At 53.1% G+C, this 70,816-nt stretch overlaps 2 protein-coding genes across 7 annotated transcripts in view; one reads left to right on the top strand and one right to left on the bottom strand.

Annotated features, from left to right (window-relative positions):
- The first annotated feature begins 10,508 nt into the window (after nucleotides 1–10,508).
- Nucleotides 10,509–57,022, top strand: LOC119110453 (alkaline ceramidase 3). 3 transcript variants are annotated; one of them, XM_037234284.1, is made up of 8 exons: nucleotides 10,509–10,622; nucleotides 17,944–18,065; nucleotides 18,868–18,978; nucleotides 23,363–23,468; nucleotides 48,039–48,159; nucleotides 52,188–52,351; nucleotides 55,272–55,376; nucleotides 56,443–57,022. In XM_037234284.1, exons 2-8 carry the CDS (start codon nucleotides 17,972–17,974, stop codon nucleotides 56,585–56,587), a joined length of 846 nt encoding a protein of 281 aa, XP_037090179.1. In that variant the 5' UTR covers nucleotides 10,509–10,622; nucleotides 17,944–17,971; the 3' UTR covers nucleotides 56,588–57,022. The 3 variants fall into 3 exon arrangements, with proteins under 3 accessions (XP_037090179.1, XP_037090180.1, XP_037090181.1); XM_037234285.1 differs by lacking the exon at nucleotides 10,509–10,622 and adding an exon at nucleotides 10,657–10,780; XM_037234286.1 differs by lacking the exon at nucleotides 10,509–10,622 and adding an exon at nucleotides 14,685–14,771.
- A 5,975-nt stretch (nucleotides 57,023–62,997) lies between these two features.
- Nucleotides 62,998–70,816, bottom strand: part of LOC119110454 (neprilysin-2) — a 22,148-nt gene continuing 14,329 nt past the window's right edge. For 3 of the 4 annotated variants that reach the window (XM_037234290.1, XM_037234288.1, XM_037234287.1), the window contains 8 exons: nucleotides 69,743–69,880; nucleotides 68,826–68,908; nucleotides 68,043–68,201; nucleotides 66,670–66,813; nucleotides 66,179–66,444; nucleotides 65,619–65,737; nucleotides 65,043–65,174; nucleotides 63,443–64,610 (listed from right to left, as the gene is read on the bottom strand). In XM_037234290.1, coding sequence (XP_037090185.1) covers nucleotides 64,269–64,610; nucleotides 65,043–65,174; nucleotides 65,619–65,737; nucleotides 66,179–66,444; nucleotides 66,670–66,813; nucleotides 68,043–68,201; nucleotides 68,826–68,908; nucleotides 69,743–69,880 — 1,383 coding nt within the window. In that variant the 3' untranslated portion in view covers nucleotides 63,443–64,268. Of the gene's footprint in view, nucleotides 64,611–65,042; nucleotides 65,175–65,618; nucleotides 65,738–66,178; nucleotides 66,445–66,669; nucleotides 66,814–68,042; nucleotides 68,202–68,825; nucleotides 68,909–69,742; nucleotides 69,881–70,816 lie in introns of all 4 variants that reach the window. The other variant, XM_037234289.1, reaches the window with a different exon arrangement.

The following is a 70,816-nucleotide window of genomic DNA, read 5'->3' on the forward strand; positions in this document are numbered from 1 at the left end:
CATGACCTCACAAACTAAGCATGCTACGTAAATGGACGAAGTGTTGAATACTTTTTAAAAAACAAAACAACCGTATTGTACAGATCATGATCTGGCTGTGCGCTTAACATTTGTCGGATCCAGTCGTTTCATACCCACCGGTAACTGGTTCGGAAGACAGGCCGCTCGGTGCGCGTAGGACAGCTGTCCTGCCGCTGCGCACGCCGCCTGGGGGAGGGGTGGGGGTGGGGGGGGTGGGGGGGGGGGGGGGGGGGGCAGATTCCGATTCATGCGGGTAGAACGGTCACAGTTCCGACCGTCGGCGTGAGTTTGATTAAGCAGGCAAGCTTCGTAGGTCCATGCCACTCACGGACTTCGTGCACAGCGATAAAGTTTACACGTCACACATTTGGGCGGGCGTAGAAAGGTGCAGGTCACCCCGCGCACGCGACACATGTAACCAGTCTCATAACGAGAGAATGACGTACAGGTATGGCGAAGGGAGTGATTTCCCAAGCTTTTACTTCAGGTCCGGTTGCATACACTAGGGAGTAGCTATGTTCTCTTACACCCGCAAGATTCTACTATCCACGGCGACATCCGAAGTCAAGAGTTGCCCCGTGCTTCACCAGGCATTCATTGGGTTTCATAAACGCGGCTGATTTGACCATGGAGCAGACATTCACTCCAAAACTGAAGTAAAATAAACTAATGCTCCGGCCAGTCATAAAATCAGCAGTGATCATCATAAAGCAGCCCGTGCATGGCCATGCAGGAGCGGAGGAATAGTTCCATTCAGACCGAAAATCAACCTGCATTGAGAACTTGTTGAGCTATGAGGCGATGTCAACATATCACGGGCGGAAGAGTAAGCGTCTGTGAGAAAATCCATACGGCTGCAGCTCGTATGGTAACTTTGTGGGCATCACAAGAATCTGCCAAGAACTGTGGTGGGTAAAGCAGGCTGGCTGTTATGCGAACCAATCTCGTTCCCAAATGTCGCGGTTTTCACGGGAGCATGTCTTTCTTTCTTGCTACGACACGGACAGACGCGGTATAAGCTCACAAAATATACAACTCAGGGTAATGACAAAGTCAGCTATATCAGGGAGCTTTGTTGTTGAGGTGTATATTGCCTTTACGTGAAGCACAGGACAGCTTAGAGGATGAACACACCAACCAAACAGCACTGCTTACGATCGCGAGGAGCGGAACAAGATTAAGAATAATAAGATGCTTGTATTTCGGCGAATTAAAGAAGTGACTGTAGTCTGTTGATTAATCGTCACACAAATCAGAAATCAAGTGCGGAGTTAGTTCATATATGACCACACTTTTTTGGTCACCTTAGCGATATTTCTAGATTCATTACAGGCAGCCTAGCCTCTCGAACCCAAACCGAAAACATCCCTGTCATGGGAACGACTGCTTCTTTCGCCACTAAAATTATTCGAGCCTCGACATTTTACGATTGACTTCGGAGGAGTGGTGTCTCAGGTTTATGAAACCGCTGTAGGACGTAGGAAGTCACGCCGAAATTGCTTCGGCCAGCGTAAAGTAAGAAGTAACTTCTCTTTCTGAAGCCGGTTAATGGTCATAGTTTCGGAGGCCAGTAACTACTCTGGTGGAGAAGTTAATCTTTCTGCAGTCTGGTGTCGTTGACGGCTGACAACTGGCCGTTAACTGAAATGCAGTATCTCTCGCGCGAAAATGACTGGACCGTGCACGATGGTCAGCAACACTCGGCGAATAAAATTTCTCATGAGGCGGCGGAGATCAATCAGGAAGCCTGCGCACTTTAGGGCCATATCACTGACGTATGCGTCTCAGCTCAGATGGCTGTCAAATCGCACGTTCGAGTTATTTTAGTCAGGCTCTCCCGCGCCATTTCCGCGCCGATCCGTACGCTGATAGGGGAAAGCTCGTCGGTGTTCCGTCTGGTGCCAAGGAGAAGGACTTCGGTGTTGGATCTGTTGAGCTCAAGACCGTGAGGATGGAACTTTAATGCTAGGGAGGGCAGGGTATGCGCTGGATGAGGGAAGGATGGTTGCGTTCGACATGGGATATAACGATGTTAGTTTTTTTAGCGTACGTTTAGCGTACGCGTACGACAGGTATTGTTACAGAAACATCTGGTGCGTGGAGGCTGAGGTTGTTGGGCGAAGATTATGAGCAAAAGAAAATCAAGGGCTGATCCCTGGAAGACTTCCATGGTATTGAGAAGGAGCTTGGAGATCACTTGATCACCAGAAGGAAAAAATATACAAACTGACTGGGAATGAGCAAAACGATAGGAGTGGAGCCAAGCCGGGTCGATGTTTTAAATCTGCAGGTTGGAAAGTAGTTGAGAATAGGAAATGACGTGAACGCATTTACTGAGATTCAAGAGGCATAGGAGTGAAAGATGGCCACAGCTCATATTGGAAAAAAGACAGCTGGTCATGGTGAGCAGGATACATTTCCGTGGAATGGCGGCGACACAAACCACGGTGGGACGAGGATAAAAGATTATTGTCCGACAAGTAGGTGTACACATTGCGCTGCACCACACGCTCGGTACACCACACGTGTTACCGGGAATCAGAAAATTGCAGTAGATGAGGCAGGTGTTGAAAAAGGAGACGGAAAATATCATCTGGTGTCAATGATCGATAGTAGACAGTCAAACATACGGGACCACATATCGAGTAATGGGCGGCTAAAAACATTGGTCTTGTCGACATGGTACGAACCACGAAATAAAAGCATGGCTTATACGTTTTCATAGTTGAATGCGGGTACGGGTAGGCTTAACACGACACTTACGAAATTGACGCGACACTAAGAAAAAAAAGTGCGGAAAAAAATGGTGAAGGCTAATAGCGCATTTCAAAGCTTCCGCGCGCTGAACGATGTAATCCAAATTAGAAATTTCCGCGGGCCAGAACCTTTTCCAGCTGCTGGGGTCCGGCTGGGGATGCCGGCCGGCCAGCGGCGGTGCTCATTCGTGCGTAGAATAGCTCAAATATAAGTTCTCAGAGAACCGTACTGTAAGTGACGCTGGAGATGAAGCGGCGTGTGGTGGCGTTACTGGCAGGATCCAATAAATTGTCATATATTCATATATTGATTCATCCGGTTGCTGTGGAGCTACTCGCTTGTATTAGAGCTCCAGTTCGTTGAAGCCCACCTGGAGGGCAGCCACGGTACGACGCCGGGGCCTGTAAACCGCTGCCGCAGGAAGATGCGGGCCGTACTTCAATCTCACTAGCTGCCCGGGGGACTCCAGCCGACAGTCTTACCATTCAGCTGCTGGCGCTGTGACGACAGTGGCTTTGTCGTAGCCACGGCTCGAAATCGTCATACCTCCGTTGTGGAACCTCTCCTTGTCGGCCTGTACGGTACAGCACATGACATGACGTGATAGGTGAATACAAGCAAGACCATGAGCTGTCAAGGAAAGGAACTTCAAATTTTCGCGATATATGTCACAATGATGCAGGAACCAGGTGCCTAAAAGTTCAGCACAGCGCTCAGAAACGTTTAAGCATAGTTCCGGGAAAGGGCCTTTGGGTGCCTCTGAACTTAAACCGGGGGTGCAGCTCCGTACAGTAAATTTGGAAGGAGTGGGGGTGCCGAGAAATAAGGAAAATGGCTGAACCTATTCTAACGTTTACTAGCAAACTAAAAACATGCTAGTAAACGTTAGAACTTGTTTACTTGCAGAATTAACGTATTGACAGGTCGTGTGTGATGTCGTGTGGCTTAGCTAACGACTAGATGTGACACGTCAGCTATCTTGGCTAGGCATTGCTTTGAGTCCTGCCGACTTCGGACTCGAACTGTGACCGTGATCTTTTTGTGATGGGTTGCGAGCGAAGCGATCCATTTCTGCAAAGCGAATTGGGCTTGAACTCGAACACACCAATCTGAAAACGTAAACCCAGACGCATAATCGACCTGAACACTGATCATCGGACTCACACTTACACTCAAAATTTGAAGACACCAGGACGCGCACGTAAGCTCGATCTTATATCTTAGAAAAAACTTGAGACCTTGCCTGAAATTGGTTCTTTTTCAGGTCTGAAAAGCTGTTGACAGACGTATGCTCCTAAGGGCCCTTCACGGAAACCAGGATCTGGCGCCTGTTTTCCAGGAACCAGGGAACCAGCGAGGAACAGGGTCTAACTTTACACTTAGTCACGGGATCTGGCATGAACCAAGATCCAGCTTTGAATATGCAGGTAGATCAGATAAGAACTAGGACCAAGATTGGAATATATCGCGACATCCAGCAAAAGCCGAGATCAAACATGGAATATGGCCAGATCTCGAAGAAGAACCCAGGCCTAGACTGAAATTATGCCAAAGACCAAGCAAGAACCGAGATCCAGTATATTGAGCGAAAAATAGTATCTTACCTTCAAAATCTTGCCAAGAATCGGTGCATGTTCACACGGTACACTTCCGTTGTTCACATTACACAAGCGTATATGATAGAGCAGACCTAGACTATATGTTATTTCAAATGGCATATCTTCACGAGTAATCACCGAATGGTAATAGGAGCCGGCAATTACGAACGAGCAAATACAGAGCAGGAATGTGGTGCTTTGAGAGTTACTCTGTTCGGGAACAAAAGCCTGGGCTCCTCTGTGCCTAATGAGACAGTGGGATCCGGTGGTTCTACCTCATTTTTTAAAGGAACCCGTGTGAATCAGGAGCCAGGGGTTTTGGTGCTTGTTAGCAGCCAGTGGAAGCCCAGAACAGGGTGCCCGCAGTGTCTCTTAAGGAACCAAAGGGTAAAAACACGTACTGTGATGTTCCCCGGCTTGTTTTCGCCGTCACGCGCTCCCGAACGCGCGACAGGACGTTTTACCTTGCATTGGGAACGGTGTCTGTACACATGCAGATAGCACATACTTGTACACTTGGTCGTAGAAAACGAGCGAAGTAAGCAAGCCGCACGGAAGCATGCCTATACGTACAGAATGATACACATTATCAGACAATGTCCGAGCGACATGAACCTGGAGCCGCGCAGCCATCACGCGCTTAGAGCGCCACCTCGCGGCACAGCGATGGCGTCACCACGCAGCCACCCAACGGCGGTACTAAGCAGCGCAGTGCTGCATCACACTGATAGAACTAAAAGCATCGCTATGCGTACTGGGTTAACAAAGAAAAGAAGCTCTAACAACCAGCATGGCAACGGTGCAACAACAACATATTGAGATTGCCCGCAATGTCAATGCATTCGTGCGGGAAAATTAAAATTCGAGCAGAAACTGGAACATAAATGAAAGTGTCTATAGACGAAAATAGCGAAAGTAAAATATATTTTATCAAAAGATGACCCGACGTCCGAAGACCAGTAAACAATGTAGAACGGTATCCAGCGTTGAAGCGGCGTAGTCACTTCGGCGTCCAGCCGCTTCCCGATCAGGCCAGGCCAGCACATGGCCAGCACATGTCCGGCTGCCCCGCGGAGCGAGGCCGAGGGCTCAGCTACCTGACCCCGGTCGCCACTTGGCTGGGGCCATGGTTACTGGATCTACGATTACTGGGCCACGCTTATTTGGCCATGGCTACTTGGCTGAGACCACGGCTACTGGATCTACGTTTACTGGGCCACGGTTTCTGGGCCATGGTTACTTGGCTGGGACCACGGTTACGAGATCTACGGTTACTGGGCCACGGTTTCTTGGCTGGGGCCCCGGTTACTGGATCCTGGCTGGGGTGCCGCCCAATTCCAAGAAAGCCGGGCGGTCCGCGGCACACAGCAGGAGCAGCAGCAGCAGATGCTTAGACGACCGGGCGACCAGCCGCCATACACGCATGCTATGTTTTGTGAAAGGGCCATTGAGAAACAGTAGCCAGAGTCCGACGTTTGTGAACAGATCAATGGGATCCAGGAAACAGGGACTTGTGTTTGTGGAAGAATCGACCGGAACCAGGATGCGGGGATTCGTTTTCATAAAGGTGAGGAAGCCAGACATCAATACTGGGAACCAGACACATGCCTGATTAAGTTGTGATAGATTGTGTGAGTCAGATTTGATTTAAATGTCTTCCATCGAGTTTCGTTGGGTTTCAGCTCCGCCAAACTCGTTCAATAGGTTGCATAGGATTTAGAACCGGTCACTAACACTTTATATAGATCCGCAGTCCACGGCTACGATGAATTACAGCTCCAATGCTAACTTCACAAAAAAGCTTAGTGACTATCGTTGGTCTTCCACCGTAGCGTATTGGCCAGACAAGCTGCACAGGTGAATCAACGCCAGGGTAAAGCTGCGCCCCTTTGGATCAGTGTTACGGCCGATGCTTGCACCATTATCTCGGAGCAAAAAGACAACTCCATGCACGAGGAGGGTACCGAACGAATCATAGTATCTTAATGTAATTTGGGGTATATTCTACCAAAACTGTGTGCAGGCCAAACCCCTTCGCATTATTGTGATGAGATTGGCATCTTCGTTAAAGCGGCGTCGACGTGACAAAAACAGCACAGAACTCAGTTAAAAATTAAAAAGCCATCTATGGCTTCCCCATTTTTATGAAACGGTGTTGTCGTGTATGGCTGCAATCTTATTTATTATATTTTTTATTTGTTACAAGCATATTTTTAGTATTTTTTTACTGTATTTTATATTATATTTTTTATTTATTATATTTTTCGACCGTCCCATGCAGCCAGTCGCAGCTGTAGCGCATATTCTGTAGCACAAAAACAAAGTCTCGTGTTATCCCAAACGATGGCGATCGTGCACGCGATGATACTGGCATCGCGTGTCAAACTGTATCACCAAAGGACCTTTTCACGTGCATGGTATCCATGTCCGGTATGCGGCGGGCGCTCGGACGGGCGCGGGCGCTGGCCACCTGTTGTTTACACTAGCAGCACATAATAACAGAGTGGAGAATGGAGCTGCCGCATCTGATGGTAAGTAGGACCTAACACTCACAGACCTGACTCATTTGTCAAATTTGAAGCGGGTTGCACTCAGCGCTGCACCCGCCCAGTTGCACCCACTCCAGTCAAAACGTCGTGGAGTGACCACAATGCATCTAGCGTTGGCCTAAAGATGACGTGAAATATACTTATCGACAGCGCCAGGGATGAAAAGGCGCCTTTTCCGTCACTAGCAAATTTGGAACCGTCTGAATTGTCACCTGGAGCCAAATCTTTCAAGAAACCGTTGCATTATAATTCTACTTGCGATAAATCACAAAAACAAAGATAAATGTAATGCAACGCGGCATAGCCGTCAGGCATTTTCATTTCGGGTAGTCATTTGCACTAAAGTATCATTTGCTGGCCATCAAACACCGAATGATGATTGGGACTAAACCAATTAAATTATCAGATGAAGTCGTACTTAATAGAACCAGCCTAGAGGCGTATAATTTCCTTTTTTGTTATTGGAGAGGGATTATGCATCCTAGCCAGGCGTGCAGTTTCCTATTTTTGGAAATCGCCTTTTAACCATTATTTTCCATCATGATTTTTAGAGTTCAGCCCTGCAAAACTAATTTTGAGATACTGCACCTTGTCCCCAACTGTGAACAGACAGTGCGTCAGATCTTGGGAGAAAACTGTTTAAGTGCATTTCGGAGGCAGGTGTAGCCCTTTTTTCTTTCTGCCACACCCCCCTCCCAGCTCTCTCTCACTCACCCCTACGTATTTTGCAAACTGCATCCCTATAGCCCTACATTTACCGATAGCATGGTTGTACAAGCACCGGAAAATATCACTTAAGGTTATGTGACGTCGTACAATGAACTAGAAAAAGACGCTGGCGACCTTCACCATCTTAGCATGATTAGTACCGGTGCAGAACTCGCACGTGATCCCAATTATCTGGAGCAAAACCCATGCAAAGTTTGTATCAACAGACGCAAATAACATTTTTGAACCACTCTAGCGCCTTCATTTGGCTTTATATGCAGTTTGACGACCATAAAAAGCTTTTATCTCCCGCCTGTCCACCGATTAGCACGCTAAGTCTGTCGTGCCACAGGGAGTATGAGAGGCCTACACCAGCGATGCTCGACTTCATATCTCAAAGCTGCTGCCCCTCACAGCAGCAGGAAGCCCTAGATGAATCCTTGACACGTGTCGCTTCAAAGTCATCTGTTGGTCTCTGAAGCCACAGCTCAGGTGTCCACAAACAATAACCCTCGTAGACTGGCAGGGCTTTTTAACGCTACCATATTTTTTTAGAAAACTGACATTAGATACGTTCTTCCAGCCAGTCAGCTTCTCACCACATGAACACAATCAACAGCAGCCCATAGCCTTGCAATGAACCCAACGCATTACCGCACGGCCAGCATTCAAGCTCATCCGTCCGAAATGGCACGACGCTTTAAAACGCTGCACAGCAAACTGATCACGTTCGTCGCAAGATGCTGTGGCCAGCAACGATTTTCAGGACTAGTAATAAGCCTAGTTATTTGGTACTTTATACTGTTTAGTACGCGTGGTGAATTTTGGCTCAAACATCTGTGAAAAGCACTGATCTGAGGGATATTGAAGGAGCACTTTGTCATCACTGATCTGTGACGTCGGCGCTGATAAACTATAGTTTGCAGTATGTTTCTGTCACTTGCTAAAAATGTCCCGATTAAAACTACTATGTTTGACAGCATCTCATGGCTCAACTTGCTCATACCGCGAAACGCCAACGTTCCGACATGTGCTCTGCACATGCTCACGCTGCAGGCGTTAGCGCGTGCAGACGAATACTAAGCCTTGAGCTCCGTCGGGCTGGGATGGTCTGTTGCATGTGGTCCGGTGTATTGCAATTTGTTTGCATTTTCGCAATTTTGTCATCGATTGGCTCTCAAAAGTGTTGGTTTTTTGTCACCGGCCATATCCGGTGAATCGGAAGTTTTTTTCACCCCTGGGCAACGCTGACCACGGTATCCCCCTGACCAAGCTGCATTGGCACGGCATCAACACGTGATGGTTTCAAAGTTACCTCGATGGACGGCGGCCGGTGGCGAGACGTGGCTCACTATTCCTTCCCTTGTCCCATGGTGTCCCTCCGGGGTCCCCGGTGAGTCCAACCCTTTTCACCATCTTCACAAACGACCTTCCATCGTACCTGCCCCACGGGCACGGTTTCCTATGCCGACGATGCCAACTCCTCGGCTCAGCCCACCCCAATCACTGGTCCACCATAAAATGTCGACAGGAGAAAACCCTCCTTGCCCTCCATTCCCACTTCACTGCCAATGCCCTGAAGGTGGACCCTGCCAAGACCACATTTCTTCTAGTCGGCACACCCCAGTCCGTGAAAAAGCTCATCCTCCCATCGTAACATGTCCAATCTAATATTAATCCCACCCCCCCCCCCCCCCCTCTCGCGTGAAGATGCTGGAAATGACAGTCGTCGTGCCCTATCCTAGGAGAACCACATATCCAAATCAGGCAAACGTGCCACTCCATCCTATTTCGTCCATACAAAATTCATCACCTCACACCTGGAGTTCGCAAGCACCTTATCTTGACCATCTTTTTCCCCATATCCTACACCGCCTCTCAGCCTAGGGCGGGACCGCCGCCTGCTGTCTCTATTGGGTACAAAAAGTCGTGACTTTCGTGGCCAGGATCGTTTCGGGAGCGCAGAGTCGAGATCACATTCCACCAGCCTCAAGGTCGCTGGCCTGGCGCGGCACGAGTGACCTTGTTACGCGCCGCGGCCACATAAACGTCTTTAGGGCCCTACACGGCCCCCGTGCCACGGTGGTGGTCCGGCCGTTGCTCCGCTCCCGAGCCGCTGTGACTGAGCGCATCAAGAGGTCGGTAGTGGCCGGAGCTATGGAGCTGCCCGCTCTCCGACTGTCTGGCCTTGGGGCTGGATGATTTCATCGACGGACGATTGACGGGAGATTGCTTGGCTCTAGCAGCGTCCGGCTATTGTCATTATCCAAAGAAACGCAGCCCCAGTGGCATTAAATTTTTAGTCCCTGACCAAAATGCCAGAACCAACGGGAGTCATGGTCCCGCCGAACCCGCCATGCCCATAACCACCTGCAGTCCCACTAGCTTATCTTTGTGCTTATCTTAGCTTATCATCTTTGTGCTTGCCAATTTTATGGCTTCCTGGTTTCTACTAGTTTCTTTATAAAGCTAGAACCTAGTCCCTGGCTCCCATTGGCTTTCCACAAACACCACGGTTGCCACCAGCCCTTCATCCGGTGTCTAAATCTCTGTCGACGTTTACTTTATTCCTTTGATTCTTCTCTGACTTGACTGTCACGCCAGTCTTTCGACTTTTGGGTTTAGATTTTTACCCCGTTGATTTTTACACCCTTTCACTTTTCTGACTACTTTTTATTCTTATCGACCTATATCCTTGTCGACTTTTTGGGGTTCGACTTTGTTGTTTGACTATTCCATTCGACTTTCTGTCCGTACAGCGCGCTTAGCGCCCAACGGAGCGCGTCGGTGCTGCCGCCAGACGGCCACATAGCCAACTATCGACGTTCGCTCGTGCAGCGGGCCGCCGCGTGGGACTGTGCCAGTGCGAGGCGGTGGTCGGCGGCGGCAGCTGTGGGAGGTGGGCGCGTGTGACGCGGCTTGGTACAGTCGTTTGCGAGTGCCGGGGACGACAGCGCGTGGTGGAAAGGACGCCGCCACTTGCCCGCACGTGAGTGCTCGTGTCTGCGCGTCGTGTGAGCGCAACCAGTCCCTCACGTGGCCGCTATTTTTGACCGGGTCGTGAGCGGCCCGAGCGAGGCAGTGAGGCTAGCCTGCGGGCGTGGGCGTGGGGTGGCGGTGGCACCCCTATTTTCGGCGCCTACCAAGGTCAGTCGCGCTCAAAGACGTGTGGGGACGGGCACGGGACTAGCGTAGCAACTGTCCACAATTGAAAGAACTTCAGCAGGATGTTTGTTTCGTCTGTTCATGAAAGGCCACGTCATCCTCTGCCCGCTCCCCCCCCCCTACCTCAAGGCTTAAGGCCCCGTCCTTGAATTCCGTACTCGCGTGGCTCAGGTGGTCGAGCGGCAGCCAGCCCGCCTCCCACAACCAGCGGCGGCTACCTGTGGCTTCCCTAGCCGTCGGTGCACGCCGGGACACACTGCTGTGTTACCTCTTGACACGGGGGGAATGATTAACCTGTTTGGCTCCCGCGTTTGGTGCACAACAGGTGGAGACCCGTTTTTACTCGTGCACGATCGCATGTGACACACCGTTACGGCCTTGGACGCATCGCCTCATTCAAACAAATGACGCGCGCCGGCTATCTTCGCTTCCTCATTAGTCGACAGCAGAGCAGAGGCGACAGCAGACCGTTTAAGCTGGCGATGGCGTATATGATAACGGCCACGACAGCTGCATGACGCTATACTTTCATCTTTACGTGATGCATTGGCATGGAAAGCTCATTAAACCCGTTCATTTTATCAGGCTCATGGTTTGCCCCTGCCCCGGGCCAGGGCTTGAACCATCCTGACAGCCTGGTCGTTCAGAGCTTACAATAGGCCGCATTCCCCCACCTAGATAAACATATTAATACATTACCATGGCATTACTTGCAGGTGAACTCAATCTCCAATGCTGCAAATCGGAACTGACAACAGCGAATCATGATTGTCGAGCAACCGTGCAAATAATGTGTTAAGCTTCCATTGTGACAAGCATAAGCTCTCCTCATCGTTCGACTAAGATGAGAGTGAGATTGAGAGATTAAACCAAGTGAGATTAAACCTTCTGGAATCCGGAAGCGGATTTCAATTGGCAAAGGTAAATCGTTTGAACACGGTTAACGAAAGCTGTCTTAAGCAGACGGCCAGCCGGTCGGACAGGTTGACGTCGCATGGCAGAAACCATAATTGGCAAGGACTAGCAGCAACTGGCAACAATGAAATGCTTCCAAGATGTTTAGTTTTAACTACAAGTCTTCCTACCATTTTAGATCACTGCCAGGACCAGGGTCGGAGTTAAGTTGGGCCTCATGCCCGTTCACGGACTGGCAAACTACAATCGCTGTGCCAATGGCACTAAAACTAAGCGTTGCAAGCAGAAATTGGGGTGTTATCCATTATCTTGAAACCACGACCTGTGGTCCATTGGGAAGAGCGTGATAACTACCGTGTTATTGGAACTTTGAGGGGGAGGGGCTCGGGTCCCGAATTTGGGGATACTTTGGCGCCGGGTTCATACCGGTGCATGACAAGAAACGATCCCAAGTGCCAAGTGCCCTGCCCCGCCCCTTTGGATACGTTCTCGCCATGCATGCGAGTTCCGCCCCCTGCCTCGATCTGTTAATGTATCTGTGTTCTATCCGGCCCGTCAGGGCTGGTGACTGCTCTCAATAAGTATGTGGGGAGGGGGGGGGGGGTAAAAGGGACAGGAGCAGGGGCGTAGTTTCACAAATTGATTTTGGGGGGGGGGGCTGAACGGTGAGAAATGAGCCAAACTTCCTATGAAATATGAAAAAACAGGTGTCTTCTATATTTGGCCCACTTTATTCTCAAAGTGTGGGGGAGGGCTAGAGCCCATGAGAGCGGGCTGGGCGGGGGATTAAAAGTCTCCAACTGAAAAGGGAACTGCATCCCTGGAGAATAGAGAGCCAGAGGCGCCGGACCCAGGAGCACTGGACCACTCGGCCCAGTTCAACGGGAACGCCCCCCACCACCAGTCAATTTAGCATCTCTGGGTTTGGGACCATTTCATTGTTAAGAAGTCCCTTCGATATTGGTTTTAAAAGTAGAGCCTTTTGGGAAAGACGGTTGGTAGTCAGGCGCTCTGACTCCTTGAACTACGGGTCAGACTGGTGTCATGTACGGTGAATCATGAGTATCCTTAGGGTTGTAAGAAAAATACATAATTTTTTACGACCCCCTCTGGATGCAGGATGGAAATGTTCAGACGAACATCGATTGGTTGTGTCAATACAACTTTTAGCCTCGTTTCGGTCCATAACCTACATCCAATCGGTGGGCCTCAACAAATATATACATATATATATATATATATATATATATATATATATATATATATATATATAACCCCGACGAGGTCCAGCACAGCCATATATTGCTATTGGTTTGGAAAGAGTCCGCTGGCTCATTGCAAAAGATATAACGTCGTCGGTTTATTCTACGGATTTCTTATGGCCCGGTTTCTTGATTTGTTGACTTTAGCCTACAAACTGAATTACATCTTCCCGTGACTTTTGGCTTCTGCTTCAGTAAAGGCCAATGATAAAAAATAAATGAGGAAAATGGTACCCCCTTGAAACCAAGTGCACGAAATCCGGGATCGGGGGAGGGCTGCCCACCCTGTGTTCCCTCTTTACTAAGGCTCTAGCGGCGCCCCTGGCTGTGGTATGATCATAAAGTTATCTGAATTATTATTCCGGCGTAAGACAGCTTTTCAGCTCGTAACATTTTTCACGGCCATTTTTTCTTCGCGCTTTATGAGCCGAAAAATAATCGGTCCCCTGAGACTTGACCCCCCCCCCCCCGCCTGAACCACTCCGAGATTGTAGGTTTACTGGGCCCAGGGGGTCTGGATCTTCTGGCTCTCACGAGATCTCCAGCCATGCCACCCTTGGCGGGGGTGATGGTTCGGGTTGTTATATGCGCTGTTATTTGCCCCTGACTGGGTGGTCAGTGGCTGCGGGCGGTCCACGTCAGGTGAGGGAGGTCACATGTGGACCGTGCCAAGCACTGCGACACCTCAAAGTTTCGCCTCAAGATGCTGCCATTTCACGGGAATTTCACGATGGGATAGTCGTGAATGGTGCAATCGGGTGGTCGTTGTGTCTTACACAACAGGCACTGCAAGGTGTGAGCGCTGAGTCGGGATATCGATTGAATCAAAATATTTCGACCAAATCTGTGTTCTACAAATGGGGAATATACATTTTGGTGTAAGGTGACTGCATTGCAATGTGCAAGCTGAGCGGAAAAGATTGATCACTAAAGGTTTGCTGACCGCGGATTTCATTCTCAAAGAGTGCCCGATTCCAGCAGCGTACAGAACGACCAATTGCAATCATACTGGAGCGTTGAGTTCAAAGGGTTGCAACACGAAATCTTCTATGGCATCCCGAGTGAAGTGCTGCAATTTTCTTCACCTGTGCCAGAACTAAAATGCGCTAAGCGCACCCATTTAAGTCGTCTTTCTACACATGAGGCGTCGCTGCGTTAATGCGCACCTTCGGTAACGCTCCTTGGTCTTGACCCGGCATCTGCCCAGTGAACGGCGCATAAATAATAATGCATTCAGACGCATGGTCAGCTGTTTGACAGCAATGTGCTGGTATATTATCGGTGGATTCAGCGAAGATGATGAGGGAAAAACCTAGCACTTTTTGTCCGATTTTTCCAGCAAAAGAGAACTGCATTTTACGCCACTTAAAGTCAGAACAATCGTGGAGCGTGACATATTCCCTACGACCATTCCTCCCTCCGTATCGTTCCCTTAAACATGTTGCGGTGTGTTAGTTGTTTCGTAGTGTCTTAAAGTGGATTTATACTGAGTAGACATTTTCTTTCCTATGGTTCAAATTGCGATGTCGGATGTCCAGTGTTTAATGTAAAATTTGTACAATCTGATTTGTGCGCGTGGTATTTCTAGTGTGCATGCGTGTAGTTTTTCACAGTATTTTAGGGCTAGCCGACCATTACTGAACAGTCAGCTGATTTATACATGTTGCCTTGATGAATGCTGCAGTCCCTGGCTATCGTTTGCCACTGAGATTAAACGGAGCGTGGTCCGGCAAGGGTTTCGCGAGCAATTGTTTGATAATCTATCACGAAAGACCCCACAATATGGGTATCACCAGGTGCGTTATACAACTAGGTGTACTAGCATGTGTCATTGTGCCTGCATGAACTAAAAAGTGCCTTAAATTGTCGACCTTGAATGTAACTCCATTCAACAATGAAAAACCCGTTTTGCTCGGCATGCAATTAGGTGTTGTGGACTGTTATGCAGTAGGTATCTCTTCCTGCATGCATGGCATTATGCCTGCACGAACTAAATAGTGTCCTAATTTATCGGTCTTCATGTGTGTAATTCCATTCAACAAGGAAAAGTCCGGTTCGCTCAGTATGCAATGAAGTGTTGCAGGCTGTTGCGGAGCAGTTAGCCGTTTGTTGCATTTTCAGCTAATTTTGTTCTAATTGGTTGCAATGTTATTACGGCGCAGTGTCGATTAATCTGTCGCAACTTTGTCTTAAATACCGTCAGGAAAAGTGGGCGTTTATGTTCAGGGACGGATCCGGGAATGGACCATGGTCTCATTTGGGATCCGTATGGGGCCTCCGCAGGGGGCAAAACGTTTTGGGGTCTGCCTGTCCGCACACAATGAGAAGGACCGCACAAATATCTCGATGGCCCAAGCACCTTGCCAGACCTAAAAGCAGTATGCCCTTTTATGCAGGAGGAGTAACAGAAGTGTCAGATGGCCCTTATGGGCAATCGCTAGGGGTCCCTCGAGTGCATCAGGATTTCTCCAACATGCATGAGTGAATAGGAACAAGATTGTCTCGATTACCCAAAAGTACCAGGAACAATCCCAGAATATCAGGAGTTCATCGCCCAGAATCATCAGGGTGCCCCAAAAGCACGATGTTGCCATAAGTATCATGGAGCTCCGGACATATCACAGGACCCCAAAACATCAGAGGTCCTCAGAAACACCAGGGTATCCTCAATATGCCACGACCCAGAACATCGTGGGGCGAGAAGCTTGAGGCGACTGCGGAAGCATCAGGAGCCCGAAAAGGTTTAGGACCCCAAAGGCACGAGGACCCCCAAGTTAGATCATAGAGACGGGGGACGGAGGGAGGGGGTCATGGGTATCATGCCCGCCCAGTCCCACAAGCCACGAGGCTTACACAAGATAGTGACAGATTCTGCAAGAATTCAGTCCAAATTCGCGGGGGTTCAGAGAAACTTCGATCTCCTCCCCCGCGCCCTGGGAAAAGTTCTGGCTACGAACCTGCAAGGACGCCTAAATCCATTAGGGGCCTCAGAAACATGAGTTGAACCTGAGAAGTTTTGTGGAATCCAAGCAACACAAGAAAGCCGGGGAGACATTCTGGGCCTCGGAAACCTGCTTCCTTTCGCATAAGTGATCTAAAACACCAACGACGTGATCGGACGAAGCCAACTGACAACGGCCCGCATCAGAAGGCATGACGCGGAACCACATCTGATTGCGCCGCGCATACTAGTTTCTGTCGTGTGTGTGCGTGTGTGTGTGTGTGTTTGGGGGGGGCGTATATGTATTGTATGTGTGTGTGTGTTGTGTGTATGTGCGTGCACGTGGGCATGTGCGCATGTGTGTGCATGTGTGTGTATATTAGAATGTTATAGCATTTGTTACCATTAGATGTTTGGCGTTTAATGTGTTGACACCGAGCGCCTTATGCGGTACAGTCAGATGCACATATCCATCACTTGTACTATTCTTTAATTTATTATACTGATATTGCTTTAGCTACCAAAATTATATTGGAAAGTGGGGACCTCCAGCAGTCATATTTTTTAACGCAATTTCACTCGCGAAATTAAACCATTTTTCGACCTTGACTGTACGCCCCCCCCCCCCCCCCATCCCGGGAGTCGTCGCTGACCGCGATGTGGCTTTACAATATTGAGCGAATGTGCAGATGGGATGAAAAGGAAACACAAGATTCCAAAGCAGTTTTTCGAACAGTTGGAATTATTACTGGCCATAATTGACCTGTAATAGAAGGCATTGGCTATTTTGACAAAAACGAGACATTTCAAGCTGTGTTCACTATTACAAGGCCATGGACGCAGCTTGAAGCGTCGGATTCTGTCAGCGCAGCTGTGTCTTCCCTAACGAGGTCGCTTAACCAGGACGTGCTGGTAAAGTGAGGGCCGATTAGTGTCAGAATAGGAACTCCCAACCCGCAGTGCTGCAAAACCGAGAGCCCAAGTCCTCTCATAATAATACCAAATCTCGCTAAGTTTAGAAATATTAGTCGGGAAGCATGTGAAGTTGCTTAGAATCACACGTTTATGAAAAAATTTGGCAGCGCCCAACACGCTCCCATCCGATTTTGGCCTTTGGCGACCCCTGGGTCACGATGCACCTGAACCCGATCTTTCACACTTGCTCGCCCCCTGTATGTGGACCAGTATGCGCGGATTGGCGAGCTTTTTATTAATTCACCAGGAAAGGGGGGTTTCAAAATACCGTCAGCAGTGGACGGTTTTGCCGCAATCGATCTTCAGCGGCTGGAATCATGTTATGCTGTCTCCTGTCTCCCTCGCGTTCGGTTTGGGAGTCGACCCGCGCGCCGAAAGGCGTTCTTGTTTCGAAGAATCCCCGTTGGAGGGGTTGCTCCAAAATACTCGATGTTTTAACATGCGAGTCTTTTGATACTACTTGGTGCTCTTCTGTTGTGCTTTGAACCGAAAATCGATTGACTGCTTAGTTATACTGTGCTAATGCCGGGTCAAGATGTCTTAGGCTCCTCCAATATTCATGTTTTAGGCTTCTCTATTATTCAAAATATGATAGCTAGCAGCTAATAAAAACAGTTCAGGAACATATTCTTGTACAGTGGACACGTGGACACATAAAGGTAAGGTACGTTTGCAAACACGCACTGAAAATGAGAAGGAACACAAGCTAGTGATTATGGTGCTCATCGTGATTTCGCTCTGCTGATTGACCCCACCCACCCAAACGAAAGGAGTTATCAAAGGAACGTGACGGCCCGATGAAAACACGTTCCCAATTTTGGAGAGAATGCTGCTTGCCTGTTCCATAGATCCTATAAATCACATTCGGTCTATTCCATAGAATCAATGCACAGTGACACGTATCGCATTTCCCGTAGATTTATGATTTTGTGTGGGGGTAAGGCATGGACGTATGCACTGTATGGACTGCGTTTCGGCAGTACCTCCGGCGCTGTGATGCATTCGCAGTCCAAATGACTGGTCTGATGTTATGCCGCATTTGTTTTTGCCAGAGTCTGAAGGCCTCGCCAACCGAGCACGATGGCTCCTGTGGACGGCTTCTGGGGCCAGCCCACATCAACACTCGACTGGTGTGAAGCCAACTACGTGGTCAGCAGCTACATCGCCGAGTTCTGTGAGTCTTCATCGCGGCTTCATAATGTGACAAATAGTGGTTTGTAGATGTATCCGTTTTGTGGACTTAGCACACTTGCGTGCGTTCTGTGACAACAATCATTGGCGACATCTGCGCATAGAAAAGGACTGGCGCATTCGAAAGTGGAGACAAACGCTTGGCAATTGAACACAAACCAAATGAGCAGATGTTGGTTGCAACCTGCACGCAATATTAGGGGGGGGGGATTTATATAGCTATATGCAATGCAGCTGAGCCGTCGGTTATATGACAGATTAATTGGGCACTTATAAAAAGACCGCACACGAATTTAGTTATAGTAGTAGCAGCAACCAAGGCGACCAATAGCGGCTATAATGCCGATGATGAATGGTTTAGTACTGAAAATAGCTTGTGGTCACGCCCGACCGAGCATCTGTTTTTTGCACCAGTGGAGCGTCGTTTTGGCCTGATCTGAATCAGGCAGAAGGCATGTTTGATTACGATGATCGCGAGACTCGTCACAGGTGGGTTTATGGTTTTGTTGGACGTCAGTTTTTTTAGTCGCATGAGCTCCGGAGGGGCAGATAAGGTGGGGGATTTAATTGCAGTCCTTCGTCGAAGAATGCTGCTGGGTGGGCCTGCCACAGTGCGTCCGTTGCGTTCTTCCGTTTTCGCTAACGTTGACGCGTGTAGGCTGTGCTGTCCCACCGTTTCGGTCGTTGTATTGAAAGTCATCGTTCCATGTTATGTCTCGCATCGCGGGTCACCAGTGCGTGCAGCAGTTTCTGTCGCTGAAACCCCTCCGCCCCGCTCTTGCCAGGGAACACGGTCAGCAACCTGGCCATGATTCTGCCGCCGCTGTACGGCATATACGAGGTATGCCGACAGAAGTTTGAGATCCGGTTCGCCATCTGCTTTGTTCTTCTCCTTGGTGAGTGCTGTGTGTATTTGCGTTCTTTGGGAAGTGTCCGTTGCCCTGCCGCCGTCACCATGGTCGGCAACCGCACCTGGGCACCACTAATCTGCGCTCGCTCGCACGTCCTGAGCACTGGTCGCTCGCGGCCCGCTGCTGGGCAGCGATACTGACGGCCATGCGAGGCGTGCTGCTGCGGTCCAAGTGGGCTCGTCGCGCCATTTGCTTCGTGGCTTGCGCCTCTTGGGATCTGCTTCAGTCACTCCTGCGAGCGGCGTTACAGGACTCCCAACTCCGAATGTCCTTGGTGGCGTAAACGGCCTCGAACAATAGGTGTACGATCGACCACGGATGGCGGAAGCAGGGTGTGTTTCTGTGTGCGTGTGCGTGTGCGTGTGCGTGTGCGTGTGCGTGTGCGTATGCGTGCGCGTGCGCGTGCGCGTGCGCGTGTGCGTGTGCGTGCGCGTGCGCGTGTGCGTGTGCGTGCGCGTGCGCGTGTGCGTGTGCGTGTGCGTGTGCGTGTGCGTGTGCGTGTGCGTGTGCGTGTGTGTGTGTGTGTGTGTGTGTGTGTGTGTGTGTGTGTGTGTGTGTGTGTGTGTGTGTGTGTGTGCGTGCGCGTGCGCGTGTGCGTGTGTGTGTGTGTTGGGGGAGCTCTACTTTGTGGGAAATGTAACATTCACCCTATTCACCCATGGTAAAAATCTCCTTCCCCGCCGCCCAAGACACCAGGGAAGCTGTTGTTATTGTGTTTTGCGCCTTGTTTATTTGGGGCTCCCCCATGCACGCACAGGTATAAGGATATAATCGCAACAAATTGTTTTCAAACGTAAAGACGCATTTAGACAAAATATTTCTGCGTAGGGACATCCCAGTTTTCAGCAAATTACGATGAAATCACGTCTCGGAATTTATTTATGTGGTGTAAGAACCATCAGGGGTCAGGCGTACCTGGGGCTGGAACATAGATCCAACAGCTTAGTGGGAGAGGCCGGATATGACCCTTGCCAACTCCATACCCGATGTGCCAAAGGAACAGTTCGAAAACTCCAAAAGTAGTTTCGTCACTAATCACTCGGTGTGCGTGGCATGCAACACAGCCCATATGGATATCAGTTGAAAGCTCGTCGCCCATCAACACGTTGGCGATATTTTTGCGTAGGTGGGAGATGCCGACGATTGCGTGTCAGTCAGTGACGACATTAAATTGTGTATATCTAGTCGACATGCGCATTGGTTGGCTAAAAGGCGCAATGACGCCTTTTAGCATAACATGACGAGCGCGGAACTGAACGGTTTTAATGCCACAAATGTACAGCGGATTATATTGTCCATCACCTACATATGCGGGTATTGCAATGTAGTCTAGCAATGTGAGCTTTTGTGTTGCTTTGTGAGGTGATGGCATTTGGAGGACTTAACGGGCTGTTCAAACCAACGGATGGCCGCATTGAATGCATTATGAGTTGGGCTGGTTACCTATTTTAATAAAATTACAGACACCTCATGAAATTTACACGAATCACAAAAATAAATAGTTTCCAAACATGTTTCGTTGTGACCACTCATCAAATATCTCTACAATTCACGTCTAATGTGCTTGCGAAATTCAAACGGGTGGATCAGGAGTGGGGATATCTGAAGAGGACGGGTTAGCGCATGGGTATGTGCACAGCCCATGGTAGCGCATGGGTATGTGCACAGCCCATGGGTAGCGCATGGGTATGTGCGCAGCCCATGGATGGGTATGTGCACAGCTCATGAGCAGTGGATGGTTATGCGCACGGTCCATGGGTAGCGGGCGGATTAGTGAAAGGAGATCTTATTCGTGAATGCGTCTGATAGCAATGTTGTATTTTTGTGGTCACTTGGGCAATGTGTGTCAGTGTGATGATTCCTTCATATGTTCTTGCACCACAAACATTTATAGCGACAAATTCGGTCCACATGATAAAATGCATTACACACAGCACGCAAGTGCATGTATATTTTCACGCATGAGGTGCATCATTTCGCGTGGAAGCTTCGCAAGCATTTGATGCTGAAACACAATAATAAGTCGTTGGCGGCAGTTGCGTGACAGCGTGCACACGCTGACCCCTGAAGATGTTGACCAGCATGGTGCCACCTTTTATCAATATAAAGGTGCTGAGCGGCGCTGCGTTTCGACTGTTTTCGCGTGCCGCGTGGTGCGAAAACGCGCGTCCAATTCCTTTGCCATCTTCGATAGCCTCTTTTAGGCTGACAAAGAAGACTTATTTGTGCATCGATTTATTTTTTGGCACAGGACTCGAAACCGTGGTGCGAAGTAGCAAAAAAGCCAATTACATTAAAGCCCAAAAGTATCTCATGACGAATATTTGCAAAGTTAGCTCTGTTCTTGAACTACCTGAGCACCCGTCCCAAGAGCTGTGCAGTTTCTATAGACCAGGATGTAGGTTTTGTATCAAACGTGCCGATGCCGGCATTGAAGCAGATTTAACTGCTGCCACCACAGCTGGGTTGTCCACCCACCAGGGAGTCAGATACTACACGAAAGTTGTGGTAGCAATCCCTCGCTTAATGCACAAATGGAGGCAGCGAGCACTGAGTGTTGTGGCTCTGAGACCCCCGCGCTGCCTTCGGTACAACGGATGTGAAATGTTCCGAACCCATGACCGGTCAGCGCCGTCTTATGACCGGAAGCAGGGTCACGCAACTAAATGCGTGACAGGGATTGTGCTTTGACCCCATGTGATGAAACGCCAGCTGGTCTTTTGCTTCGCTGAGCGAGGATTCAGACTCATATATGTGGAGAATATCAACGAAGGTGCACCGTTCAGCTGTAATACATTTCTTAAAAATGAATGATCCCGTGTATGCATTATCCTTCATGTTGTCTAGGGTAAACAGCTATTCGCTCACACATTCCTTCCTCTGATTTTCCTTGCACAAATGCGTCACGCAATACCATTTTTTTTCATTTCGCCGACACTTCTATCGCGACCAGCATGATTTTTTCAGCCACCTTCTGTAAAGATCGGGTCACGGACGCATTGTTGTACGTTCCAAAGCAGAGATGCAAAAGTTTGCAGCGATAGATAATCCCGGCAACCGACCCGACCGGCTGCAGAGCCAGCAGTTTGTCGAGTCCTGGCGCACCTGAACCTGAGTCACATGCAAGTGTCCAGCCGGTACCAGTCTTTGTCAGGGCCAGAATTATTGCTGGCCATGGTGCCAGGATACCGAAAACTATTGTTGCATCTACTCGCGTTTTTGGTCTACTTGATTAAGCATTCACCATTTTAGTCCCAAATAGACCTGCGAATGATACCGACGTCGACTGGCAACTATGTATTACCCACCACCATTATCCCAGGTCAAAACATTGACTGATGCGTGTGACCTGCCTGACCTCTCGCACACTTGACGATATCATCAACGTATTTTTTGGGCGATGAGCCTATACACACACCCTTATCGCCTGTATTTCACGTCTCAGGAACTAGAAATACGATCCGACCCACATCATGACCCCTATGTTGACCCCGGTGACACTCCAGGTAATTGCGTTGGAAAGAAAACTGCATATGATCATGCAGGCGATGTGCTGGACATCCTTCAGGAGAAAAACGAAACAAAAAATAATGATTGGACAATTTCGAAAGGTGACAGGTGCAATACAAGATTATGAGGTCGTAGGTAAAATGACCAATAGTGCTCATGGTCATTTGTTTAATGATTCAGGAGATTATTTGCTGTTAAGTGACATGCTGATTTATTCATGTCTAAGCAGCCATTGCATATATGCACGTTATTGTCTGGTTGAAGTTTCCAGACGTCCCCGAAAATTCCGTGACCTACATCTTGTACTCTGTGATCTAGTGGGTACGTGTGCCGGATGTCGTCTGAATCGGAGGGACCATGATGAACAATTCTAGGCATCCCTTTGCGAATTGTTCTGTAATAGCTCAACCATCACCGCAATGCAATGACACATGTCAGGTGGCTCATTTGTCCGAAAAACGTGAAAGGCAAAGCCACCCTCGGACCCTCCCGTGCATTGGAACAGGGTTGATTCTTGTGCCAAATTATGCTGCTCCTTTCATCCAGCAGTATTCATAACATGCAGTTTTTTGACTGGGCTTACCGTACCTAGCCTATCCGCCCGGACACGCGCTGTAAGAAGCTGCTGTTGTAAAAGCTGTAAAGCTATTTTATCAAAATGCTCGCAATCCAGCGAATTAAGTCCATTGTGTCGTGACCATGGGAACACGCGAGTCATTGATTAAGGGGGCCTGAACGAAACAAAACCCTGCCGAGTATAGCGGTTAGCTGCTGGCGCACCGGCGGCCGCGGTGCGTGTTGCGTCCTCTGGCGGCGCTGCGTGCGTCAGGTGCTGACGCCCGCTCATCTGCCGTTGCAGTGGTGGGACTGGGCTCGTGGGCGTTCCACATGACGCTGCTGTACGAGATGCAGCTGTCCGACGAGCTACCCATGGTCTTCTGCAGCTGCTTCCTGCTCTACTGCCTGTGAGTGGCCGCACGGCCCGCGCCGTGGCTGTCACTGCTTCGAGTGCCTGACCTCGACGGCGCCCCGCGCCACTGCCTGGCGCTCCACACAACTGCCCAGCACCTACGCGAGCCCCTATCACCCCGGCATCCGTCGGTCAGGGACGGCTCCATCTGATGTGGTAGGAGCGTCCGCGACACCCGGGCCCAGACGCCTGCGGCCGCTGGTGATCGGACGTTGACCCTGGCCGGGCTCGATTGCAGCAGGCGTGAACCACTCAGCACGGAAATTACGTGCGCGGACACTCGAGCTACCACTCTAACGGGGGCAGCGCTATCATAAAGGCTGCTGTCTGCACTGAACTGATGGGTTATGGTTGGCAGGTCGGTTTACGCTAGATGGATGTCGTTTTGTAGGTCTTCTAAATCCTTGCATTTCTATTGTTCCCCGTGGAAAGAAAATTAGCACATGAATGGTTCATGTCATAACTTCATCATGCACATTTCAGGGGTTGTAAACGTTGAGGTGGTTTGATTGTCTTTTACTTCCCGGACTGCGCGTTATCCGCATTGCAATAGCAAGGATCCTCACAATGTGGATGCATTGTGACGATATTATTTAGGCTATGTTGGGCCGGGGAGGGGATAACATGCATGATTAGTCGCGATATTCCATCATTGCGAGTTGGTGGATCTTATTACGATAGTGATACTACCCCTCGAAATACCAGGAGTTACAGGTTAAATGGCGTTGTCAAGGAAGCATCAGCCATATGGACAAAGCTCAATCAAGTTTTGTCCATAAAGGGGCGTTTGGGAGCATCTTGTACAGAGGGTAAAACCACTTCGTTTCAGAATAAATTTTAACTTGGTGCATTGAATCATCTAGATGTCCTGATCGTTCTGTGAAATTCTGAGCCCATTCAGCCCACAGGGTCAAGCTACAGAGGTCACAGCCTTTTCAGGGTCAGCGAATTCAGCTCATTACAGAGCTTTAGATCGGCAGCACTGAAACATGCGAATTGAAACCTACCCAAATTTGTTCAGAGCCGGCGGGAACTATGTCTCTAAAGCAGACATTTACATGGATTATTGTTCAATACCTTACTTGTGGCCCTGTGGATATTCATCAATGTGAAAATTTTGACAATTTTGCTCAGGTTATCTTTCTTCAGTCTGCTTCACAAAAACAAAGTCTTTTGATGTAGCCGAGTGACTCCATTTACCAAAACACGCTTTTTTGTTTAAGGTAGGCTACTGGGTCAGTAGCCTTCGTCAGACGCGACCGCAAAGTTTTTTAACAGTCCTTGTGCTCGGTACCATTACATACCAGGTTAGCCGCCAAGGGCATCAGACAATTGCATCCGTTGTACCAAACATGCTTACATACTTGTTAAACGCGTTTGACTGATCTCGCCTTAACTCGGCTCCAGCAAGGTCAGACACGGTAAAAAATTACCCAGTGGGGTGGTACTGCACCAAATCACACTGATATGGAATTCATTCGAAAGCTCTTGCCTTGCTGAATGCAAGAAGTACTTTTCTGATCGCGGTCGCTCCCTATTTCACAGGTCTGTTAGCTTCACTACAGAGAAGTATGTTCTGATATTTGCCAAGTCCACCAGCTGTGCACCAAAATTGACATGCTTTTTATGATGTTCATTTCATGACCAATGGAAAACCCACGCAATCGTTCAGCTGAAGCCCACGTGTTGTGTCTCGTGATCACGGAAGGAGCGGCTTTCATCAGTAATTGAGGTAGCACCAAAGGAACGCGCTCCGCTTGTTATGGGATAGCAGGGCGACACAAATTCAGCAGCCGATTGTGTGGAAACGTTTATTTACGGATGAGCTTGTACCCGGCTGACTTGGTAATTATGACAACTAGAAGTAGATGAATCACACTTTGTAACCACGACATTTAAGCGTGAAGCGCGCTGCCGGCTATCAGTCGATATTCCGATGTTAACCGTGTAAACGGGCAGCAGTGTACGACATTGGACTTCATCGGTAACGAAGAGAAGGACCGTGCCCTCTGTGACATCGGCGACATCCGCCCCATTTCGCAGTCATTCAGAGGGTGCAGCAGAGAGTGGGTGTCGCTTGGAAGGAGGGTAAGCAGCGACAACGCCTTCTGTCAATGAACTGAAGCTGGAAAGGATGCATTTAGAATGCGCGTGTCTGATGACGACGCGGGCAAGCCTCATAAAAGGAAAATTACGCGGTACAAGCGAATGGCTTAGTGTTCAACTTTTTGTCACCTTTGATGAAAGCACGGAGCCAGGAGTCCTGATTTTCCAAAATTACCACACGAGAATCACATCAACAACGCTGAGTTCATGAGCGAAAGAAAAACTGGTCACCACATCCCAATTTGTTACAGGTGAACGGATGTTACGGAAGGAAATGGCCACGACTCCCCGACTGACTGCTGGAAGGCCGAGGGTGTTCGTTGTAGTAAAATCGAGGAGGCCTCATCGTTATCAGTGTTGGAGTGATAACTGACGGCTGAAATTTTTTGGAAAGTTCAACCTGCTTCTGGAAGCTCAGGTTCATTAGAAAACAATGCTGAAATAAAGCCAAGAGAAGCAAATTGGATGCATGTCATTTAGTGCCAATGGATAATATAAATGACAATGTCCTGTCACGAGCAGCGTGTGCTGTTTTGATTGGTAAATGTATTGTATTTATATTATTTTGCTGAAAACCATCCGCGAGGTGGCTCTCAGATCTTTGGCTCATTCCAACGGGTAATAGCCTCGGTTCGTTGCATCGCTCACTCACTGGTTACACACATTCCAAAAAGCTATGAAAAACGATGCTACGGATATCGTATAAAAAGAACTTTACGAACTAGATGCGACGTAAAAATTGGCTGTAGTTCTTCAACGAAAATTCGAAACGTGGCAATTGTGACGCAATCAAAAGATGTTTGAGCTTTTGTCCAGTGTAATGAACTGAGGAGACTTCCTATGACTTGAAGCATCCAGCATTTTGTACTTTGTCAGTGCAAAGCTATCAGTCGATGCACGCCATTTCAGAAGACATGATCCGTGGTGTACTGAGGTGAAGGAGAAGGGTTAAATCTTCTGTGCGTTTTGGTGAAAGGCAACTTTAACTTCCACTCTCTTCCGTATCTTGTGCGGTTGAAAACTGCCATCAGTGTTTAAGATCTACTTTGGTGCATTTTTAATTTCATCGTTAGGCACTTTGGTAGCTGTTCTCTGAGCAGCATCATTGCTGTTAGCCAAACAAGATAAGGTATTAGATGGCACAAACATGCCATTTTTTGCACACTAATGTATAGGGCTAGAATTAAGATGAAACGATTAAACGCATATTGCATTTATTTAGTACCTGCGGGTAAATGACGGGTTAGCATTGTAACACAGCGGGCTTTTTCGGGTGTGGTCATGATCTGGGTGGGGCGGCCTTGGCTGCGGGCTGATATTTTGGAGAGAGTTGCGTCTCTAGTATGGACCTCAGAAGAAATGTAAACGCGTGCTTTAGATTGCTCAGTTTCTGCCGTTTCTGGAGATATTCAGATCTTCTGTTTCTTTTAAGGCTTTGGTAGTGTTTTATCCACAAGTTTGTAAAGAACTGCAATCGATGGCCCCGAAAAGGTCATGACTTGACGGCATATACCGTGAGGGTGACCACTGGGGGGGGGGGGGGGAGGGGGGAGGGGACACGTCTCTATGTTTTATAATGTGGGGGGCTCCTCCCATTGTGCCCAAAGTATGCACGTTTCTCACGTCTTCGCATCCAAAATGTCATTTCCATGTCAGGTTAACCCTTAAGATCCCAGTTTGACTCCTGTAATTCTGATTCCCCCCCCCCCCCCCCCAATCTCAGAGACGTGAAATTACACCATTGGCCTAAACCCATTACCCGACTGGGTTCAAACTGTCAGACAACAATCAATGCATCTAGATCAGCCGATTTACCAGGTTTGAAGCAATTACCATACATGAGGGTGCAAAGTTGGGGTCCAGGTCCACGATTTGTCCTGGAACTGCCCTTTAGCCATTGTTTCCATGATAATGTCGTGTTAAAAGTATCTCCTGGTTTATTGAAGAGCACTTATTCTCACTAGGTTCTCTTAATGCCAAAAACTTGGAGCGCAAGACCCTTCTTGCTTAGAGGAGATATGTCGGTATTTAGACGACAGGGGAGGTGGGATATTGTTTCCGGTTGACCCTCTAGCCAAGTTTTAAACGACTGAATAGCGGATGCCACTGGGCTGCCATGGTCGAGGCTTTTAGTAGCGAATTATCCACAAGGAAGAGCTGTTCCGGTCACAGCCCATGTCGACGTAGTATTATTCGGCGTGTGGATCCTCGCTGCACGCCCGGCAGCGCCTCATCCGCCGGTCCAGGTGACCCGGTGGGTACGCGGGGCGCGCCGGCTCGGTGGGAGTATCGCCGCGGGAGCGCCGGCTCGGTGGGAGTATCGCCGCGGGAGCGCAGGCGAAGTGGCGGGACGCTCGTCCTAATGGAGCCGAATTCGGCCCAATGGCCGCGCGGTGCGGCGATTGGTGCTTGGTGCTGGGATCGGCGGCGTCCATGGTGCGCCCTGGCCGCTACTTGTGACGAGCGAGGAAGAAGGGTGAGGGCAAGGCGAGTTCGTTGCGCCGCCCCGCACCGCACCGGAGCCGAACCGTTCCCGTGCAATAGGATTGTCTGTGACACACCCCGAACCGTTTTCCCGACGGTGCCTGTTGAATTCGCGACTTCTGGTGACAGCGTGCCCTGCCGCTGTGAGCTGTGTCCACTGCGCCTGTGCCCACACTGCTCAGCGCGTGCGGCCATGTGCCACGTCCGCCACTGGCCGGGCCTCCGCAGCGCCGTCTCGCGGCAGGCCGGCGCAACGGCGAGCCTCTCCTCGTCGCCTCTGCGGCGGTGAGCTGCGCCTCGTCGCCTCTGCCCCGGCGAGCCGCGTCTCGTCGCCTCTGCGGTGGTGAGCTGCGCCTCGTCGCCTCTGCGCCGGCGAACCGCGCCTCGTCGCCTCTGCGGTAGTGAGCTGCGCCTCGTCGCCTCTGCGGTTGCGAGCCGCCCCTCGCCGCCTCTGCGGCAGTCGCCTCTGTTTCGCCTCCTCCGCTCAGCCACGCTGACCGCGGGGATCGAGTGGCATGGCCAAATGCCGTGGTTTCGTGGTGGAGCACGTTCGTCAGTATTGTTAGCTTCCGGAATGGTTTGTACAGCAGATGCGGTGCTATCTTCACGAACTTAACGGGCCGTTGTTCATTTGCCGGAGGGCCTCGTAGACGTAGGGCACCGTCATGAATCGATTACTTCGGTGAATGTCAAACCCCACTGCAATTTTCAGCAGGTGACATTGAAACTTTGATTAGTGTTTAGCGCCCCCCCCCCCCCCCCATCCAATTTCATATTGGGAGGGTCGAATTATGCTCGCGTGCAACAGGGCGAAATAGTTCAGTGGCAAACTGATGCATGTACAGCCGTGAGATTGTGGGCTCAAGACTTGCTGCCAGTTGCGTTTCGGCGCCCCACGCAATAGTTAAGATAGCAATGCTTATAGTCCTCCCAGCTAAATGAGTTGTCAAGTGACCCAAGTTGCCGTCCCTTTGGCTCGGTGGTCAGAGACTGGGCAATGTGAACACCAGCGTGGCTAACCACGAGGGTGTATGCCCCAGAACTAGCGTTTGGTGATGTGGCTCATCAAAGATGATCTACGGTCAATTGGCTGTGAGTGGTTCGGACTGGAATAGGCGGCCACGTCATGGGAATACGCGGCACTACTCTCACCGGCGGCAACATTATTCGTTTAGACGGAATTGCTCCAAAAGTGGCGCGTTGGCATAACGACAGGCATCGAGCAAGAGCGCAGGCGCCCAACAGGGACATGGCTGAATGATGAGCCGGACCCAGTCAAAGGCAGGCGCGGGCTGGGGCAGCTATCGGAGCAATCACCAGTTTCAGCGCGCCACCCACCGGCGGTATCGCGCCGAACACACACGTGACGTGTGGGAGCTGTGTGCCCTCAGCCGCGTGTGCGACACGCGGCATCAGCGATGGCTGTGTTGGTTCCGGACCTGGAATCGGCAGTGCGCCCGCCGCGTGCTGAGATTTCTCGCCTACACAGGAACGGCGCGCCGTGGACCGGATACCTACTGAACCCCGGAAGCACCGCCTTCGCCTCGGTGGATAGCGGTCAACACATTAAACGTCCATGATGCGTATGACGGGTATTTGAGAAGTAAGGTCACCCAAACAACGGGTTCTAGCGAACATGTAAGTTGGAAAATGTGGGATCAAAATATGAACCAAGTGCGAGCATAGCAGGTTCTTATAATTTGGTGGACTTGTCTCCACCTGTTTAATTGATTTCCGGATCATTTGACTGTGCCTGCATGCCTTAGATGTGAGACACGTCGCTGCTTGCAGACTTTGAGACGACGCACGGATTGGCTGATCACCCGGCTATGTCCTGTTATCGATATCGATCTGATGTGGGCATGTATTTCTATTTTCAGTTACGTGGTGTCTGTGGCTTTTTCTGTATACATCGTTTTTTCAGGGCGGCGAGGGGCACTCAATCAAGGAAGTAAGGGGCCATGGCTGCAGTTCTTAGGAAAATGAGACGCTCCCGATCTGGACCGACAATCGGTGTTTTCCTTTAGTTCTGCTGTGTGTGGTGTTGTTCCACCCTGTTAGAACCATCCAACCTCTGATTACTTTTGATTTCGTTGCTAGTGGTGCTCAAAGCGTCTTCTAGATCCCGATGTATGTTGCGCTATCGACGGTCATATGTTTGGCATTTCCAGTCTCAAGCCAGAAAGGTTCGATGATGTCCGGTATTCCTCAGGCCACCCCTGGAGCCATTTTCTTAGACTGCAACAGTTTATCGATGACCGTCAGGAAGTTTGCTTCCAGAAAAATGCGGAGTACGGCTCTGTTTGGAGGCTGCTTTACGCCCAGAGTCACCGCTGTGTACGGGAGCAATGTATGTTAGAGCTGTTTAGACGACACATAGTGTTGATCCGTTAATTACGCCAGTATTATAATTGCGCGTCTTTCTTCTATATGTGTCGAATTTCGCCCATGTACACAACAGGTGGAGCTGTGTGCAGTGGTTTTTGTGTACTCTCACTTTTAGAGCACTGTGTATAGCGGGCCAGAATGCGGCTGCAGTTCTGCTTGGTGGTATTTGACGCGCATCCGGTGATTTTGAGTTGCTCGGCTGTCATGCGAGATTATAATGTGAATAAGTGTTGTGGTTGTAAGTCATCACATGGCATTGAGTGTACGCACTTTTTAGCGTCCGATTAGGAAATATCCCTTTTCGCTAATTCAAAATACCTATGCTCATGTTCTTGCTCTTTGCTCTTGCTGGATCCATTTGCGTTTCACTTACCGTCAATCATTTAGTGTTCAGTTGGGCGTACGTGTGCCTGCAGACGAAACTAGACGGGCGTTTGTTCCATAATTACGCGTTGCAAATAAGTGCGTCGATTCTCCTCCTTCGCAACGTTGTCGCACAGTCGCAGCAGCGCGGCACTACGCAGCGGACGCCGCTGCGGATGCACGTGATAGGTTTGTTGACAGATGAGTTCACTGCGAAGGTCTTTGACAGCTGATGACCGCATGCAGCTTGAATTGATGCGTTGATGTACCGGGCTGCGTCCGCGCGTCCAACAGGAGGAGCACACTGGGCGGCCCTGGCACTGGCGCCATTCGTGTCCCTTTCACTCGTTGAGCTCCGTTCAGCGAGCAGTGTGAATCATTCTCCTATCCTGCCAGTACCCAGCCTCAAAGTGTGACGAGCCGGCATTGCTCGCATACGCTACGCGCCGCGGTCCAGCTACGCTCTGCCCCCCCCCCCCCCCCTCCCCCCACCGCCATGTACCGCCGCGGTCCAGCGACCCTCTGCGCCCCCCCCCCCCCCCATGTACCGCCGCGGCTCAGCAGCCCTCTACCCTCCCCCCTTATGCGCTGCCGTGCTCCTGCGGTCGCATGCCCCTCCCCCCCCCTCCTATCCGACAACAACGCTGGCTGACGCGCACTCGTCTAGTGCAGCGCAGACGGGCGGGCCGGCCGCCAGTCCGTGGCGCGCTAGGCAGGGCGCCAGCCCCTGAACAGCTGCAGCCGGCGGTCACATCGGCAAGTGTCTGTGCACTTGACGGCGCCCGAGCTCCCCCGGTCCGCTCGAGAATACAGATCTTTAACTGTCAGTGCAGAGGGCTGCAGGTATCGGTCTATATCCTGTACCAAATGTGAGAGGCTTGTTACAAGCCGCGTGATAAAGGGAGTGCATCACATCGGGTAGCGAGTCTCCGGTGCGCATATGCACTTGAGAGCGAGGCGGGGGGGGGGGGGGGCTAACGTGAATAAGCTTGTAAATTGTATTTTTGCGATATCGCTTCCATCAATTCATATGCTGCGGGCCTTGTGCTGCCCATTCTTGCTGCCAGAAAATCTGTATTAGCTGGCCGTATGCTATCAGTCCCATGCCATATATGTGGGCGCAGCTCTGCCTGGCGGCCCAGATGGACCAGTTCTGCTGGGAGGCGTGTTCATGATCGCCCGCCGACAGCCGCACCATAGCGTGGTCGGTAGGACACCGACTCGGAGACACGAATGTGTGGTGGATCTTGCGGCGTCCGGTCCTTCTGACGGCACGACAGGTGCTGCCTCCAAACGTGACGAGAGCCGGCAACAGCAGAGATGTCGTCACCTATGTTGAGCCGGTACACGGTTGGCCTGGTCTGCGTTTTGGCACTTTGCATGCCCAGGTGGCAGGTGCTCGAAGACGTGCCTCGCGGGAGGTGAGCGATGGCGGTCGCGTACCGTCCCCTTCGGCGGCACCACGCGGTCCAGCTCTGCTTTAGCTCCCTGAGAGCGGGGGAGCGGCTGGTGCTAGCGGGCCGTAGTCTTGATGCTGAACGCTGTGCATGGCCACAGCGTGCATCTCTCCACTGGGTCTTCAGTTGGGGCTGGGAGACTGCTGCTGCCGTCCGGTCCATGCCTGAAGCCCTCTCCTGTCGTGGCCATAGGCGGATCCTGGGGGCGGGGCGGGGAGGGGGGGGGGGGGGCGCACGGAGCATTCATTACCCCAAAACATTCCCAGAACCTCATAAAAGTTTCGGCTACTTACCGTCTGTTTTAAATTTGATGGTGCGGTATCAAACATTTCCTTCCGTTTCGGAAAAACTTCATGAAGAAAAGTTGGCAGCGATTTGAATATCAAAACAAACGCATGTTGACGCGACTTAGTCATACTCGGCGCAAACATCGTGTTTGATAAGTGCATTGGACCTCGGACCCCACACCAGCAGCCAGTGCCAGCTGGCGACGAACGGTTGCCCCCCCCCCCCCAAAAAAAAAAAACACAAATAACTCCAGGCTAGAGACGCCCCTGGGCGTGGCCTGCACCAGGGCGTCGCCCTGCCTTCAACTGAGGCATCATCTCGGCCTCCTTCATCGGCGAGTTCACACGAAGAGGCGTCCAGGCACTGGATGACACCTGGAATGTCTTAAGCCGACGACGATGACTGCGTGCACCTGGGTCACGCGTGAGAGCTGCTGGTGCGTCTCCTTGTAGTGATTGTAGAGTGACATTCCAGTTGGAAGGTGTTGTTTTGGAGATGTCATTTGGTCATTGCTCACAGCGTGTCGTTAAACATGTACAGTCATCCACAGTTCACGCATCTCGTCATGGTTCAGCGACGTAAATCAACCCCAAATTTATGCCAGTTTTTCGATCATCATATTACGTACGGATTGGGATGGACCAATATTTTCCATTTTACGTTCTTAGGCGAATTGTATCCTTTATCTGTGAGAAATCCAGAAAGGAGTTGAGCCCGTTGAGTTCAGCCCGTGAGCGGATGATATCAGGTCTAGCCACCGACATGGCTTGGACCAGCAGCGCCCGGCATTTTGTCAACCCTCCCCAGCTAACATTTTTCTACACATACGTCTCCGTCTCTAAATCTTTGCACACGCCTCCGTCGCAAGGGTTGGGTGCCTGTGCAAGATGATGATAGTGGCTCCTTCTGGCCCGGTCTAGCTTGATGCACTCCAATTATTATCGTTATGCACCACATCACTGACCATTGCCTGCCGAAAGGCGCTATGGCGTGACCTTGTTTTGGCCCCACGCGATGTTTGCCATAGCCCACAGGAGATCAACCCAGCATGTCCCCGCAGCTGGCGTTGATTGTGCGTTCACCAGTCCAGTACCACGCCCTTGGCGACGGTCTAGGTCGATTTCGTGATGTCTTGTCTGAGCTCTGGCCCGTTCTCGAGTTGCTGGTGTTGCCTTGTCTTTGTCCTGGCCCGTCAGTTGGCGCAGCTTCGGGGCCCGACCCAGTCCAGATCCGGCCTGGCCGGTGGCAAACGCGACCCATCTGAGCCGACTCATCAGTTCGATAGTGGCCGCGCTCCCACAGACTCCGTGCGGGATCCGGTGCTCCTCTTGTCCGCGCTCCCGCAGACTCCGTGCGGGCTCCGGTGCTCCTCTTGTCCGCGCTCCCGCAGAATCCGTGCGGGCTCCGGTGCTCCTCTCGTCCGCGCTCCCGCAGACTCCGTGCGGGCTCCGGTGCTCCTCTTGTCCGCGCTCCCGCAGAATCCGTGCGGGCTCCGGTGCTCCTCTTGTCCGCGCTCCCGCAGAATCCGTGCGGGCTCCGGTGCTCCTCTCGTCCGCGCTCCCGCAGACTCCGTGCGGGATCCGGTGCTCCTCTTGTCCGCGCTCCCGCAGAATCTGTGCGGGCTCCGGTGCTCCTCTTGTCTGCGCTCCCGCAGAATCCGTGCGGGCTCCGGTGCTCCTCTCGTCCGCGCTCTCGCAGACTCCGTGCGGGCTCCGGTGCTCCTCTCGTCCGCGCTCCCGCAGAATCCGTGCGGGCTCCGGTGCTCCTCTCGTCCGCGCTCCCGCAGAATCCGTGTGGGCTCCGGTGCTCCTCTCGTCCGCGCTCTCGCAGACTCCGTGCGGGATCCGGTGCCCCTCTCGACCGCGCTCCCGCAGACTCCGTGCGGGCTCCGGTGCTCCTCTCGTCCGCGCTACCGCCCAGACTTGACGTGCTTCTGGCCGGCTCGCTGCGTGACGCTGCAGCGCTCGTGCCGGCGACGGTAGCGGCCCGGGCCCCGAGACGGGAGGTCATGCCGCGCCCTCCGTGGCCAGACACGCCAGACCGCAGCAGCGGGATTGACGCTACACCCACATGGAGCGCCCAAACACAACACGGGCGGAGCAGCGACCGAGCAGCACAGCTGGCGGTAGTCGGTGGATTTAGTCTGGGCATGTCGCCTTCACTAACCATTGGCCATGCTTCAAGGCTTCTTCTGTGCTGGCTTCAAGAGATACAAAGCTCTGGGCGGACATGAAACTGGGTTTCAAACGGCCGCTCAGGAATAAGGTTGCATACGATATGTTGAATTTGCGCTGATAGCTTATTAACCCTCCTCGCCAAGCTCAACAGTTTGTTGATGACTGACACCATGTCCGTGTCACACACGGTGCGACGCTGGGTACGTGACGCGAGTGTGATGGTAGGCTCACTGAGGGAACATACATGGACTATCGCCAGGAGGATGCGGGCTCACGTTTGGCGAGTTGGCCCGGTCATCGCGTTCCGCTGAGTCATCGCTCCGAAACAGCGCCGCCAAGCGACAGCACTGGCAGTTAAGACCTAAAACCGGCCGGAGAAGTCAACTGTAAAGCGCACCACTTGCACTGTGCAGGTCTTCAGCGTTCTAGTGCGTTTTTGTCGGCTGGTTTGAGCGAGGGCAGCAGGCGGCCATGACGTGTCGGCCGCGCGGGCAGATGTGAGCGGCGCAGGCGCGGGCTCGTCAGGCCCGGCCGTCGTCGCCCTTCGGCACTGCCGGACTCCGGCTCCTGCGTCGGCCGGTGCCGTTTCCCCTACTCTGCGAGCCGTTGCCTATCAGGACGGAGCATCATGTGGGCCCTCGCGTACCAACCACGCCTCCCTGAGTTGAGAGAGTCCAGGTCGCCCCCGTCCACCGCGGCTGCCCGCAGGCGGGGCCTTGCTCTCGTCAGCCGCTGCTGGCGTCGCGCTCCGAGGTCACGTGTCGCCCTGTCCCGGCGGCGTCCCCACGGCCGTCAGCACGCCGACAGATGCGGCCGCGGGGGCCGTGGCCGGGGACCAGCTGGGCTCGTTGCGCGGTGGCGGGCGGCGAGCCGGGCGGCCTGCTCGAGCGGGCCGGCCGGCCTGTATACACGTGGCAGACAAGAGGCTGTTGCCGACGGCTGGCCGGGCCGGGCCGGTGCCGGGGGTGTCGGTGCCGGCCCCCGATACAGTGGTGTCGCTGAGGGGCGCCGCCGAAGCCTGACCCGTGCTGACATCGCCTCAGGCGGTTTTGCGGTCAGGCTTTAGCGCTGTAGGAGCCGAGAAGTCGTACTGCGTGGCCCGCTGTCGGTAATTGGACGACGAGTGGCGTGCCATCGAGTGATGGGTTTCGTCCGTTGTCCGCCCACCCGCAGCTGTGCTGGTCCGGTGTGGACTTGTGACATGGGGTTTGAGGCAGTGAGATAGTGGGCGCGGTGTGTGAGCATGACGTACCCATGCTGGGATGCAGGAGGTCCTGACATACGCGTCCCGTTAAGGTGGTAGGCCGCTGAATTATGTCGTGCGATTTCAGGGGTGCCGAACACCACGTTCAAAATAATGTCATTGAAGAAACAGGTCACTTACGTGTGGGCAATCGGTTTCCGAAAAACTAAAGCGTATCGCCTATCATAGGTAAGTGGACCTCAAGTATCTACAAAAGTCAAAAAGCGGCATAGACTTCTGGAGAGACTCCCGAAAGTCCTGCACTTCCGTTCCTGAAGCAAAGGACAGGAGGACGTTGAATGTATGGAAAGAGGAAAGAATGTATGGAAAGGGTGGCCAAACACGCCCTTTGAAACATGCGGAAGAAACCAGACTGCCTCGGAGCCCCACCGTCTTTGAGAGAAGGTTCTGAATTTGTGGTGTTAGAAATTAAACTTTGTTTCTTCCTTGAACATTTATGGAGAATGTTCAATGCTCTGTTTTGCACAAAGCACAAATGCTCTGTTTTGTAAGGAAGATAATACCCTGAGGCAAATCTGCTTCGAGATGAAGGAAATGTCCTGCGCTCTGCTGTGGATGGCATATGCCCTGCACACTGACTCGTCTTAGCTGCGAATAAAGCCCTGTCATTTAGAAAGGTCCCATCGATGAACTCAAAGCTTTGCTAGATGAATAACGTGTGCATGAATTTGGCCATCGGTTTTCGAGTTTCCAAAAAGTAGTCGTCACGTCCAGGCCCCTTAAGACCAGGTCAATGGGATTCCATCAATCTCCACCTGCCGCCGTTCGCTCCGAGGCCGCGGTGGACGGGTGGTCTTCGTGCCTCTATTCGCTCTGATGCGGCGGTGGGCAGGTCCCTGTGCCGCCGTTCGCTCTGGCGCCACAGTGGGCATGCTAATACGGTTGGGGACCGGCCCCCTTGCCTCTGCTGGGACATCGCTGCACTCGTGTTTTAGGCCGTCTGACGCCATTACGCTCATATTCCGGAATACCAGGCGGCACGGCGCTGTTTCCGGCGGAAATCCTCTGCCACTGCTGTTGCGGTCCAGCCTGGCGGCGGAAGCGGAGCCGTGGCGGGTCCAGTATCGGGCGCTTAGACCGCTGGGCGAGCGGTCCGGCGCCGGTGCCGGCAGCTCTCTGACCGAGCCGCCCCGTCACCGCGCTACATTGTGTGTTCAAATCACCACATCGGAAGTTGTCATGGAGACTGAAGTGTCCTCGTCAAAGCCCCGAAGGAGACTGAAATCAGCAGAAAGTTAACAGAGTGCATAAACATTCGTGTTTTTTATGTTTGTTTCATGTTTCATGTTTAAGACTGTTCCACTTGAGTGGAAACAACGTATTTCACTTACTCAAATTTGCAAGTGATTTGGAGCTGCGAACTGAGCACAAATATAGCAGTTTAGTAATGCATTTTGTGAGACAAATCTCGCCTTCACCAGCTTATAAAATCTGGTATCAATTTGCAATTTGGCATTAATTTCCAAATGATGCACAAGCTATTCACATTTCGGCCGATGCTTGCCGAAATTCTACATCACACTCAGGGGCTCGGGAATTATGTTTAAGTTGGGGAGGGCAAGCTACAAGATGCCAAAATGGGCCCTACGATTAGGTAGTGGCCCCCTACAAGCCGGAATGGTCCCCGACAGGTTAGAATGGGCCCATAACGCATGGGCGTAGGAACATTTAAAAAAGTAGGGTGAGGGCCAGGCTCTGTGTACTTTGGAACTCGCACTGGGAGGTAAACCCGGTGATGGAAGGGGGGGGGGGGGGGGTGGTAGAGATGGAAGGCATTGTCCGCTCTTAATTCACATGACACATTTTGGAAATCATTTGCCGCGGTTGCCATGCTAGATGTACATATACAGCTGTTTGCAGCTGTGACAGATGTGAATGAGCCTGTGTGCATGCCAGAATGGTCCCCCCACAGTCGGTAATTGGCCCTTCACAGGTCAGAATGGACCCTCTAAAGGCCACAGTTGTCCTTCCAGTCAATGATAGGCCCTCTACAAGCCAGCAAGAGTCCTCTGCTTACCAGAATGATTGGAAGCTCAGTGAATAATGGGCGCTCTACGAGCCTGAATGGGCCCTGGGTAGTCAAAAATGGGCCCTGTACAGCTCATAACGGGCCTTCTACTGCTCATTATTGCTCCTCTGTCGGCCAGAAAGAGTCAGTTAACCATTGTGTATTAAGAGTGCCGGTGATTTATTCCATGCAGTCGTTCAACGCATGATTTCTGCAGTTTATTGACCTCAAAATACAAACACAGTTGAGCTCACAGCAGTTCCTGGTTTCTGTTATGGTTACAAGGTAGACATAACAATAAACGAAGAAAACCATGCTACTTGTTAACAGGTAAGCTATATCCGGGGATCATGGGGGGGAGGGGGGGGGGTCACCATACGATGGGCTTTTGTCAACCTTGTGTCCCCCCTTGGCAAGGCTCCGGCTACGCTCCTGCCTACACACGGAAGTAGATCAAGTCGTATACGCTGCATAATGGGCAATGAAGTGTCCGTTGGACCGATTTATATCCAGGGCAGACAGCTTCCCGGAGGCTATTTTTCTGTGATGGTGTGGTGTGAGTGAGGATAATTCTGGAAAAGATGCTGTTGCAGGTGTCCAGCACATGTTTCATACACCATGTTTTGTGTGTATGGGGCGGTAAGCATCTGGTTACATGAACGGATCCAGTTACGGGGTTTGGGGCCCAAGCATTTCGGCCAAATTACGCAACCTGTTCCATTTGTTTTGCCATTGGATGTATATCACAGCGATGTCCCGCAAAACAGTGCTACGTTATTAAAGTAAGGATTTTTGCGTGACTCGCGAGCGGCGTGCGAAAATTTTGGTCTGGCATTGGCATCGTACCACGCTTTAAATTCAGCTTTGTCCTGGCATTAACAATTATAATCCACAACCATGGTAAGAAACGTAGATAAAAAGAGCACATTGGCCACGCTTCCAGATGGAACCTAAACCTTCCCCTAATGTGGCATTTCCATTCCCAAACATCCCGCTTAAACATCGCCCTGCACAATCTTTGTTTATCATATATGCCTCTCGATACGTCATGGTTTGCCTATGTCATCGCACGTTGTAAAACATTGATTGAGGGCCAGTTGACGGCCATTATATCTGGGAATGGCGCTCAGGAACGTCAGACATGGACGTCCCGACAATTATATTTTTCACTGGCCTTGATCGCCGCATGGCTCATGGAATGGCAGGCTATGAATGACCGCATTATGACGTCACGAATGCCAAAGTGACTTTGAAATACTCTCCCCGATTTAACTTCCACAATTTTCGCGGGCGCGTAGCTCAGAAACTAGCGAAGCTTAGGTCTTTGTTTAGAAATGATTCTTTTTTACAGCGCTGAAAATTCTTCAATATGTCTACTTCAGTTCAAAACCCTATATGAATGTTGAACACTCCCATTACATGAAAGCTTAAAACCTAGACGATGGCAATCTTCGTTTTTCAAAGTTGGTGGATGCCACCGCCTGCAGACCTACGGCTTCATCACCGGACCCACGGCATGTTTTATACACAGTGGGCCTCAGGGCACATGACGTCATCACTTTATTTATCATCTAAGGCGTCATCTTTCCCTTACAAATACAACAATGTGTGGCCTTCAACCTCTGCGTCTGAGTTATAACCTGTGCGGCATAAATCCCCAGTATTCATGACATTTAGCAGCCAGGAAGGGGAAAAACTTTGTTACCATCCGTAACATCCCTGGTTGGCATATTAGGTATTGACAACGCGGCATCTCTCGAAAAGCTCAGGCTGTGATCCCAGCGCCATTCCATCATGTTCTTAATGCCAATAACCCTTTAAAATGTCTCGTGCCTGGAACGATGCATCTTACATAAACAGCTGCTGCTGCTCTTGGTTCTTTAGAGCTGTTTAGGGCTTGGTTCCTTGGAACTTTTTTTGTTCATGGTGTAGAATGATTCACTAGAAAATTGCACATGAAATCCCAACCCATACCAATATCTCTGTCTTATCTAACAGCGAAATAATAAGTGCGCGACGTTTGTAAAGCTGCTTGGGAAACATTTGCAGATATTTTGGGAGCGATTCGTGACGAATGGCTTTGCAGGCAGCGTGATAAGCCTCTTTAATGATGCAAGCGCTGTAGTAGCGACGAAAGGTATGACTTCTCGTTTGTTCTTCCCGGCAAACATTTCATACGACGGGCATGCGGAGCGCGCATCAGCTCTACAACAACAGCAATGCGCAATGATGAACGAGGTAGAAATTGAAACCTTGTTTAGAATAAAAAATGAATGCGATGTTTTTGGACGAAATTACCTTGACCGCACTCCAAAATGACAGACCGTATCTTTGGGTGATTGTGTCGCCTAGGGATGTCTGCGCTCGGGTCGTGTCGTCCGCATAATGATTGTCCATGTAGACTGCACGTTCGATGTAGCTGACCTCCGGCGCGGCTGCTGCCGCTGGTTCAGCCGAACACCCTGCCGGTTGGCCAGTCTGGTGGAGATGGCCGTGGCCGACCCGGGTCACGCACCCTCGTCGGCCGCAAACGTGTGTAGACATATATGCAAGTTTAATCGTAGGAATCGGCTCATCGTGCTCCAACTTGGAGAATGTTATGTTGCAATCACGAATGTGTTGTACGGCATTGCAATTTGACCCCCCACCGGAGCGCGTGTTAAGGTCAATAAACTGCATAAATTAGGCGTTTAGCGACCGCATGGAATAAATCACCGGTGTTCTTAATTTGTAATGGCTTAGTGGACTCTTCCAAACCGACAGAATTCAGGAGCTTTTTCATCACGTCTTATTTGCGTTGTACAAACATAAAGGACATCGCGAAGGTAGATTGTAGATCGATGCGTTTGATCGAAATTTGGGGGTGAAAATTTTGATTGTAGATCGCGTGGTCAACAATGTGTATTAGCACCGCCAAGCCATGTTTGTCAGGATGTTTAACATTCAGTCAGAATCGATTAGTGATGCAATTTATATAACGTGGTTTTTAACGTGCGCGCTCGCAAATTTTAGCAACAAAACCTCGACACCAGGCGTTGCAGTCTCCATAGTCCGCGGAGCGCTAGCTCGGTTGATTTCTCGTTATGGTCCACCGGTGGACGAAAATGACAACGGTTCTGAAATAACTACCTTTAAACACTTGAATCGGTTAGTAATAAAATTAAGTAACGTAAGTTTGAGCATGCGTACTCGCAAATCTTAGCTTAAAAACCTGGACGTCAGGCGTTGCAGTATCCGTAAGCCGCGCAGCGTCGGCTCAACAGTTAATACCGGGCTGTGGCCAACGGGTGGACGAAAATGATGACGCGTCTGAAAGAAGTGCCTTTGAACGCTTCAGGACATCAAACCTTACATCTATAAAGCAGTCTGGGTGCATATTTCACGTGTGCGCTCTTCAGACTGATGATAAGAACGGATTGGCCCTTAAAGCACCGCGAAGTGGTGTTGGACTATGGTGGTGGAACTGGAAGAGTTAAGGTAGATTCACTATTTTTCGTGTCTCTGTAACTATTAATCTGTCCAGAAGACGGATTGGCGTGGCGCCCGCTGTCTGGTGGCACTTGCAGTGGCCGACGCCGTTCGGCTTTACGGAAGCTGCAACCCAGACCATTGGTGCCCTTGCTCTCGAGGTTGCTGGCGGGCATGTTCAAACCTTTTGATGATTTTCTTCACGAATCCATTCTGAAAATATGAACGTTCTTAGGCAAGCATGGGATGGCCTTGTTCGTTTTTTTTTAAATTCATTTCGACCTACTCTCTTCAACAAGAATGAGACCTCCATTCTGCTCAACGATAATGAGGCGCCTTATTTCCTTCCGGGCAAGGTACCCCTTGAGTAGAGCACCAAGGGCACATTACCGGTACCGGCCAAGACCTGAAGGGCCACGCCGTCCCATCGCGAAGCGTTTTCTGGCTGTCATTCTAGCGACACGGGGCGGGATCTCCTGGTCGATCCGCAGGCCATTGGAAGAATACATCATATCACATTGCTCCTTTCCCTGACACGGGAGGCTTACTGACACACACAGTTGGGCCCCGGGTCAGCACAAGAACCGTCATTGGCACAACAACATTCCTAATCGCCAAAGGTGGTCCAATAATTGTCACAAAGGCTCCAGTTTTGTGTTTCTTTCTGTTTTCTTCACAGATATTGAGGCATCCCTGAACGTAGCTTGTAGATGAAGTGGGGTCCTAAGCTTTTATTAACATGGCTAATCCATGTTCGTCTTAAAATGTTCAAGATTCGGTCAGAATTGATAACTGATAAAAACTATGTAATGTGGTTTTCAACATACGCGCTCGCAATTCATAGCAATGACAGCCTGAACGAATAGCGTTGCAGTCTCCGTAGGCCGCGTAGCGTCGGCCCTCGGCTGTGACATTAAGCGATGGCCAATAAGCAAACGAAAAAGATGACGCATCTTGAGGAAGATGGTTAGTGAACTAGGCAACTCGGCATGTACTTTTAGATGTGGTGCAAAATGAAGCTAAACACAACCTTAATCTGAAAAGTGTGTGTGTGTGGGGGGGGGGGGGGGCAGTAACACTGCTGGTCCCCCCACATTGAAAAGTGGGGGGTCATGCCTCCCCGCCCCCCCCCCCCTGTTCCTACGCCCATGATGTATACTACTGGCAATATGGAACATTGCACGTGCATGGCCTGACATTTCAAGCAAATCACAGATGGGGAAAACACAACATTCAATCGTTACAAACCCTACTTTTGAGCTCTGACCCACGCACACCCGCGCGCCATTCAACCCACAATCTCTGTCCCACGCACACCCGCGCGCCATTCAACCCACAGGCTCTGTCCCACGCACACCCGCGCGCCATTCAACCCACATTGGTTGCGTAAACTAGAGTTGTGTTATCCGCGTGGGAAATGCCCGAGCCGCCATCAAGGAGCAACTGAGGACATTTTTCACTCATTCCCTAGTGCTGCAGTCTTATACATCACTTTTGTTGCTTAGTATCTTGTTGAATGCTGCAGGAAAATGTGTTTTGAGCAAGTTGTGTTGTGATTGGACCAATGTGTGTTGTGATTGTACCAAGATTGTGCTGTGCCAGTTTGAGCAAGTCGAGTTGTGATTGTAGCAAAAAGAACAATTTTCATGGAAGTCCTAAATGCCACTAAGTTTTAATTACCAGTTGGCTTAAAAGCATTGCGAGCTAGCACAGTTCGGGCGTCATTTTGGTCTCCTCTTCCAGATCATGCATGCCACATGGAATGCAAGAATGTCGTCAACATGATGCGGGATTGACACATAACACCTCAATAACCCACGTAGAGCATGCCAATTGACTGATGCGTCATCCTAAACCACTTAAAGTCCGCAGCAATGTCGGCTCCCGCGACGAGCTAGAAAAGTTAGGTGCCATTGCAGGCTCGCGAGGTCTCCCGAACTGCGCCCGGCTGGTGATGAAATACTTGAACGAACGTTTGCTGCAACCAGAGTAGCGAAGTGAGGGTCTCAAAAGCAGTCTAAAACGATTGAAAAGTAATGAAATCAGGTACACATCAGTTCATGGCGCGATAGTTACCCCCAGCTCTTGACGTAAGCCACGCATAGGAGACCGAGATTACGGGGAGTCCAAGACTGATACCCTGAAATTGGCTGCATAACTTATCTTTGTCCGCTCAAAATCCATGAGTTTTACGCACTGGTGCGCCGGACCGGGTCGGGTCGGGGCGGTGCGGTGCGGTGCGGTGCGGTGCGGTGCGGTGCGGTGCGGTGCGAGCGGGCGGGTGTGCGGGCGTTACAGAGACTCTCCCCGACACGGCGCGGAGCCGCCTCGCGGGCCTGTCGAGCCTGGCGGCGCGTCCCGCTCGACACGCCATCGACCCGGCGCGTATGGAGCGGAGCGGAATGCGAGCCATTCCGCCCGCAGCGGAATGCGGACCGCTCCGCCCGCAGCGGAATACGGATCACTCCGCCCGCAGCGCAATGCAGACCACTCTGTCCGCGGCGGAATGCGGACCACTCCGCCTGAGGCGGAATAGCGCGTCGAGCGCTGCACGCAGCCGAACCCCGGCGCATTGTTCTGTTTAAACCGGCCGCCCATCCGGCCAGCCAAATTATCTCATCGTCGACGAGGTCAGAGGGGCGTGCCGCCGGCGTAGCGGGCGGTGGCGCCAGCCCAGAGCCCGGCTCAGCCAGTGCTGCCCGCGGACGCGGGGGGAGGCTGCAAACAAGGCCGGCGGACCTGCGCCGCCACGCGGTCGGCCCGGGTCCGAGCGACCCGTCGGACCTTTTGTATTTAACATCAGCTGATACCCCATATAAATACGTGGCCATTCCGTGCCATTAGTCTGAGAGATAAACAGTGTGTCAAAAACAACGGAAAAAGATAAGGGGCAAAAAACATACAAACGTATGTAGGCATAAACAGTATAAGATAAACCTTTCGCACAAAAAGTGGCTTGGCAGCGCGCTTAAAGCTTGTTAAATCCAGCTGTCTAACATCCACCGGCAACTCGTTCATGGGACAGGCCGCTCAGTACGCGAAGGACCGCTGTCTTGCCGCCGCGCGCACCGCCGGGGGCGCAGGTTATGGTCCATGCTAATAGATCGGGCACGGGTCCGCGTGTCGGCGTATGTTTGTAACAAACAGGCAAGATCTACAGGTTCACCTCGCCAACGGGCCTTATGCGCAGCGATAGCAGTTTGCACTTCATGCATTAGCGAGGCGTGGCAAAGTGCAGGTCATCCCGCACCCGAGACACGATCATACTTTCGGAGGCCAGTAACTTCTCTGGTAGCGAAGTCTCTTCTGTCAGCAGTCTGGCTCGTTAGTAGGAGTGTCCCACCTTTGGAGCATGTTTCAAAAACATATTCTAGTGAAACCTCAGGAGTAGTCACGTCTAATAATAGCATTTGGTAGTGCCACTACAACATCGTTAAGACCTGATAAAAAATTAAAAAACTGGGTTTTTTCGGGTTCAAATTAGGCTGTCAGCGCCTTGCAACAGCACTTCGCCTCTGCCCTGCAGTCGCAGCCACCGTGGTCATGATAACGACCGTGCGCAGCTGTACTGGTGCGAATAACAGAACGTTTGTGATGGGCGCAGCGGGTAAGGGCCTGTCACCAGAAGTTTGTTGGTTGAAGTTTGAACCAGTGCGTCACATGCATCATATGATACTGCCATTCCCAAAGCCAGAGTGAGCCTCGAAAAGGGACACCGGTTAACGCCATAGCGGATAAGTGAAGGCCTTTGTACAACGTTTCGTTGAATTCGCAGGATATTAGCTTCATGCTCGCGCATGTATTTTTCTCTGAACATAGTGTTTCAAGATTTTGTAGTATTTATCACACAAAGATTTTTACATATCAAGGCGCTGCAAACATTACAAAACACACGTTGGAAAAAGTAAGGGGACTGAAATGTATTACTTTCATAGTGGAGAGCAGGGAATTGAATAAGACTTCTCCCGCAGGGACGACTACTTCAAACCGAAATTTTGAGTCACTCAAAAGGATATCGAGAAAACTGGTATTTCTGATCAAATCATACGCGTCATTAAGTGAAGCGTACAACATGGGTGGGAAACACCCTCTAACAGCTGACCACTGGCCATGAACTGAAAAAAGCAGTATCTCACGCGAGATATGACCAGACCTGCATGTTGGTCAGCAGCACTCGGTCTGGAAGCAAAAGCCCGACCCCCAGACTGGGACCGTCGAGCCGCGCGGTTGTTTCGCGGAGGTGTAGGCGTTTCAAACTTCAGTGCCTCTTGCCTCATGTTCGGGATGTTAGGAAATCATGGTCTGTTGGTCTGCAAAGAAGTACAGATAATACAAATGCGTTTATTGAATTTTGGTCATCGATCATAATAACTCCGTACCAACCATCAGGTGTGTCAAATTCATCTGTTAGCAGTTGCCTTACCATGACGCCCGCCTGGCATTGGTATCGGCTGCTATTTGAACAGATTGTGAGATGACTTATGTGTTGAGAATCCCATGATGCTTTCTTGAAACCTGATAACCTTGGTTGCTGCAGCGTCGTGCTCAGTAAATTTAGCTTTCAGGGCAAGTGCAGGGATTTACGTTGATCTCATCTAGCACTGACATTTGAGTTTTATGTAACAAATCTGTGCGGGAATCTGGCCACATAGTCTGAAGCCTAACCGAGAACTTTTATCATAGCTGGTTTTAAGAAATGAGATGTTACCAGGTTTTTGTGGTAGGCTTGGTTTTTAGTACGTGCACTTAAGTATCTTAATCGTTTATAATTCAGTCCCTGCTTCTGCTGATTCAAAATGAAATTGCCCACATTTACCCGTAAGCGTGCCTAACACATGCACACAGTGGTAGTGTTGTGCAGATATTGTATTTTGGTGCATTAAGCACAAGATATATCCCGGTGTATATTGCGCCCGAGTTCGTCATACCGGCGTACTGGCATTCCGACATTCAGGCCTGCACACATTGCGTGACGTGTTCGCAGTTTATTACCTACTGCTGGTCATATAGGCCACTTTGTGGGACTGCCAAACTGCTTGTACCGGTTTAGTAAGTAGGTCGGAAAATGCGGGCTGCTAGGAATGTGCAATTATTTACTTTCTAAGTTATTATCACTAGAGTGTTTGCTGCGGAAGAGGACAAGATGCGGTGCAGGCGGAGGTCGCTGGCGTCGAAAGTGTGCCGTATGTAACGTGTCACTGGAATAGAACGTGAGCGGTGTGTGGAAGAGGACGAGATGAGCTGCAGGCTGAAGTCGCTGGACAGTTTCGGGTTGTAAAGCACAGCGGCCGTCTGAACGACGGACATTACGCGGCCCGCGTGCGCGCTCGCCACCGCTACGGGCGGCTCGCCGTCAATCCCGCCTTCCTCACCGGCTTCGTCGGCGATGCGCACCAGGTGGTCTGCTCGTGCATCCCTAGTGCGTCGTCCCATCCGATACCTGCCCACCATGGAGCAGGAGTTAGTGCAACTGCGGTGGCAGGAGAAAGAGCCGGTACTGGTGCCAAAGCCAGAGTCAGAGTCAGAGCCAGAGCCAGAGCCAGAGCCAGAGCCAGAGCCAGAGCCAGAGCCGGTCCCGGGGACGGGTGGCGTCGACGTCGGGGCGGTCGGACGACACTGTGCCACACACTGTTGGTGGGAGCCGCTGCTGTCTGTGGGTGGGAGCCGGTGCGGTCTGGGAGCGAGGGCGGCTGCCGTCTGTGGGTGGGAGCCGCTGCTGTCTGGGTGGGAGCCGCTGCCGTCTGCGGGTGAGAGCGGCTGCCGTCTGGGCTGGAAGTCCACCGCGGCAGAGATCGCTCGATGCGGCAGCCGTCTTGGCGCAGGGCGCGGTGGCGGTGGCCGATCAGCGGCCCGAACTGCGGAGACGTGTTAGGTGCCGCCACGCTGCACCTACCGGCCGGTTTGAGGGCCGCCTCGCCGCGTCCAGCCCTGGCTCCCGGAGAGACGCAGGGCGTCGATGGCGACCTGTGACCCGCACGCGCCGCCACTGTTTGTCGAGCTTGGTGTGGAGCAAGCGCGGATCACCTTAGCTTACGGGCATGTGTCAGTAGTTTTAAGTGTGCTTATCAGCATTTCAGTAGTGTTAAGCGCATGTGCATTTCGAAATGTAGAGCCTTTTAGCCCGCCATCGTCTTGTTTATCCTAACTTAAAAGTTATGTTGAGGCGCTGCATCTCTCGCTGGCTGAATTTATACGTAGCCCTGGCGGCTGGCGTTGAAGCCAGACGAAGACGCGGTGACCGAGTGAGTCGGCTGGGTTTGCGGGCGGCAGCCGGGCCAACACGTCCGGTGCTCGCCCTCCACTCGCCGCCGTGGCCCACTGCGCCTGCTGGCCGGCTGGCGGAACAGACCCGCACGCAGCATCAACTGCGGCCGAATGTAATAGATTTTGGCGGCGATGTTTGGCGGCGAGTTGACGGCTGGCCATTCGTCATGAAAGAGCGTGCGGTCGCGTGAAATCGATGACACGCGGCCGGGCCGGCCCCTCCTATTCATTGAGCAGGTGTTCCGGCGACGCGACGCAACGGTGTGGTCGGCGGGTAACGACGCGGTGTGCCCCGCAGGGCCGGCATTCACGGCATCCAGGAGGGCAGCCACCTGAACTGGCTATCGGTGGCCTTCCTCGTGTACTCGGCGCTGTTCTCGCTGTCGTACCTCTGGTACCCGAACCCGATTTTCCACCAGGTGAGTCAGCGCGCGCTGATGGCAGGAGCCGGACGGCCGTTCGCGCTGGCGACCGCGGGTCTGACCGCCTGCTCGCGCCGGGAATGCCGCCCGCAGCCCCGTTGACGCGCTCGGCGGTAGATCCCGTGAAAGGGACCCTCTCAGCTTGTGGGCAGCTGGGACTGCCCTAATGCCTCCTTCCCGCAGCCTCATGGGGCATCACGTGACCAACTCGTCCTGTCACGTGGTAAACGACGTATCGCCTCGCGTCGATTCGGGCGGAAGCAGACGGCGCGCGCCGTCTGCGTGGCCTTGATGGGCCGATGAATCGTAACGCCCGCGGTGGGACCGGTCGTAATGGTCATGTGACTGGTGACGTAGGCCTCGCTTTCGTGTTTACCCCGGTCTGACATAGCTAAGGCATCGACCACAGACCCGCATCTGCGCGCATTACGCTCGACTGCGCGGCTGTTGATTGGGCTGCGGACGTCTTAGCACGTCATGCCCCCTTCTCCCCCATCCAGTGACGTAAGGACAGGGTCCGTGCGAAATGCAGGAAAGTTGAACACCGGCCCCACGACGCTTTCTGCCAGGCATCGACGAGTCGGTCCTCCTCTCCATCTGTTGTAGTCCTCCGCTTCCGCTGCGCCCCCGCTGGCACGCAGTACGGTGTCGTACGGAAGTGGTGCGATTTACATCATTCTGTAAGGTGTAAATATGTATATACATATATACGAACGTTGCAGACACCTCATATTCTGTGAACTAATTCTCAATGTAACTGGTAGTATCAAGTGTACCATGCGAAAGGTTGAACAAACAACCGGAAGCTATCCAACGCTCAGAATACTGTACTCTTTAATGGTAGCATCTAAGTGAAAATATGTGCACAATGATATATGTATATTACGACGATTTTTGACGGCTGCTGAGTGTTTTGTAACACGAGTTTCGCGTCGTTTTTATTTTTATTTGCGTGGCAATGTCGAGGTGATTGATGCTTCACACGCTTTATAGTCATGAATGTTTGATATCACGATAAAGGTGGTTTTTGTTTCTGATAACAGCATTAGTTATCATGAAGTATTCTTTACGACGCTACATCGCAGGACAAGTGCTTTTTCGAAGATCACTGGTAGCCACCGCCCTGTCCCCTTTCCCCCGGCTTCGTGGGCCTTTACAGACATTGCGTTTCCAGTTTTCCTTCAGGTCGTCTTCTGCGTCACATGCGTGGTGGAAGCGCTCCGTATCACTGCTCCCACGCCGCCCATGCAGCTATTGTCCATCGTCACTCGACGCAGTTCGTGAAGTTAGAATGGGTCCTTGTCGTCGGGTTGCAAGCGTAGCATGACGCCCTACACCTCGGGTCTCCCACTGTCACCGAGTTCAAGGCCTCCTCAGCGATCCGAGCCATGCCCCTCTCCGCCTAGCTGCCCCCCCCCCCCCCCGCCCCGCGCCCGTGTCGGTGATCCATCAACTGTCTGCCGGGCTGAAAGGGCAACGTATGCTATCGTTCTGATCAGTGGGGAATGCCCATTCGGCCACGTCGTAATGGCAAGCTTACATCGCTTACTCTCTTTGGATCTGTGTCACTTCGTGGACATTTTGAGGGAAAACGTTATTGTCGTGCAGCGCGTTGGTCGGGGAACCCGTCGGACAGGTGCTCTCTGAAGCTGACCTCGCGAGCTGGCGGCGGTCCGGTGAACTGCGGTGCGTCGCCGGCCCGGTCGGAGGTCGGCGGGGCGCGCACCACCCCTGAGCTGCTCGGGAGGGCGCGGCCACGCCGAGGGCGCGGCCGGGTCTCCCACGGAGGTCGGCACGGCCCTGGTCCGGCCGGCGCGCTGGTGCACCGCGGGGCGTGCTTTTCCTGTACCGGCGGCCGGTTTCCTCGCACCGGCAGTGTCTGATGGGCTGGCGTGGCGTGCCCCGAGCGCGTCTGTCCGTCCTGACCGCGGCCTGCGGAGCCGGGGCAGGGGAGGCGGCCGGCTCAAACCGCGCGTCGACACCGCAAGTGTGCTTCAGCCGTTGCTCGGAGCCCAGTGCCCGTCAATGGCTGGCAGACGAGGTGGACGTGTGCGGCCCAGAATGCTGCTTCAGAATGGTGTCCCAACCATACTCTAACAAATAATAGACGTTCTTGAAGGAACACATGGGAGCGGGGTGTCTTGATAACACTCCAGAATGTTTTTTTTTTTTTTTGCTTTCAGAAGGGTGTTCAAAACATGATAAACTTGACTGGTTTGTATGCTCTGAGCTTGTTTGCTGGGTGCGCCGCTGTGCTACAGTTTTAAGCGTTAAGTGATATAGGAGGAAGAATGAGCACTCGTCGTGCTCTTTGTTTCCCTGTTATAAATACTAGTCGCGGCTGCCCTGTGTTTACTGACACCGTCCGTTAAGTGGAATGGTTCCGCATTTGAACAAATCAGAGTAAGCGTCAAATGTGACGAAATAAACGCACCTATGGCTTTTGATAGACTTTGAATATGATGAAATAGTATGCATATTTTCGCGGGCGTTTAGCTCAGAAATTAAGTGGGTTTAGGTCGTAAGAAGGGCAGGGCTGTGAACTGCATCGAATGTTCCTCGAGATGGCTTTTTCAGTTGCAACCCCTTTACAAATGCTAAGTTCTAAAGCATGGGAAGTTTCAGCAAAGCTTCTGTGTGTCCCGATAACTCAATTGGTTTGGGCGTCTGCCTTGTACAGACTTTTTCAGACCGATGCGGCCTATTGCGGACCGATGTGCAGACTATTTCGGAGACCATTTCAAGTTCAACAAGGCACCCATGACGTCATAATAACGTCATTCAAATTCTACCAATTCCACCAGCCATGCTGCCATCACAATTGTCGTGTTGTTCATATCTGGCGTTCGTGAGCGCGATTTCCAGACACAACGGCCATCAACTGGCTCTCAATCGTGTGCAAAGCACGATGCCGTAATCAACGACGCATTAGAAAGGATATTTACTAAACAGAGAAATCGTGCTCCCGAGAGCAGTGCTCCACTTAAAAGTATGCCAATAGTTGTAAGTGAGCTCCCTTCAGCCTATCTGATAGTTGCTTCAATATCTTCAGATGTGGAGCATTCCCTTTAACGCCATGCGCCGCCGTAAAGGCAAACGGTCTGCTTTGACGACCGGACGGGTCCGAGCAGACATATTGCCGGCTTCCCAAACACCGCTGGTGCAGAACGTAGGAGCTCTCCTTGCTGGGAGCGGCGCACGGATGCACTCAGCGTAGGCCTGCAGGATGGACGGATATCTGTCCACAAAATTATTGTAAAAATATGCTTTTATGAGTGTTGGGTTGTCATTTGTGAACACCGTCGATAGTTCGACATCATTCCCTATCAGCGTCATGGGACCGGCCAAGCCCCCCCCCCCCCCCCCCTCCTCCCCCAGCCCCCCACCCTAGCAACAGGCGCCAGACGTTAAGCCCCAAGCCACGGCTGGAGCATGTTTGCGATGTAAACGGTGCTGGCGGCCATCGTGCCTCACGCAGGGCGATAACATGTATGGTCACCGAACCGTGCCGCGCTGGGACGCAGGACGAAGCCCGGCCGCCACGTGACCACCCCGCCCCCAACCTCGTGGCTGAGGCGGCAGCGGCTAGAGGCGGTGTGCTGTCCGCCGGTCCGGTCGGGGCCGCTGCTGCCCCGCTGCCGGGCCATGCTGGCCGTGACCGGCCCCCGCCGCCGCCCCGCTGCCGGGCCATGCTGGCCGTGACCGGCCCCCGCCGCCACCCCGCTGCCGGGCCATGCTGGCCGTGACCGGCCCCCGCCGCCACCCCCGCTGCCGGGCCATGCCGGCCGTGACCGGCCCCCCGCGGCCGCCCCGCTGCCGGGCCATGCTGGCCGTGACCGGCCCCCGCGGCCGCCCCGCTGCCGGGCCATGCTGGCCGTGACCGGCCCCCACCGCCACCCCGCTGCCGGACCATGCCGGCCGTGACCGGCCCCCGCGGCCGCCCCGCCGGTCCGGTCGGGGCCGCTGCTGCCCCACTGCCGGGCCATGCTGGCCGTGACCGGCCGCCGCCGCTGCCCCTGCGCCAGGTCAACTACGGAGTGGCGTCGTCGGCCATCACGCTGCTCGACATCAACCTGCTGCGCAGCCAGAAGGACCGTACGGTGCGGCGTCTCTTCTACCTGGGCGTGCTGCTGTACGCCGTGGCGTTCGGCCTATGGAACCTGGACAATCACACGTGCGACTCGCTCAGGTCAGTGGCGCCCCGCCGGGGGATCTATCTGGCCGCGGGGGCCTGACACGTGCGCGCTGCTCCCTGTCCCGACCTTGCCACGGGCGCCGGTTCGGTCTCCGGCCGCCACTGGGTCGCAGGCGGGACGGGCGAAGGTTGGAGAACTGCGGGAGGGATCGCCTGCTCCACGACCGTGGCGCATGCGACTTGACCGCCGGAGCTCGTGTCGACCTGTGCTTTTTGTGTTGTAATAATAGCGCGTGGAGCTGAAATACCAGGATTGCATGCTTGCGAGCACCGACAACTGGCCATTTTGCTTTGCTCCATCTGCGGCATATCCTTTCTCCGAATTTGGTCGCTTAATGTCTCCGCGCTATTGTTTCGACGGAGTGAAAGGTAAATAGATAGCGATTATTTTGAATGTCCGGTTCAGTGATCCTCCCGACGACGTTAACGACAGGCGTGTCCCGACACCCTGTTGACCAGACCCGCGTGGTCTGGTTCATAACCAGTGATTTAAGTGCGCACCTGAATAAGGGCCCATCAGTGTCCATCGCGCGGAGCTGAGCGACCGTGTCGCGTGGGGACGCGCTGCGCCGGCGAGACCAGCGCCGGCTGCGGTCGTGCCAGAGCAGCCGTGCTGACCACCACAGACTGACATCACCGGCATGGCCGCGGCTGCCGTCCGCGCCGCTCGGGCGCTGTGGTCGTGCCAGAGCAGCCGTGCTCACCACCACAGACTGACATCAGCGGCATGGCCGCGGCTGTCGTCCGCGCCGCTCGGGCGCTGTGGTCGTGCCAGAGCAGCCGTGCTCACCACCACAGACTGACATCAGCGGCATGGCCGCGGCTGTCGTCCGCACCGCTCGGGCGCTGTGATCGTGCCAGAGCAGCCGTGCTGACCACCACAGACTGACATCAGCGGCATGGCCGCGGCTGTCGTCCGCGCCGCTCGGGCGCTGTGGTCGTGCCAGAGCAGCCGTGCTGACCACCACAGACTGACATCAGCGGCATGGCCGCGCCTGTCGTCCGCGCCGCTCGGGCGCTGTGGTCGTGCCAGAGCAGCCGTGCTCACCACCACAGACTGACATCAGCGGCATGGCCGCGGCTGTCGTCCGCGCCGCTCGGGCGCTGTGGTCGTGCCGGGGCAGCCGTGCTGACCACCACAGACTGACATCACCGGCATGGCCGCGGCTGTCGTCCGCGCCGCTCGGGCGCTGTGGTCGTGTCGTGCGGCGGGGATTAGCATCAGCCACGCTGACGTGGCCTTCAGATCCGCCGGCTGGGTGCTGTCTTGAAAGACTTGTGGTCGATGTCCGCTCCAGAGCGTCAACCACGCTTTGTCACCGGCACGACCGCTCCGCGGACGTGTAATGTTCGCATGTGTAGGGCAGTGTGGAGTCGGACATACAACCAACGGCGTTTGTGTAGGGGAATGCTGCAGTTGTCGGTAATGAGGGCAATACGTCTGTGTGCCTTACAAGCGCACGCCTGCGGTGGCACACTGCCAGTATTGAGCCCAGGACGCGGGAAGCACTTGCGTGCGGCGTAATTATATGAGTAAGTGGTCGGCACGGCGGGGTATCAGTATATTAGTGACCGTGTTTTGGCTGCTCATGGTAGGTGGCGTTTGTTTGCGGAGTTTAGTAATCGGGTACTAAACGGCTCGGCGTGACAGCGGACACCGGTATGTCACTGCTCGCGTCGGGACAGGGCAGTTGGCACCGGTATATGTCACTGCTCGGCGTGACAGCGGCCCAGTATGTCACTGCTCTGCGTGACAGCGGGCACCGGTATGTCACTGCTCGGCGTGACAGCGGGCACCAGTATGTCACTGCTCAGCGTGACAGCAGGCACCAGTATGTCACTGCTCAGCGTGACAGCAGGCACCAGTATGTCACTGCTCGGCGTGACAGCGGGCACCAGTATGTCACTGCTCGGCGTGACAGCGGGCACCAGTATGTCACTGCTCAGCGTGACAGCAGGCACCAGTATGTCACTGCTCGGCGTGACAGCAGGCACCGGTGTGCGTGACAGCGGGCACCGGTATGTTACTGCTCGGCGTGACAGCGGGCACCGGTATGTTACTGCTCGGCGTGACAGCGGGCACCAGTATGTCACTGCTCGGCGTGACAGCGGGCACCGGTATGTTACTGCTCGGCGGGACAGTTGGCACCGGTATGTCACTGCTCGGCGTGACAGCTGGCACCGGTATGTCACTGCTCGGCGTGACAGCTGGCACCGGTATGTCACTGCTTGGCGTGACAGCTGGCACCGGTATGTCACTGCTTGGCGTGACGGCTGGCACCGGTATGTCACTGCTTGGCGTGACAGCTGGCACCGGTATGTCACTGCTCGGCGTGACAGCTGGCACCGGTATGTCACTGCTTGGCGTGACAGCTGGCACCGGTATGTCACTGCTCGGCGTGACGGCTGGCCTGGTATGTTACTGCTTGGCGTGACGGCTGGCACCGGTATGTCACTGCTTGGCGTGACAGCTGGCACCGGTATGTCACTGCTCGGCGTGACGGCTGGCCTGGTATGTTACCGATCACACAGCGGTGTGCAGCGGCAGCGGGTGCGGTCACCCGGCCTCTGCTGGGGTGCGGGGGCGATTGTGTGGCGACAGGCCGGGGCACCGGCCGCGCCTGACCACCAGCTCCGCCGGCCACGCCCTCGGCCCGACCACGCCCGTGTCGGCGGCGACGGCGCCGCTCGGCCGCACCGGCCGCCATCGATTCGCAGCGTGGTGACAGCCGAGCCCGACCAATTGGCCCTAATGAAAGTCGCGCCCGGTTTGGGCCTTTGGTCGCCACCTGGTTTCGATGGGCCAGCCGCGACGCCGGCTCATTGCCGTTCGGCGGGGCCGCCGCCGCTGCCGGCGACCGGCGCGCTTCGCTCGGTGTCATGCTGACCTAACGACGTGCGCCGCGACCGCCAGGTGGCTGCGCTCGGTGCTGCCGCCCGTGCTGCGACCCTTCACCCAGCTGCACGCGTGGTGGCATGTGTTCGCCGGCTACGCCAGCTATATCCACATACTGTACTGGTGAGTGCGTGGCGCGCCAGCGGCTCCTCACACACTGCCGGTGAGCAGGCTGGGCGCATCCACCGACTGCACTGGTGAGTGAACCGGCCACATACATGCGTTATGCTAGTGAGTACGACAGCTACAGCCGCATTTTGTACTGCTTAGTACGCCAGCTACTTCAGCGTGCTGTGCTGTGCTGGTGAGAAGATGAGCAATGCCACATACCGCTATGGTGAGCGCACCAGCTTCGTCCGCGCATTGCGCCGGCAGTAGGTCAGCTACATCCACACCCCACATGGGGTACGTCAGGTAAAGTCACGTGATGTACGAGTAAATATGCTAGTTATGTCCCATTTTTGTTGATGAGTACGCCGGCTAGGTCTTCATACTGCACATGCATGGGAGCGGAAAAGGGGCGGAGCCATGGCCCGTGCGTTTCGTGAATTTGTACGTGTATTCGTATATTCGTTTCGTGTACGTCAGATACAGCCAAGTGCTGTACGGGTGAGTATGCTAGTCATGTCCCATTGTGTTGATGAATACGGCAGCTGGACCTTAATACTGCACATGCTTGGGAGCGAGAGAGGAGCGGAGCCATGGCCCACGCGTTCCATGAATGTTAGTGTTAACCGTACTGTTATGTCGAGGGAGAGCTCAACTCAAACGAGGATTAGTTTCCTGCTTTCCCCATGCCACATCGCTGGTGAGCATGTCAGCTGTGTCCGCATGCCGGCGCGGAGCAGCTCCGGCGCAACCTCGCCCGTTCACCGCGACGCTGACCCAACCGCCGCCAGTGGTGTCAGGGGGGTGTCGCGTGTGCCGTGTGAGCCGGCCTGCCGTCCAGTCCGCCGCGGTCAATGGTGTGCAGCGCGGCAACCGCTCAGCCGCGGCAGCCGCCATTTCGGTAGAATGAGAGCGCTGCAGAATGGCAGCCGCTGGAGTTTCAAAGAGACGATCATGGCTGAGGGTGACGGCGGCCGTCGGCTGACCCTGGCCGGGCGGGCCGCCAGTTGGGCTCACTTACGCTGAGTACCGTGCCAACGAGGCTGCGCGTCTGACTGGAGCCACTTGTGTCTGTCTGCAGCCTGAAGGCGCGCTGCAACATTCGGCATCAGAAGAGCGAGGCGTGCTTTGGCCCGATGGGCTTCACCGTGCGCCGTCTGCCCTCTCACCGCGCCGAGGCGAACGGCCACACGGACAACTGCAACAACCTCAAGCACCTGGACTGACCGCGCCGCCGGCGCCGCCTCTCGGTCGAACCATGTACTCGAGCTTGGCACACTAGTCGCGCGGCGCGATGTCGGCCGCGGCGCCGGCTGGCCCGCTCGCTCGGCTCCGCAGCGGCTATGTTCCGACGGCGGAGTTGACACGTCAGATCGCGGGCGGCACGTGGCCGTCAGGGGTGTGGTGCCCGCGCAGCATCACTCACTCTTGTGCCGTCCGTCGTTGGACCGCCTCATCGGTGGGACAGTCAGCAAGTGCCTCGAGCTTTGTTTAACCACCGGAGTTAGCCTGTTGATATGGAGCAGCCGCAGCACACACCGTGCACTGATAGGCTCCCGTCTATTGTGTTGTCCTGGGCGATATGCCGGACGGGCCGACGAACAAAGCGCTGTCGTGTCAATGAATATATGGCATTAACACCTGATGTTTGCCTATGCTGCGAACTGATCCGGTTAAGTTGTCAAACTGTTGACCCTGCAGTCTTACCTACCGCAAACGTTTTCACGGAAAAATGATTGACAGGTTGAATATTAAGAAAAGGCCAATTAGCTTAGCTGCGATTTGTGCAACCTCGAGTGTTTCTCAGAATTCAAGATGGCCGCCAACATCGAATGCTAACAAATTTTCTTATTCTGATCTGGATGGCATAGAGGGTCGTGTAATATCTCATTAACAAGCTTATCATGGTTGCCGAGTTCATTTCTAGGCTTATTTTGGGGCTTCCATGTCCACTTTAAAGCCAAGTCAGAGGTGAAATACCAAATTCAGAGGAGACGTTTGACGTGTCGCGACATTTAGAGACCCTGAGCACAGCACTACCGGCCAGCACCCGTCACATTCCTCTGCTTTTTTCAGTCTGTTGTACACTTAGCTCCCGTTCGTTGCCTTCAATGTCCATCTGCTGACCGGTGCAACGGCTTTTAGCATTTTTTCCATAACGCTTGCAGTAGCATGTACACCAAAAGCCTGCACTGTGGCTGTTGCAGCTGCAGCGTGCAGCACTGCATGCCATGCTTTCAGCGGTGCAGCTGCAGGTCACTAAATCCAGGAGCATTTCGGGAGTAATTGCTACTGTTGAGACGCCCTTTATGCTGGTGGAGACTTCGGCGCTTCAACAGAAGTTGGCAGTATTTCTAGCTTCTCTTCGGTGGGAAGGAGGGGGGGGGGGGGAGGGGGCACGGGAAGCTTCTTCGCGGAGTGGGGCTTTAGTGTAGTGGGCCAGCTGAGTCTCTAAACTTTCGACTAGGCTTTCTGTGATCCCAGAAACTGGCTAAACGACGCGGTACAGCAACTGACCGAGGTCAACCAGCATCTGATCTGGCACTGCGGTCTCGCTGTCCAGCGTCACCATCGTGCACGCTCACTAGCAGCTCCTCCCTGGCACGCTGGGGAAGGTGCCTCATTTGTCTCACATGCCACCTCAGGTAACGGGCATAACTGACCTGCCATGAAGAAATACCAACAGGCCTCGGGTCACATATGTACCCACGTGTATCCCAATGAATCAGTGTTGGAAAACTTGACGTTTCCTGGTGTAATGTATGCCAGGGATTTTGTACTCCAGGATTGTGACTAGGTAAAATGAAATATTTTGTACTCCATTATGATGCAGCAACAGCTTTTGGAAAACTTATTTTAACTCTTTGTGTCAGGGCAAAATAAAACCAGGAGGTGCAACAACTTGAGACTTGCTGCTTCAATCAGGAGCCATGTATTGATATCTGCAAGAGCACAAATCTTGCACCCACCAGACTAAGATGCCCAATAGCAAGCAGCCTGTCTTGCCACCCAGGAATATGATAAACCATGTATGGAAATGTGAAAAAGTGTGTGAATGTTTAATGGAATCGCCTCTGCACAACACCGGGAAATGAGAAAAGAGTACCAGAATCGCACCGGTCTGTAGGTTAACAAAGCTCTCACTTCCCATGTTCGCAGACCAACTCAAACTTGAACATGACTTAACCTACCATTGACGACGAACCGCATTAATTGCCAAGGATGCAACGAACAGTCATAGAAAACCACACGTCCAATCACCTACCATAGACGGCCACCTACTCACGCAACACCACTGTGTCATGGCAATGCAAATAAGAGAATCACTCGCAATTCAACGTCGGAAACGTCTCAACTATTCAGCGGCTTGCGCCTGCCTCCCAGCTCAGGTTGGATGTTGATTGGTTTTATTATATTATATATTATATTATTCAATTGGTTTTAATGATTCGTCTCTTCGTGAATGTCAAGAGCGTAGACATTCTGCTCGCGCTCATGCCTTGAACATATTTGTAAACATTGGGAGGGAAGCTGTATAGAGATGGGCGCCACGATTGTGAACTTATATATACTTATTTGAACTCATCAAGAACCGCCCTGTGGTTGGATTTTTGGCAGCTTCCTGGCATCCGGAGTACAAAAATGTTACTGCAGCTGTGGATTTAAACCAAGCTAAATTTGTTACTTCAGGATGTGAAATTAAAGCTGGTAATTCGGGCTTTACAAAAATACCCTTTAAAGTCGAAAAACGTTGTTATAAATAGCCCAAAAACTGCTCGGAGACAGCCATCTCACTCCCACAAAAACACCAGGACAACCGAGTAGCATGAACCCATAACTTTGATCCGACAAATTAAAGAAAAGGGTTTATTAGTACTAAAACATCAGTTAATTGCAGCATAAATTGTCATGTTTCGCAATGATATCGTTGAAAGCGCATCAAAATTCATTAATACTTTGCATTTTCCGCCGGAGTCAGCGGAGTGACCGACTCCGATCCCTTTCGGCCGGCCTGCACCGGTCTGCCAGGCATTGTACTTGCGCTGGCTCCGTAAATTGGTTAAGAGGGCCGGCTGTCTCTATTGTTCGGGTGGGACGTGCAGGGCCTCGTGTGTTGACGAGGAGTCGGAAGATGGAGGGCATGAATGTTTGGCTGTTTTTAGAACCATTTAGCTGGTGGAGCGTGAGTAGCGTGACCACGGTGGAGCGTGATTAGCGTGATCGTGGCGGAGCATGAATAGGTGGCCGTCTGTGGCATGTTCATTTGCATTTGTTGTGTACCATTTTTTTCTGGCTGCGCGTTTCCTACCCCCCCCCCCCCATTTTGGAGGGTGTATAAGCCCGATGCGTAATTACCCTCTGTTTTAGAGGGTGTATACATAGAGCCTTCCATACATTGAAAACCCATGTATGTGCACATGTGTTTCATTGTACAGAGTATGAGACTATGTTGTTTCAGCGTGTCATGTTTAATACTGATGTTTCCTTTCATTTAAAGTGCTTTTGCATGAATTGCTGTGTATGAAAAGTGGTGCTTTTGTTGAACACCACTCATTGTAGTGTTATCTCTCAAAGATAACCTAAATAAAACTGCAATGACCCGCAGCACTTGGATAATTTCGTACTCCACTTTAGTAAATTTTTACTGCGCTACCAAAAAATTCTTTGGAATTTCCAACACGGCGATGAATGCGCTTTATGAATGAAGCGCTGGAGGAGAACCCATGAATTTTGCAAGTAGACGCTGGCCATTGAGAGAAGTTTTTTTGCACATTCCAATGTTGTGGTCATGTGGGCTTGCCTGACATTCAAAATGTTGAATTTTTACACATTTAGCTGGCTTTTTAGACGACATTCTTGGCTTTTGTATGCTTCCCCATTCGCGTAAAGTGAAAACAGATTGCTTGAGAAACGTCGGCAATGTATTTCTTGACTAAGAATGATTCAACATCAGACAGTGAAGGGAACACCACGGTTCAGCACGCAGTGTGCGCGGTGACAGAGCAGTAGCTGATGATGCTAGCTAACAAGCTGACACCTTCTCATGGAGCGCACGCCACGCAGTGGTGGTCACCGCACTACTGTTTGCATCCACAACCTGCATGACTGCATACTGCCATAAGGTCGACCTAGGATGGCCCTATTGACCTGTTATGGACTCGACCAGAATAGGCCTTGTCGACCTAACATGACCTCTACACTACAAGGTATAGCGGTGTGCATTAAAACCGTGGCAGTGCTGTCAGGAACATTCCAATGCCGCAGATGTACTGAGAGCGCATCAGCGCCTGTTCACACGTCCGGACGCTGGATACATTTTTGACTGGGTCAGCCTGTAATTTTACAATTCTCTGGTCGATTTTCTTCTGATTTGCTTCAACAACGTGCTAAGGTTTATTTGCAGGAAGGCAAAAGTATACAGATCTGCCCATTCATTGTGTAGGCCTCGCTGTCTTTTGGCTTACACTGTTTCCTAGACAGCAGACTGTCTCGCTTCGAATCAGTCACTGTACTGGGACTTCAGCAACTTGTGGAGAATCGCGATATAGGACCTCAAAGACTTTCTTGCCTCAATGTTTCTACGCCTCGATATACAGCTACAGAAGCCTGATTTGTGAGCTAAGGTATCCCGTCCCGACAGAGTTGTGTGCCACTCATCGCCAAGGACGTGGGAACCGGGGGCAGTGGGGACGGTTCGCCTCCGCCCCCCCCCCCCCCAACTTGAAAGCTGGGGGTGGGTGAGGGGGCGCCTTCAACCTGGAGGGCCTGTGGAGGACCCATTCGGGTATGCTAAGGGCCATTCTGGGCTGTTAAGGGGGCCCGAAGGCTGTAAGCCCGCAAATGTAAGTAAAATACATGTAGGTTCGTAAATGTATGTAAGCCTCTAAAAGTCCATGCTGTTGAGGGCTCATTCTTGCTTGTTTAGGGTGCATCCGGATCAAAAGAGGACACCTCTGACCCTGTAGAGGGTACTCTTGGGTCTGCAGAGGGCCCATTATGAGCTGCAGAGGGACCATTACTGACTTCGAGGGCCCATTCTAGCCTTTATGTGGCACATTCTGACCTATAGAGGGGCCATTCAGCCTCGTAGATGGCCCATTTTGAACTGTGGTTATCATCATTCTGGTCTGTATAGGAGTCATCTTGACCAGTAGAAGGACCATTATGGATTGGAGTGCCATTTTGGCTTGTAGAGTGCCCATTCTGGCCTGAAGATGGCCTGTTTGGACTAGAACGGGTTCCGTTATTGACTGGAGAGCCCATTCTGGCTTTGTAGACGCATCAATGGTTACTCTGGTATCTAGAAGCATCTAGATATAACTCTGGTACCACTACCACTAGAGGTACTAGATATCCACTCTGGTATCTAGGGGGTCCATTCTGAGCAGTATGGCGCCCATTTTGGCCGATATAGAGGACCCATTTTGACATGCAGATGGTATACTATAGATTCTATGGAGGGCCCATGCCGGCCTGTAGAAAGGATTATCTAGGCACATAGAGAACCATTCCGGCCTTAAAGTGCCTATTCTGGGTTAAGGGTGTCAGTTCTGGCCCGTAAGGACTCCGTTCTGACCCGTAGTGCCTAGTGGGCCCATTCTAGCATGCAGAGGGCTTATTACTGACTGTGGAAGTCCTATTTCGTCCTGCGGAGTGCCCATCGTGATATGTATCGGGCCCATTATCAACTGGAAAAAACCCATTCCGGCTTGTAGGGGGGGGGGGGGGGGGCACTATCTAATCCTGGGGCCACTGTGGCATTCCTCATTTGCCCTTCCTCCGCCTCCCCCGTCAACATTAACGTAGTTCCCGCGCTCCTGTATATGGCGTATCGGTGTGCAGCGGCGAGTTTTTGAACGGACGCTTGTACATTCGACAGAACATGTCTATGCAAACATCATAACCTGCTATAACACATACGTCGTGCATATAACACATGCTCATACCATCACGGTATTATAAGAAATGCCGCTGCTGCAAGTTGTACAACTATGAGTACGAGAAGACACCAAACGGCCTATATCGGTTAATGCAAGTAGTTTTGGTTATCTGCGATTATCTAACCCATCACCTTCAGTTCGACATTGGATTCGACCCTATGCGTGAAAACAGAAGTGCCGAAACGCACTCCCTGCCATAAACAACCATCAAAAACGGTGTCACACGGCCCTCTTAAGTCATCGAGAAAAACTGAAACTAGACCAAATCCAAGCTGAGGGCGGCTGCCACCTTAGAGGATGCTGAGAAATGTTGAAATTTGCACGAGGAACGCCTAAGCTAAGTTGGATTTTCTAACTACCTTGCACATATTTCCGTGAAAACGTTCGCAGTCGTCAACATTGCAGGGTCTCATATAGGAAGCAACGCGATCACCATCACTAAGAAGGATGGCAACTCGACTCATTTCAGTGCAGGTTCCAATGCCGGTACATTTTTGCAAAGACCACTACGGCCTATGAAGGTGCATGACACTATGAAAATGGTTGGTACCGGTGGTCTGTTGGTTTGCCTATGTGTCTTCCCGTGTGAGGGACTCAAAAGCACTGTGGAAGGCGGTATACTTACTAAGCGTAAGCACACGATTGGGCGATTATAACCAGGTTCTCGCAGCAAGTGGCGCGATCCAAACAAGTGGTGCACTTCGGGAATCGGTTGTATTTCCTGTGTCGCGTTAACCTTACTTGGGTAGGCAGTACAAGTAACATTGGAAAACACTCATCTAAAACGCATCAGTCAAAGCAGCTGTCGCTGCCGTTCACAAGGTAGTATTTTCACCGGAGTCGGAGGGGCCGTGTGGGTCTGTCCGGTCGGGCCTTGTCTCGGTCCTGACCGCCGCACATCGACCAGTGAGATTCGGACAGAGCGCGGCCGGGCTGGCGGCCCTACCAGACGCGGCAGCGGTGCGGCGGGTTCATCGGCGAGCCCGGCCGGCAGCCGAAGTCGACGGCAAACTCGGCCATGTTCGAGAACGGCCCGTTGATCCGGAATCGGTTGGGCACGTGCTCGCTGTCGAGCGCCGAGTGGCGCAGGTGCTCGATCCGGTCCGCCGAGCACCAGACGTTGGCGGCCGTCACCCAGAAGAGCTGGCGGCCGGTGAGCGGCACGTCCGGCAGTCGCGGCGGCCGGCGTAACGCCGCCCGCTGGTACGCCCGGTACGCCAGCCGCACGCCGCCGTTGTCGGCGATATTCTCGTCTTGCGTCAACACGCCGTTCAGCTGCAATGAGGACGCGGCGCCGTGGACAGGAGCTCGGGTCACGGGGCTCGGGGCGCACCCGGAGCGGGCACATCCAGCACTGGCGGGGCGGCCACCATCAACCAACACGACGGTACACGGGCACGGAATCACGCATCACAGAGCTAACATACCTTTAGCATATAGAAAGAGTGTGTCTTTGCGTGCATAGGTATAACGAATATCATACAGGTCATAAAATATTTCACGGTCGATGGAAGTCAAGTGATCCAGGCAGGAAGGATCGATGGCACCGCGGGCCAGCACTGAAGGCCCAGCGCGGCGTGGGACGCGCGTGGACAAGGGAGGCTGGGCGACGCCTCGCCACTCCCGCATGGGCGGCACCGGTGCGAGCGTCGGGCGACGGACGCGGACGGCGGCGCAGGAATGATGCGGAGAGACCCAGACGGCGCGCGCAGGTCAGGTGCCGGGCGGCTCTAGTGGGAAACGAGCCCCCAAGTGCTTATCATACCAAAACACAACAGGCGTCGGTCCCGCTGGCAAGGAGCCACGCCGCCGCAGTACACCATAACAGCTGGCACTATGTACAAAGTAACAAGAATTTCAGCCCCGCTGACCGCCGGGTTGCCGAGAAGGCTGGTCGGCGGAGGCGGCTCCGGCCGCGACGCGCGGTCGGCTCCCGGGCCCGCCGGCAGCGCGACCGTGCTGCCCTCTACCAGACGGTGCACTTGTGCGCCGGGTTCATGACCGAGCCGGCCGGGCAGTTCCAGTCCTGCGAGAACTGCTCCAAGTTGCTGAACGGCACGTTGATGCGCGCGCGCGCCGGCGAATGCGAGTCGGTGAGCATCCGGTTCTTGAGCGTCTGGTCCTTCACGGTCTGGCACCAGGAGTTGGCCGACGTCAGCCAGAACATCTGCTCGCTGCTGTACTGCTGTAGCCCCGGCAGCGCCGGCTCCACGCCGTGCTCCTCCTGGTAGCGTTGGTAGGCGCGGCGCGCCTCCTTCAGACCGCCGTTGTCCGCGATGTTCTCGCCCTGCGTGATGATGCCGTTGATCTGTGGGGGCAGAGGGCGCCGGCGGGCGTCAGCACGAGCTCTACGCACGAGCAGCGGCGGCGGCGGCGAACGGCACGAGCCAGGCGGCAGGCAACGGAGCTGCACGAGTGGCCGCAGTGGCCGGCCATTCGAGGCATGGCGAGAGCAAACTGGTGCCCGCTTCTCAGGGCATGGCGAGCAAAACGGCCAGACGGCTCGGTCGGCTACTCAAGGCTGGCGAGCGAACAGCGGACGACGGCCTGCTTTCGAGGCGAGCGAGCCAACGGCAGCAGACGGCCGGCTTATCGAGGCATGACGAGCGAGAACAGCGGCACGCCAGGCGGCGCATGCGTACAACGAGCTAAGTACGAGCGAGCGCCAGTCAGGCGTCGGTCTGGCACGCCGTGCGAATGTACAGCGCCTACGCGCGCGCGGCTTCCAGTCGGTGCGTACCTTCATGTTGATCTCGGGCACGGTGTAGTTACCGTACTGGTGGATCATGCACTCAGCACCCTTCAGGAAGCGGCGCTTGGTCACCGGCTCCCACCAGTCCAGCAAGTCGCCCTTGCTGTCGAATTGCCGGCCCTGCGCGGCCCGGACGGAAGGGAGTCGGTGAGAGCATCCGGAGGAAGCACCCATCGGTATCACTCCCGTAGATGTCATCCGCAATCCTTGCCTGAACTCACACTGCCAGGGAGCATGACGAATGGCAGGGTACCGTTTAGTATCCGACATTCAGCGCACATCAGCCCAGTCGGTAGTAATCAGAAAAATATCGCAGCTCCACAAAAGAGCTTGCCGGTTTCCACGTTCAATCGTTAGTCATTTAGACTTACAAGGACGTGGCAACAGGCCAACAAGTACCAGCATGTCCGCAATGCAGCCTCAGGTTCAGCGCAGTTGCCCTATCTCCCTGTATGTCTTCCGTTGCATCCAAGTAATGAGTCGTGTCCAGTGCTGCCACACTCTGGGGTTGCGCGGTCCACACCTGCGCCCCCTTCACGGCCGCAGTCTCCACCGGCCACGCACCGTGTCATCGAAGCCGTGGGTTATCTCGTGCCCGATCACGAAGCCGATGCCGCCGTAGTTCATGTAATTGGGCCGGTCGTAGTCGTAGAAGATGCCCTGCAGGATGCCGGCCGGGAACACTGTCGGGGAGGCGGAGCCGGTCAGCGGCGCGGGAGCCGGCTCCCGCGGCTGGACGTGCGCTCAGCTGTCGTGTGAGCCGGACTCCGTGCGGGACAACTGTCGGCCGGTTAACGACCTGCCGTTGACGTCGCTATGGCGACACATTTGCACGCCTCAGCCGCTGCGTCGCTCACTCTATCTCACCCGGCAACGAGGTGTGATTTATTCACGCCGGCGCGGGTAGGAGCTGAATCATGTCTGCCCATACCCGACGGCATATCCGACGCCTGAGCCAATCAATCCCCCAACGATCCCCGAGCAACTGGGCGGCCGCGCCGCCTGAATCACATGTGGCAGTCCACGTGCGCTCGCTCAGAGCATCCACCCCTGAACCCCGGTACAAGTGTCCGTTCAGCTGTGCTCACCCCGAGCGCACACGCAGATATGGTGTCGCCACTCACTGATGCTGTTTTCGATGGGGCTGTAGTAGGCGTTGACGACGGCCGCCGACCCGTGAGTGCGCCAGTCGTTCTTGTCGATGTGCTCACGGAGCTTCTTGAAGGCGTAGTTGGTGCCGAACACGCTCATGTTGATGTTGTTCTCAAAGTAGTGCTCGTCGTCGATGTACAGGCCGTCATATACTATGGCGAGCGCCGTCTCGTTCAGGATCTCCTCCGGATACGCGATGTGATAGTTGATGGCCTTCGACTTTTCCTTGGCGCGTTCTCTGCGTGGTAATGGGTCAAGGATCAGGCACTCGAGCCGCCACCGGTGCGCCAGCGGTGGCAGGCTAGCGGGCTTTGTGCTTCGCTGTCCAGCACAGAGCAAACAGAAGCCAACATGTTTGAAAAAGCCAGTCGCCAGGCCACAGGTCAGGCACAGTGGCGGCGGTGTGTCGGTGGACAGACGTCTGAAGCCGCGATGTCCGGCCCGTGGCCACCGCCCCACTCACTTGGTCTTGTCGTCCATCCAGGTGACCTCGCCCAGCATGATGTTGAACTCCTGATGGATGTGCTCGACCATATCAAGCGCCGCCTGCCGCGCCGTCGGGTCGAAGTGGTTCCGAACGTACAGCGAGCCGACGGCTAGCGACAGGCTGCAGCACAGGTCGTCAGCCCGTCACTCACAGGTCACCGACGACGGCTAGCGACAGACTGCAGCACAGGTCGTCAGCCCGTCACTCACAGGTCACCGACGGCTAGCGACATGACTGGAGGACAGGTCGTCAGCCCGTCACTGACAGTTCACAGTTCAGTCCGTCGCTAGCCGCCATAGCGGCGGCTAGCGACAGACTGCAGCACAGGTCCTCAGCCTATCACTCACAGGTCACCGACAAATGGTGGATTGCGCTCACAGCTCACTGCTTACAGATGGGTTATCCATGCTTACAGTCCTTCGCCCACAGCTCATCAAAAACTCACCGCTGATAGCTCACCACTCATCGCCTTCACAACACCGAAACTCAACTCACTGCTCACAGTTCAGCGTCGACGGCTAACCATTACCAGCTCGGGAGTCGAGACACACGCGTCGCGCCGGCCGTCTGCGCCGTTGGGATGCAGCCGACGGGAGCACGTCTCCGGAAATATTATCTCAGAAGACGGCCGGATCGGATTACGCATTCTGAGGCCGACTACAAAGTGGCGCCGCGCGGCCAATGGTATCGCAGCGGTCGCACGCGCGCCCGCCAGTCTCGCCCGAGTCAATATTGAACGGCGGGCCGCGGCGACCGCCGGCGAATCCCGACCTGTCGGCATCCGCCGCAGAATGCAACGGAGCCTCTCGGCGACTGCAGCCTGGCAGGGAATATGTGGAAAGTGCGGCGCTGCTTGATGCTCGGGTTTGCACGCGGCCATTGGGCATGAATTTTGCATGTAAGTAGTAGTGCATTATAGGTGATCGGAACGATTTAACCCCATTGCTGATGAAAAAGGTGCGGATGAAAGCCCTGAGATCAAGATTAAAAATAGAAACCTATGAAAAATAAAATAGCCGAAAAGATTGAAATATAAAATATAAAATTAGATTATTTAAAGATTAGAGAAATATTGAAGATACCCCATTTGAAGGAACATAAACAGTCGATATTAATGGTCAATCTTATCATACCGATCATGTATCTCAAGTGTAGGTCCAGGGTTTCATTTGGTTCCATGTTAATTGCATCCTGGGATCGGATCCTGGAATCTATTTGGGGGTGCCAGGCCCATGTCTGACGGATATACTACTAATAACGGGTGAGCTCGAGTCGGTATCTTATCCCGTGCCAGTGGCCACATTTTTAATTGTCCAGTTGCCTCGTCTGCAGCCATGTTCGGTGCGTACCTGCCCATGACACCCTCGAGGCACTCCTTCCAGCGGGGCTTGCGCTGCGTCTGGCCGGTCAGCTTGGCCGAGAACTCCAGCTGCACGTCACGCGCCTCCTCCGTCAGCATTCCCACCGAACCGTACACCACACGCCACAGCATGTAGTTGGCCTGTACCCTGCGCGCGAGCAAACAGAGGAGGGTCAATACACATCGTACCACATCATACAGCTGGCCTGTACCCTGTGTGCGGGCAAACGAGAGAAGGGCCAACACAGCTCGCACCACATCACACGGCTGGCCTGGATCCTGAGCGCACGAACAGAGGCCCCAGTGTCACTAGCGGCGCAGGACACGGCAGGCTTGTAGCCATGCCCGCTCTCTTTCCCACCGCAATGTGATAGAAAACGTCCCTGCCGACCTTCATTCGCGCATCTCGATGCACTCTGCTCAAACGAAGCAGTGCAGTTGGTTTGGAGGGCATCTTAAGGCGGAGCTCCCCTGCCTGAGCGCTGGTTGCGGGGGGGGGGACCTGGCGCCAGCTGGCTGCAGAGGCGGAGGGACGCGGTGCCAGCTGGCTGCGGAGGTGTGGGACATGGCGCCAGCTGGTTGCGGAGGCGGGGCGCACGGTACCAGCTGACTGCGGAGGCGGGGGACACGGCGTCTGCTGGCTGCGGAGCCAGGAACACTGCGCCAGCTGACTGCTGAGGCGGGGGGGATGACGCCAGCTGACTGCGGAGGCTGGGGACGCTGCGCCAGCTGACTGCGGAGCCTGGGGACACGTCGCTAGCTGGCAACTCACCTCTTGGGTGTGACCTCGAGCAGAGCGGCCGCCTTCTTCACGTAGTCGGGCACGTCCACAATGACGGGCTCGTCGGCAGTGACCTGGAGATGACCGGTCACGGGCTCAGACGCACCCTCCGGCAGCGCTAGGGCGCCAAATCACCCCACTCCCAGGAAGCCAACGTTATCGCCCGGGTACCAGAAATTGATGGCAAATGGGATAACGTGCTTAACAAACGCCCATGTTTATTTGGTGTAAGCGCGTATTAAAAAGGCAAACCACATTTTCATCTAAACAACGATTGCACAGCATTAATAAAATGTGGTGCCAGTGACATCCGGTAGAATACGTTGAAATAACGCGAAGGTTTGCCAACATAACTATCACTAGATGAGGATGGGTTTTTCCAATGGCTGATCTGTGTGCAGCACCACGATGTGGCTGGGTGGCGGAATTTCCAGAAACAGCGTTGTTTAAATGTTCATATTCGTGTTTCATCTCGTGGTTTAAGTTTCATCGCAGAACGCGTTGCGAAACAACCATTTTCAGTTTGATCTAGTAGGTCGCATCGGATTACTACGCGGCTGAAAGTGTAGCGTGTAATCTAACGGTGACAAATGACCAAACCTGCGATCGCTGACGAAAAGACAATACGTCGCCAGCAACCATCTCCACTTTGCCTCTCATCAAGGGATCAACTTGCCCCACACTGACAAAATAAATTGGCATACGATGCACAATCTGAGCGTTATCAGCACCCCCAGCAATGTTTGTGGGGGTCGCCTAGCCTGTTGTGCGGCGGGACGGGACGCCCCTAGACGCCGTCCTCGGCCCGGCCGTGCCGTGGCGGGCGCCGGCGGGACGGGACGCCTCTAGACGCCGTCCTCGGCCCGGCCGTGCCGTGGCGGGCGCCGGCTGACGGGCGCACGGCATACCTGATGTCCGGCGGCGCGCAGCAGGTTGTTGACGTACGTCACCCAGGGGATGTTAGGCGCCAGCCGCGACATCTCGCCCAGCGTCATCTTGTTGTAGAGTTTGGTGATGTTGCGCCGCTCCTCGGCCGGCAGCGATATCTGGCGGCGAGACGCGTCGCAGCTCTGTCAGCCGCAGCCGGCCAAACATGACCTGTCGCGCACACCTGGGCCCGCGACGGTCATAACTTTGCCGTGGGAGCCGGCGCCGAGGCGCGCATCTGCTGCAGACGTGCTGCGTTGAACAACGGCGACGCGAGCAGCGGGCCGCCGCTGAGAGCCTCGCAAACTTCGGCCCTGCCATAGTTACAGCCGGACGGCGTAAGACAGCGGCAAACTAACGGACGGATGGGCTCCAACAATGCCGACAAATGCGTCTGTGGGGCACGCCAGCCGCCAAGACCACCTGGTGGTGTGCGGTGGTCAGGTGTGCGTCGCGGTCAGAAAAGGTCCGTAGACCACCTGGCGAAGATGTGTGTTGCGGTCAGAGGAGGTCCGTCGACCACCTGGTAAAGGCGTGCGTTGCGGTCAGAGAAGGTCCGTAGACCACCTGGCGAAGGTGTGCGTTGCGGTCAGAGAGGGTCCGTAGACCACCTGGCGAAGGTGTGCGTTGCGGTCAGATGGGGTCCGTAGACCACCTGGTGAAGATGTGCGTTGCGGTCAGATGGGGTCCGTAGACCACCTGGCGAAGGTGTGCGTTGCGGTCAGATGGGGTCCGTAGACCACCTGGCGAAGGTGTGCGTTGCGGTCAGATGGGGTCCGTAGACCACCTGACGAAGGTGTGCGTTGCGGTCAGATGGGGTCCGTGGACCACCTTTCCGAAGGTGTGCGTTCCGGTCAGAGAAGGTCCGTGGCTGGCGTGGCACGCGGGAACACGCCGCTCTACACTTGCCATTCGTTATTTATGGTATCGACAAAGTGTTGGAATGTTGGCACACGTTTGTGACCGGGGAAAATCCCGAATTCGACGGGGCAGCCGACAATATCAAAGCCCTCTAAGATCCTGTACCATGACTCAAACGATGCACTCACCCGTGA

This window comes from Pollicipes pollicipes, unplaced genomic scaffold, assembly GCF_011947565.3.
Source record: "Pollicipes pollicipes isolate AB1234 unplaced genomic scaffold, Ppol_2.1 Scaffold_7231;HRSCAF=8579_pilon_pilon_pilon, whole genome shotgun sequence".
NCBI lineage: Eukaryota > Metazoa > Arthropoda > Thecostraca > Pollicipedomorpha > Pollicipedidae > Pollicipes > Pollicipes pollicipes.

Coding starts and splice junctions, on each gene's coding strand:
- LOC119110453 (XM_037234284.1), top strand. CDS start 17,972: ATGGCTCCTGTGGACGGCTTCTGGGGCCAGCCCACATCAACACTCGAC. Junction 18,979..23,362: donor CTGCTTTGTTCTTCTCCTTG/GTGAGTGCTGTG, acceptor CTGCCGTTGCAG/TGGTGGGACTGGGCTCGTGG. Junction 52,352..55,271: donor CACACGTGCGACTCGCTCAG/GTCAGTGGCGCC, acceptor CGCGACCGCCAG/GTGGCTGCGCTCGGTGCTGC.